Raw genomic sequence first — 71,705 nt, 5'->3', positions numbered from 1 at the left:
CAGTTCTAGGAAGTATATAAAAGCAATGGATAAGTGCAGCGTAGATTTACTTGGAGGTTGCCAGGAATGAGAGGGTACAGTTATGATGAGACACTCGAGGAGTTTGGGCTTTTTTCATTAGAGCGTACAAATTTAAGGGGCGACAAGGAGATCTTCAAGATTATACAAGCAATGACGGACAGGGAAAAACCCTCTGGTCCATCCAGCCCGTCCCGCACAATTTGTGATACCTTGTGCTTCACGATATATACACTCCCCACCCCACCCAAAACTCCTGGGAGAGACGAAAAACCAGATTAAAAAACCCCAGGCCAATTTGGGGGGAAAAATCTGGGAAATTTCTCTCTGACCGCCATAGGTGGTCGAAACTAGTCCAGGAGATCACTCTGGCCGTGGTAATTCCTTCAGTACCTACCTTTTGTACCAGGTGATCGCCGCCGCAGCCAGAAACAGGTCCAGCTCTCGCTTGAAGGAATTCAGCAAATCGACTTCCACCGCACGAGCCAGCAGCCTGTCCCAGATTCTCTGGGTTCTTATGAAGACTTCTAATAGGGTAAATTGTGATAGATTGGTTCCAGTGGCCAGCGAAATGGTAAGAAGAAGGGAAAAATTTACGGTAATCAAAAAAGAATTGAGGAAGGTTAGAAAAAAATCCTTTGCGCAAAGGATTTTTAGAATGTAGAATTCTCTGCCGCAAACTGTTATTGAAGCAGAGTCTTTAAATTCTCTTCAAGTGTTGCTGTAACTCTAGACGGTAAATAGGCAGGCTGGGGTACAGTCCACAGATACAGCAACACTTGAAAATAATTTACAGACTCAGCTTCAATAAGAGTCTGTGGCAGAGATTTGTTTGAGAGCGCAGGACTGCTGCATTTACCCGATGGAGTCTGGGCTGATGAGGATAAGTTGTTTTGACATTTTTCTTCCCTGCTTTTCTTGCCTCCATTCATGAAGTGTTTAAAACGAAACAGTGATTGCTGTAAATGCGTCCTCCTTTTGTGTTGAGTTAAATTATTTTCTTTCCCTTTCAGGAACTCTGCCTAAACATAATTCCGACCTTTGCAAACTTGATAGATTATCCATCCATGAAGAACTCTTTAATACCTCGCATTAAGAACGCTAGTTTACAGACCTCCTCCCTTGCAGTAAGTGGACACACGGTCTTGCTGTACACGAGATAGAATAACCTTACAATAAACCCACAGCGTTTCTCCGGCAAATTGAAGCTTTAATAGACTTGAACGTGTCTCGGGAAAATCCTTCTCAGGCCTAAGAAGCAAATTTATTAGCAATATGTCGTGAACCAGTTGTGGTTGGTAATACGATAAAATTCAGTCCAATCCATTTCGGTACTAATTTAGTCCATCAGCCTCCATCAGCCCTTTATAAATACAACAGGCTGTACTTTAATGATCCTTTTGCTGATCCCTAAACATAATGGCTAGACATTTTCTGAAAGTTGCAAACTATATGCCTGTTTTTTATATAAAAAACACTGTAGTGAAATTGGCTCATTAAAGGTTACAAAGTATTTAAGGCTGGTCACCATTTTTTAAACCCCTTTTCTTCTCTCCGCTCCTGGAAACATTGCTGGGGTGCATGAGAGCTAGTTGGTTAGCCCAAGTGGCCATTATTCAAGTGAGCCTTGGCAGTGAGCATTGACAGGCTATTCAACTGCAGGGGCATCACAGCCAAACCAAATCCTGTCCGTGGCTGGTGTGTGTAATACATACACACTCGTGTGTGTGCACGTACACACAATTCCAGCATTGCTAACTGGTGAAAGGTCAGGAACCAGAATCCTGGTTGTCTTCCTCCCCCTCCCCCCATCACAACTGGTGTTGATGCCACTTGTAGCCCACCCACTGCCACCCCAGTTCAAATCACTTGACTCTTCACAGACTAGGTTTGAACCTGGGACCTCTCTGGTCTCTCCAGCTCACTGGATAAGCTCGCTTGAGCGATCAGGGTGAGCTCAGTCAAAGTTATTTCTATGTTCTTACCCATTGTCTTTTAACTGTACAGTAGTAACTGTTTAACTTTTCCACTGGATGTTAACCTGTGAGACTTTCGTTCTGTTTCCAATCTCCACAGGTGCGTGTAAATTCACTGGTTTGCCTAGGCAAGCTTTTGGAGTATCTGGACAAGTGGTTTGTCCTCGATGAGATACTCCCTTTCTTACAGCAGATTCCGTCCCGGGAACCTGCAGTTCTCATGGGAATTTTAGGTGAGACTGTTTGACTAAGCAACACCTTGTACATTGCAGTGTTTCCAAAATTTCTGGGGTAGTTTCAGTTGTCTTGAGTAACAACAACATTTGTATTTATACAGCACCTTTAACGTTGTAAAGCGTCACAAGGTGCTTCACAGGAGCGTTATCAGACAAAATTCACAAATCTTTGAAGGTGGCAGGGCAAGTTGATAAGGTGGCTAAGAAAGCGTACAGGATACTTGGCTTTGTAAATAAGGGCATTGAATACAGAAACACGGAAATCACACTAAACCTTTATAAATCCCTTGTTAGGCCTCAGCTTATTGTGTACAATTCTGGGCACCACACTTTAGGAAAGATGTCAAGGCCTTGGAGAGGGTGCAGAGGAGGTTTACCAGGATGATACCAGGGATGAGGGACTTGAGTGATGTGGGGAGACTGGAGAAGCTGGGATTGTTCTCCTTAGAGCAGAGAAGGTTAAGGGGAGATTTAATAGAGGTGTTCAAAATTATGAGGGGTTTTGATGGGGCAAGTAAGGAGAAACTGTTTCCACTGGCAAGTGGGTCAAAAGAACTAGAGCAGAAATGAGGAGAGTTTTTTTCACACAGAGGGTTGTTATGATCTGGGACGCACTCCCTGAAAGGGTGGCGGAAGCAAATTCCATAGGAACTTTCAAAAAGCAATTGGACATGTACTTGAAGAGGACTCATTTGCAGGGTTTTGGGCAACTCTTTCAAAGAGCCGGCACAGGCATCACAGCCGAATGGCCTCCTTCTGTGCTGTAAGGTTCTATGAAAATTTGACACTGAGCCACATAAGGAGACATTAGGACAGGTGACTGATCTTCCTGACTTGCGGGCAGGCTGCACCGACAAACCAAATTTTGGGGGATATTTCTTGCTACAGGTTTTACTAGTAAGTGGAAAAAATATTTGGCACTGAGTTTTAACAAATGTTTTTCTTCGCTTTGTGTCTCAGGTATCTACAAATGTACTTTCAGCCACAAGAAGCTGGGGATAACCAAAGAGCAGTTGGCTTCGAAAGTGCTGCCGCACCTCATTCCCCTCAGCATTGACAACAATCTGAATCTGAGCCAGGTCAGATCACCTCCGCTGCCCTTTCCATGCTCTTAAAAGCGATCCCGTTGCCTCCAACTTGTAGTACATTTTCAGAATCAGCACGCTGTGCCTATTTCCTTTTTAAAAAAAACTTGAGTTGTCCTCATTTTTAGTCCAACGTGCAATACTTGGTTTAGTCATAACGAGTTGTGTTATCCTTGTCATTTGAGATTTGTAGGTGGAGATGGGACCTTTTTTTTAAAAAAAAATGATTCAAATTATTTTATTTTTAAGTAAAACCAAAGTCCCTATAATAAAATACCAGGAAAATGCCACATTTAATTGAACACTTTGGCTACTTTAAGAAGCCTTGAAGTAATGTGTTCAGTCTGCACTTAACATGTCTTACAAACCTTAAATCATGTGGTCGTCAAGGATTCTATGCCATGTGTTACTTTTAAGGGTTGGAATAAGAACGTGATATGTTGCCCGTTAGATATGTAGTTACTCTGAAACAGTCTGTTTGGCTTTATTTGCACTCCAGTGGTCCTGCTTTGCACCCCTATGCTAGACTTGTAATGTATACCCAGAGTGAAGATCTGCCTTGCCTCCATAGCAAAGGGAAGTTCAAAATTATACCCCTCCAAAGAGCCTCACTCTGCCTTATTTCAAAGACTAGTGACTCTGAATTTATAATTTCTTAGCGTCGGTGTAGAGTCACTTTATACCAACACTACAGTTGTATAAGTACAGCTTTAGTATTCAGCATGCAAGAAGGCAAAAAAATATAGTTTCTTCACTTTTACACAACTTTATTTGGCGTTTGTGGCCATTTTTGCACAGAATTTTTTGTGTGCACTTATTTTATTTAAGGTAACAACAACTGTTCAAAAAGCTGCAGCCCTACTGCAGGTCTTGAGCTAGGACTTCAGGAAGATTTTTTTTTAACACCAAAGGGACTCCAGTGCATATATTTTTCTGCTTTTCGTGTTCTTGAGGTTATACGGTTATGTTCAGCGACCCTGCACATCCAGCGGGAAACCTCGCTGGACTGGAGCCCAGTCTGAGACAGAGCTAACCTGCCTGGTGCCAATTCTCCAACCCCGCTTCCCACTGCGAGTGCAGGTTTGCAGAATTGTCTTGTGCATTTTATTTCTATTTGCATAATTTCCAAAAATTAAAACCAATTTCATTCATTCTCAATTTTTTTTTAATATAGTTTAACTCCTTCATGGGAGTGATCAAGGAAATGTTAAGTAAGTTGGAGGCTGAGCATAAGACCAAGCTGGAACAGCTGCACGGCATGCAGGAGCAACAGAGGTAAAAAGCGCTCGTGATGTGCTTTATGTTCTGTGTGACAGCCTGCAGTGTAATTGTGCCACAGAGTAAATGGCGAGCCACAGGATTACTCGTGAGCTTCTTGGACTCTTGAGAGAAAAAAAGTAAAACTGATATTAATTGTGGACAAGAAATCCCGATAATCTTTTTTTTCAACGATCGTGTGTCTCTGTCCAAATTAAATTGTGCTGCTGTCCTTGTGTCTCCATCTTGCAATAAAGGTGAATGGAGAAATTGCAGTGTCGTGTTCCGGGATTTTTTTGACTATTTTTCCACAGAAAGGATTTGGAAACAAAAGGGTTACTTTTAAATGTTGGGTTTTTAAAACAAAATGTATTCGCACAAATCTTTTTTTTTAAAAAAAAGAATAGGCGCCAAGGCTGTAGATGGTTAACATGCTAAGCTTTGATGTTGGTTATCCCAGACTGTAAATAGTAAGCAATTTGTTAGCCTGTCTTGGTATGTTGATAAAAACACCTCACGCCCATTGTGTTGGGAAGTCTCTGATCCCTTTTGGTTGTGAACACAGTGTGATTTAAAAAAAACAACACACACCTAGGGATACAGACAGGCAGACAAGTTCAGTAAAGGTTACAAAGTCAATCAGACTTTAAACAGAATGCTATGGGGGAAATCTTTGGCCAGGCTCAGAGGTTTAGCGTTTAAGAGGTTAGTTAGGAGTTATATTCTTTAAGTCAAATAAGATGACCCACTGATGTGGGAAGCATGGCGTGTTCATTTTTTTGTTTTATTACATGAAGACAAGCTGTGCTGTTAAAACTAAGTGAATCTGATCATATCTGTTGCTCATTATTGTAACTCGCAGTGAAATAAAACAACTTAAGATGAGGACAGATATGAATCATTAAGTGTTTTCTCAATACCTCTTAGAAGAAATTAGAAGGGTGCGTAGGAAAGACACACACATCCAGTTCAGATCAGAAGGGAGTAATATTGCTACACTCTGGGTTACACAATTATATAGTGAGATATTGGGCAATAAGAGCACACTTCTGCACACAGGACACTCAGACCACTTATGGGAGCGATCAGCTCTACTGTACCTGACAGAATACCTAAACAGACACCAATTCCATCAACTGCATTTCTGACAATTTCCTGACACCACCACTGTGTGTAGAAGGATGATTTAATTTATCACAGGTATTATCCCATCCCCCTAGTCCCAAAATATCTTTTGTCTTTTGCATCAGACACAGCGTATGAAATCTTAATAGGGGAATCGTACTTTATCCTGGACCACCCTTCCCCCCCATGTCCACCACCCCTCTTCTTGCTGACCTACAAGAGCTCCTGGTCCCCCAGTGTCTGAAATATGAAATTCTCACCCTCATGTTTAAATTGCTTCTAAATGAAGGCTGTTAATAGAGTAAATAAGGAGAAACTATTTCTTCTGGCAGGTGGGGCGGTAACCAGAGGACACAGATTGAAGATAATTGGCAAAAGAACCAAGAGGGAGATGAGAATTTTATTTACGCAGCGAGTTGTTATGATCTGGAATGCGCTGCCTGAAAGGGCGGTGGAAGCAGATTCAATAATAACTTTCAAAAAGAAATCGGATCTATACTTGAAAAAGAGAAATTTGAAGGGTTATGGGGAAAAAGCAGGGGAGGGGGACTAATCAGATAGCTCTTTCAAAGAGCCAGCACAGGCACGATGGGCCGAATGGCCTCCTGTACTGTATGATTCTGTGATTTTCAAGTTGTCTTTTTTTTGTAAAGTAGAGCTGTTTGTGTTTTTTATTTAAAAAGAAAATCCCTCAAAGGTAGCCATTAACTGCAATCCTGCGAACAAAGGGTTCTAGTCCCCTCTCTGGGATTCGAATCCTCTGTTTACCATTCGACCTGGCCACTTCTCCGAAACAGAGTACGGTTCCAGTTGCTGGCTCACCAAAACTCTTGACTTTAAAGCCAGAGGATATATTCAGCCTTGAGCTTGGCCGTACTTCTATAGGTAGATGATTGTCGGGTGCGTGGCCCTCATCTGTGCTTCTCCTAGTGGCGTGCCATTGTTGCAGTCCTGCGAGCTCACCTACCTGGGGAGATAAAGTGGGGGGAGAAAACTCCAAAATATATCAGATAGGTCTTTTTTGAGTCATTTGTAATTTGGTTTTCTAGTCAGCCGTGGCTCAGTGGGTAGCACTCTCGCCTCTCGAGTCAGAAGGTTGTGGGTTCAAGTCCCGCTTCAGAGACCTGAGCACATAATCGAGGCTGATACTCCCAGTGCAGTACTGAGGGAGTGCTGCACTGTTGGAGGTACCGTCCTTCGGATGAAACGTTTAAACCAAAGTCCCATCTGCCCTCTTGGGGGGACGTGAAAGATCCCACGGCACAATATTTATTCAAAGAGGAGCAGGATGAGTTCTCCCCGGTGATCTGGGATAATATTTATCCCTGAAAGAACGTCACTAAAAGAAACAGATGATCTGGTCATTATCACTTGCTGTTTGTGGGATCTTGCTGTGTGCAAATTGGCTGCCCCTTTTCCTACATTACAACAGTGACTACAATTCAAGAAGTTCTTAATTTGCTGTGAAACACTTTGGGACTTCCTGAGGTTGTGAAAGGCTGGTTATAAATGCAAGTTCTTTCTTTCTTAGTCAATACAATGCTGAAATGTTGTCTTTTTCTTTAGGAGTTTGGATCTACCCGGCCAGATCACTAAAGCTGCCGAATCAAAGGAAAGCCCGGACAATCAGGTAAGGTAACAGTTCCGGAGTGTAAATAGAAGGGAAATGCGCAGCCTAGGTACCAGAGAATGATCCGACTTGTATTGCAGAACAAAATTGCAAGCAAACTTTTTCAGTCACAGCTGCCACGATTCTGTCCTTTTGGTAAAATCTGATTTTGGACATCCTTAGGGAATTATAGACTTTATAGTATCATGGTACAGCACAGGAGGAGGCCATTCGGCCCATCATTTGCTTGAGTTCTTTGAGGACATACGTACAGGGTGGATAAAGGGGAACCAGTGGACGTAGTGTATTTAGACTTCCAGAAGGCATTCGACAAGGTGCCACAAAAAAGATTATTGCTCAAGATAAAGAATCATTGGATTGGGGGTAATATTCTGGCATGGGTGGAGGATTGGTTATCTAACAGGAAGCAGAGAGTTGGGATAAATGGCTCATTCTCGGACTGGCAACCAGTGGCCAGTGGTGTTCCGCAGGGGTCGGTTCTGGGTCCCCAACTCTTTACAATCTATATTAACGATTTGGAGGAGGGGACCGAGTGTAACATATCAAAGTTTGCAGATGATACAAAGATGGGAGGGAAAGTGGAGAGTGAGGAGGACATAAAAAACCTACAAGGGGATATAGACAGGCTGGGTGAGTGGGCAGAGATTTGGCAGATGCAATACATTATTGGAAAATGTGAGGTTATGCACTTTGGCAGGAAAAATCAGAGAGCAAGTTATTATCTCAATGGCAAGAGACTGGAAAGTACTGCAGTACAAAGGGATCTGGGAGTCCTAGTGCAAGAAAATCAAAAAGTTAGTATGCAGGTGCAGCAGGTGATCAAGAAGGCCAACGGAATGTTGGCGTTTATTGCTAGGGGGATAGAATCTAAAAACAGGGAGGTATTGCTGCAGTTATATAAGGTATTGGTGAGACCGCACCTGGAATACTGCATACAGTTTTGGTCTCCATACTTAAGAAAAGACATACTTGCTCTCGAGGCAGTACAAAGAAGGTTAATTCACTCGGTTAATCCCAGGGATGAGGGGGCGGACATAAGAGGAGAGGTTGAGTAGATTGGGACTCTACTCATTGGAGTTCAGAAGAATGAGAGGCGATCTTATTGAAACATATAAGATTGTGAAGGGGCTTGATCGGGTGGATGCGGTAAGGATGTTCCCAAGGATGGGTGAAACTAGAACTAGGGGGCATAATCTTAGAATAAGGGGCTGTTCTTTCAAAACTGAGATGAGGGGAACCTTCTTCACTCAGAGGGTGGTAGGTCTGTGGAATTTGCTGCCCCAGGAAGCTGTGGAAGCTACATCATTGAATAAATTTAAAACAGAAATAGACAGTTTCCTAGAAGTAAAGGGAATTAGGGGTTACGGGGAGCGGGCAGGAAATTGGACATGAATTTAGATTTGAGGTTAGGATCAGATCAGCCATGATCTTATTAAATGGCGGAGCAGGCTCGAGGGGCCGATTGGCCTACTCCTGCTCCTATTTCTTATGTTCTTATCATGCCTGTGCCGGCTCTTTGAAAGAGCTATCCAATTAGTCCCATTCCCCCGCTCTTTCCCCATAGTCCTGGTGTGTTTTTTTTTTATTAGTTCATGGGATGTGGGCGCCGCTGGCAAGGCCAGCATTTATTGCCCATCCCTAATTGCCCTTGAGAAGGTGGCGGTGAGCTGCCTTCTTGAACCGCTGCAGTCTGTGTGGTGAAGGTTCTCCTTTCTTATGGCTTGTTTATGCTGAGACCTGCAGCATTCAAACCTGCGGCTGCCCAGCTCTTTGGAGCCGTCCCCCTTTATACTGCACGGCATCTCCATCAACGAGAAGCCATTTTTAATGGTGTAACCCAGATAACACGTTGTTGTAACAGAATCTACAAGAAGGCATTGCTTCAAAGGAGAGTGAAAAGGGAGCTTAGCTTTAGCTACTTCACGCAGAGGGTGTTGAATGTGTGGAACAGGCTGCCAGGGAGGCAGTGGCAGCTGATTATATCAACAAGTTCAGTAGAGAGTTGGATAAGTACTTGGACACACATTTGATAGAGGGGTATGAGAAGTTTCGTGGGATGTGCTATTTCTTAGAAGCTATGACAAGTCAGAAGGACAGTGATGGCCTTTTCCAGTCCTGTATGTTCCTATGTTCAAGTGGGCTGCGTAGAAATTACAACACAGGAGACCACTTGCCCCATCATACTTATGCCGATGCTAGCTCTTTTTCTGGACCGGGAGCCAATGTAGGTTAGTGAGCACAGGGGTGATGGGTGAACGGGACTTGGTGTGGGTTAGGATATGGGCAGCAGAGTTTTGGATAAGCTCAAGTATATGGAGGCTTTCTGTTCCAGTCATATGCCCTTCTTGGCCACGTACCTTGCCATTTCCACTGTACCCTAACATTTCGTACCTTCCCCTAGCCTTCCAGTCCTCCTCTTCCCATATCCTTCACTGTCTTCCACTAACCTTCCTTGTCTCCCACTGTCTTTGAATTGGCAAAGATTATAAGCGCTTTTGGTCTTTGAAAACTAAAACGTCATTGAACCTGGTGAAGATTAGGCAGTGGCTGTGGGAGCAGGAGGTAGCGGGCCCTGCACAGAATTCAAGCAGGTGCTGGGGCAGTAGGTTTTTGGCACCTGGGGGAGAGAGGTAGCGGGCCTGGAAGGAGCAGGTAGCAAGAGAGGCTAAATAAAACCTGTCGTATTAAAATTTAATATTTAAAGAACTTTAAAAGTGAAGTTAAATAAAACTTAGCTGCAGTGATCTCCAGATGAATAGAGATGGTGACAGACCAATGAGGAGTAGCAGCATCACCTAGTGTTGGGAGGTGTGAAAGGCAAGTAATGGTGGATATAAAACCCGTACAGTTTTAACTTTAAAGAAATTGTAGGTGACACAGTCAGTAGTGACTTCTTGACGGGATAAACAGGGATAAAATCTTGACACAGGAAGTAAATGTGACAAACAGAAAGTGTGTGCTTTTTGTTTATTACAGAGATTTGGATTTACTGTGGTGTTGCTCTCAGTAAGTTAGATGATGCACCGTTTTATAAGGATAGATGTATTGCACCATTTAATGTACTATGTATTCACGCTAAGGCGGAGCTGTGTCCTTTTAAGTTCTTAAAGTCTAATCGTGATTGAATAAATACAGGATCAAGTCATTCGGAGTTCACTTGTTTAACCGGAGAACTTTGAAGATTGGAAAGTCCTTGTCTATTTCAGGCCTCAGCTCAGAATTACCCAGCATTTTAAGAATGTTTTTGCATTTTTGTTGTCTGGAGTGTAATGCTATCCCAAGATTTTAATGGAGGTCCCACTAGTGATACTCCCCAAATTATGCCGAGATCCCTAAGACCTCACTGATAGGTGAGAGCGACTCCCGTAAGCTTGTGGATCATGCCTTTCATATTAAATCTCATTTCTTTTTTTTAAAAACAAAGTACACACTCGTGAGACTGACCATAAACTCACTCACATCTGTTGTATATTTGCGAATTATTCTGTCAGGCCTGTTTCTGGAAAGTAGAGATTTGCCATTTAACTGGTGTTCTAAATTGGATAGCCTGGTGGTGAAGGATGGAATACTAGAGCCTGGTTTTCAGTTGGTTCCAAGCCTTTATTCACAGAGCTCAACATTACACACACCAACACCACACCCCAGATCAGCTCTCTTATAAATAGATACAAGAGAGTCCCCAATTGATGCCTGCAACCTGAATACAATTAACACTAATTGTTATAACTCGCAGACACAGTTAACAACTGGCAGCCATAAAATATCATTTGTTTTACTTTCTTGGTTTATAGAAGGTGTCTTTTATGATCTTAGTGCTTATGTAGTAGAGAAAATTGGTACCTCGGATACAGGGTGGATGGGAAACCATGTACCGGTGTCAAGGCCTCTGGCATATGACAGTATCCTGGTACAGCTGAAAGCTGATAAGAATTACCAGGAGATGTAATACTTGCATCTAGACTCCTTAAAAGAATGAAAGGGGGAAGTTAGACATTTTTTGAGAGAGGATGGAATGCTTTACTGCAAGTGGCCATTGGGGCCGAGACTGTAACATCATTTAAAGGAGATTTGGGTAAGTATTTGAAAAGAAATAATGTAAAAGGATATGGGGAAAGGGCAGGGATATGGGATTAGAATAGGCAGTGCCAGTTGAAGAGCTAGCATGGCACAGGTACAATGGACCAAATGGCCACCTTCTGCTCTGTAATTCCTAGGATTCTGGAACTTTTTTTTTATTCTTTCATGGGATGTGGGCGTCGCTGGCGAGGCTGGCATTTATTGCCCATCCCTAATTGCCCTTGAGAAGGTGGTGGTGAGCCGCCTTCTTGAACCGCTGCAGTCCGTGTGGTGACGGTTCTCCCACAGTGCTGTTAGGAAGGGAGTTCCAGGATTTTGACCCAGGAACGGTGATATGTTTCCAAGTCTGGTTGGTGTGTGACTTGGAGGGGAACGTGCAGGTGGTGTTATGCCCATGTGCCTGCTGCTCTTGTCCTTCTAGGTGGTAACGGTCACGGGTTTAGGAGGTGCTGTCGAAGAAGCCTTGGTGAGTTGCTGCAATGCATCCTGTGGATGGTACACATTGCAGCCACTGGGTGCTGGTGGTGAAGGGAGTGAATGTTTAGGGTGGTGGATGGGGTGCCAATCAAGCGGGCTGCTTTGTCCTGGATGGTGTAGAGCTTCTTGAGTGTTGTTGGAGCTGCACTCATCCAAGCAAGTGGAGAGTATTCCATCACACTCCTGACTTGTGCCTTGTAGATGGTGGAAAGGCTTTGGGGAGTCAGGAGGTGAGTCACTCGCCGCAGAATACTCAGCCTCTGACCTGCTCTTGTAGCCACAGTATTTATATGGCTGGTCCAGTTGAATACAATCGAAAGGCTCTGTTGGAGTTCTTTGTCTGGATCAGTTGTGCATTTATCCCAGCCGTGCTGTATATGGTGGTTCCGTTCTGTGTGTGTTATTGATTTGTACTGTTGTCTTGCTAAACAGATCGACAAGATCTTCACCAACTTTGGAGTGGATGTAAGTGGAGGAGCTAATAGGAAAGAGAATGGATCGACCTCCAATTCTCAGAAGCAAATCAAAGTAAGAGCTACTTTAAACCAAATGTTAGTCCTGCTTTTGTTGTTCAGCATGTTCTGGCACAGTGTGTCATGGTGTCTAATGTGGCTCAGTGGGTAGCACTCTGGCCTCTGAGTCAGGAGGTCATGGGCTTAAGTTCCACTTCAGAGATTTGAGCACAAAGTCTAAGCTGACACTCCAGCGCAGCCCTGAGGGAGCGCTGCACTGTTGGAGGTGCCGCCTTTAGGACAAGACATTAAACCGAAGCCCCATCTGCCCTTTCAGGTGGATTTAAAGGATCCCATGGCCACTGTTTCCAAACAAGAGCAGGGGAGTTCACCCCGGTGTCCTGGCCAATATTTATCCCTAAAACAATATCACTAAAAAAGATCATCTAGTCATTATCACGTTGCTGTTTGTGGGATCTTTCTGTGCGTAAAATTGGCTGCCGAAATTCCTACGTTACAACAGTGACTACTCTTCAAAATTAATAATTTGTATTGATTTATCATTACCTCTTTACTTTTGCGCACTATGCCCTTATTTATAAAACCTTGGAACCCATTTTTCTTCCACAACTTATTACCTTGTCCTACCGCTTTTAAACTGGAGTGCATTTGAACCCTTAAATGCCTCTGCCGTTGGCGGTAAAGCACTTTGGGATGTCCTCGGGTCGTGAAAGGTGCGATATAAATGCAAGTCTGCCGTCCTTCTTCCAGTGTTTGCCTGCCCGTGACCTCTCAGTTGCCCCTTGTTCCAGTGGACCTCTAAAGGAGGGAGGAGTAAACAAGTTTTTTTGTTTAGGAAGGGTGCCTATGCTTCTTTTCTAATGTGCTCTGTGACTCTCAATTACGATGGAAGCAGTGGCCGCCTCGTCCTCCTCGGTCTTCTTAAATACTTCCAATCCATTTACAATGCCTTCTGCTTGTTAGTCAGTGGCAGTGTGATTTAGTAATCGTTACAAGAACCATAGAAATTTACAGCACAGAAGGAGGCCATTTGGCCCATTGTGTCTGTCACGGCCGAAAAAGAGCCATCCAGCCTAATCTCACTTTATAGCTCTTGGTCCGTAGCCTTGTAGGTTACAGCATTTAAAGAGCAAATCCAAGTACTTTTTAAATGTGATGAGGATTTCTGCCTCTACCACCCTTTCAGGCAGTGAGTTCCAGACCCCCACCACTCTGGTTGAAAAGAATTCTCCTCAACTCCCCTCCATTGCTCCTGCCAATTAATTTAAATCTATGCCCCCTGGTTATTGACCTCTCTAAGGATGACTATGGTAAAGCTTCAAAAGGAATAGAGGAGCATAAGCATTTAAGGGCACTTTAAAAGCAATAGGACAAGGTGATAAAGTTGTAAATAAAAAATGGGTTCCAAGGTTTTATAAATAAGGGCATAGCATGCAAATGCCAAGATAATGGTAAATCTATACAAATCGTTGGTTAGGACTTTGTTAGAACATTGTGCCCAGGTTTTGGAACCTTTAGGTAGAATGTCAAGGCCATGGAAAGGGTAAAGAGATTCACTAGGATAATACCAGGGATGAGAGACTTTCATTATAAGGCGAGAATGGAGAAACTGGGACTCTTTCCTTCGGAACAAAGATGGTAAAGAGGTAATCAAAACGGCGAGGGGTTTTGATTAGTTAAATAGAGAAAAACTATTTCTACATGGTCGGTAACTATGATTTAAGATCATTAAAAGAACAAAAGAGGTAGAGAATTTCTTTTGAAGCAGAAGGTTGTTGGGACATGGAGTGCTATCCTGGAGACAGTGGTGGAAGCAGAGTCCATGATAGCTGTTGAAATTTGCAGGGCTATGGGGAAAGAGCAGGGGGAATGCCAATAATTGGACAGCTCTTTCAAAGAGTCGGCACAGGCATGATGGGCCGAATGGCCTCCTCCTGTGCTGTAAAGTTCTACGATTCTGCAAGATAATTTTAACCCCTTTTTCCTTCTGCATCCAGGCTTCTCTCACACTGGAAGAAAAGCAGCGACTGGCCAAAGAGCAGGAACAGGCTCAGAAACTTCGAAATCAGCAGCCTCTTGCCCCAAAGTCTGTCAAAGTTTCAGCTCCTAGCACGCAGGTATTTCTTTGCAAAGCTGTCTTAACTCTTGGGACAAGTAGACAGCCTTGTTATTCACTCTGATTTCTAATTGTCCATTTATATAATGCTTTACTTTGCCTGTATAAGTTACTGCCCCCAAAGCAATTCACTGCACATGCTCCACTTGGGACCCCTGAGAGAAATGGAAAAGAGGTCATAAATATAAGATAGTCACTAATAAATCCAACAGGGAATTCAGGAGAAACTTCTTTACCCAAAGTGTGGTTAGAATGTGGAACTTGCCACTGGATGGAGCAGTTAGAACCATAGAAAAGATACAGCACAGAAGGGGGCCATTCGGCCCATCGTGTCCGCGCCGGCTTGAAGAACAACCAGGTGCCCATTCTAATCCCACCTTCCAGCACCCGGTCCGTAGCCCTGCAGCTTACAGCACTTTAGGTGCAGGTCCAGGTACTTGTTAAAAGAGTTGAGGGCCCTGCCTCTACCACCAATTCGGGCAGCGAATTCCATACACCCACCACCCTCTGGGTAAAAAAGTTTTTCCTCATGTCCCCTCTAATCCTTTCGCCATTCAGCTTAAATCTATGTCCTCTAGTTCTTGACTCTCTGCTAGGGGAAACAGGTACTTCCTGTCTACTCTATCTAGGCCCCTCAATTTTGTACACCTCAATCAAGTCACCCCTCAGCCTCCTCTGCTGCAAGGAAAACAACCCCAGCCTATCCAATCTTTCCTCATAGCTGCAATTTTCAAGCCCTGGCAACATTCTTGTAAATCTTCTCTGCACTCTCTCCACAGCAATTACATCCTTCCTGTAATGTGGTGACCAGAACTGCGCACAATACTCCAGCTGTGGCCGTACCAGCATTTTATACAGTTCCATCATTACATCCCTGCTTTTGTTTTCTATACCTCGGCTAGTAACAGAGCATTCCATACGCCTTCTTCACAACCTTATCTACCTGCACATGCACTCCAAGGTCTCTCACTTCCTTTACCCCTCTCAATATATTCCCGTTTACTGCGTATTCCCTTTTACTGTTTGCCCTCCCGAAGTGCATTACCTCACACCTCCGGGTTGAACTCCATTTGCCACTTTTCCACCCACTGCACCAACCCATTGATATCTTCTTGGAGTCTACAGCTATCCTCTTCACTATCAACTGCACGGCCAATTTTTGTGTCATCTGCAAATTTGCCAATCATGCCCCCTACATTCAAGTCCAAATCATTAATATATACCACAAACAGCAAGGGACCCAACACTGAGCTCTGTGGCACACCACTGGAAACGGATTTCCATTTGCAAAAACATCCATTGACTTCTACCCTTTGTTTCCTGTTACTGAGCCAATTTTGGATCCAATTCGCCACATTTCCCTGTATCCCATGGGCTTTTACCTTTCTGACCAGTCTGCCATGTGGGACCTTGTCAAATGCCTTACTAAAATCCATGTAGACAACATCCACTGCACTACCCGCATCAATTCTCCTTGTCACTTCCTCAAAGAATTTAATCAGATTTGTAATGCATGACCTTCCCTGAACAAATCCATGCTGACTATCCCTGATTAAACCATGTCTTTCTAAGTGACAGTTTATCCTATCTCTCAGTATTGATTCTAATAGTTTGCCCACCACCGAGGTAAGACTGACCGGCCTATAATTGTTCGGCCTTTCCCTCGTACCCTTTTGAAACAATGGTACTACGTTTGCAGTCTTCCAGTCCTCTGGTACCTCCCCTGTATCTAGTGAGGATTGGAAAATGATCCTCAGAGCATCCGCTATTTCCTCCCTGGCTTCCTTAAATAGCGTAGGAAACAATCCATCCGGCCTTGGTGACTTATCAACTTTCAAGGATTCCAGTTCCTCTAGTACTTCCTCTCGTTATGTTTACCTTATCCAAGATTTCACACCTCTCCTCTTTAGCTACTGCGTCCGGATCATCCCTTTCCTTTGTGAATAGAGACAAAATATTCATTTAAAACCCTACCCATATCCTCTGCTTCTACACACAAGTTACCCTTATCGTCCCTGATAGGTCCCACTTTTTCCTTAGCTATCCTCTTGTTCTTAATGTACTGATAAAACATCTTTGGGTTTTCTTTAATCTTACTAGCTAATATTTTTTCATGCCTTCTCTTTGCTTTCCATATTTCCTTTTTTACATCATCCCTGTACTTTCTGTACTCCTCTAGGCTTTCTGCAGTATTTAGTTTTCTGTGACAGTCATAAGCTTTCTTTTTCTGCTTTACCTTGCCCCGTATACTTCTAGACAACCAGGGGGCTCTAAATTTGGCAGTTCCACCATTTCTCTTTGCGGGGACATGTCTGCATTGTACCCGTAGAGTTTCACTTTTTAGTGCCTCCCACTGATTTCTCCTCAAGTAGTTGTGTCCAGTCCACTTCTGCCAAGTCACCTCTTAGTTCTGTAAAATTTGCCTTCCCCCAATTTAAAACGTTTACTCCTGATTTAACTCTGTCCTTCTCCATAATAATGCTAAAACTAACTGAACTGAATTGTGGTCACTATCCCCAATATGGTCACCCACTGTCACTTCACCCACTTGCCCATCTTCATTTCCCAGGACTAAATCTAGAATTGCATCCCCTCTTGTTGGGCATGTCACGTACTGGCTAAAAAAAGTTCTCCTGGACACCGATCAAGAATTTTGCGCCCTCTGTGCCCCTCACACTGTTTGAATCCCGGTTGATGTTAGGGTAGTTGAAGTCCCCTACTATTATTGCCCTCTTAATTTTGCACTCAGAAATTTGCCTACATATTTGTTCTTCTATCGCCCTTTCGCTATTCGGGGGTCTATAGTACACTCCTAGTAGTGTGACTGCCCCTTTTTTATTTCTTAGCTCAACCCATATGGCCTCGATTGATGATCCATTTAGCATATCTTCCCTTCTCACAAGTGTAATTGATTCTTTAACCAATAATGCTACCCCCCCTCCTTTTTTATCACCCACTCTATCCTGCCTGAAAGCTCTATATCCAGGGATATTGAGCTGCCAATTAGGAACATAGGAACAGGAGTAGGCCATTCAGCCCCTCGAGCCTGCTCCGCCATTTGATAAGATCATGGCTGATCTGTGATCTAACTCCATATACCTGCCTTTGGCCCATATCCCTTAATACCTTTGGTTGCCAAAAAGCTATCTATCTCACATTTAAATTTAGCAATTGAGCTAGTATCAATTGCTGTTTGCGGAAGAGAGTTCCAAACTTCTACCACCCGTTGTGTGTAGAAATGTTTTCTAATCTCACTCCTGAAAGGTCTGGCTCTAATTTTTAGACTGTGCCCCCTACTCCTAGAATCCCCAACCAGCGGAAATAGTTTCTCTCTATCCACCCTATATGTTCCCCTTAATATCTTATAAACTTCGATCAGATCACCCCTTAACCTTCTAAACTCTAGAGAATACAACCCCAGTTTGTGTACTCTCTCCTCGTAACTTAACCCTTGAAGTCTGGGTATCACTCTGGTAAACCTACGCTGCACTCCCTCCAAGGCCAATATGTCCTGCCGAAGGTGCAGTGCCCAGAACTGCTCACAGTACTCCAGGTGCGGTCTAACCAGGGTTTTGTACAGCTAATTATCCCCCTCTTTAACCCAGGTTTCCGTTATAGCAATGCTGTCATGTGTCTCTGTGCCCTTAGCTCATCTGCTTTGTTTGTAATACTCCTTGCATTGAAGTATATACCCTTTAACCCCGTCAAATTCCTGTGCTGAACACTATTTAACCTTTGCTTCTTTTGCCTTTGAATCGCTAACTACATCACTAACTGCTTTTCTACATCCCGTTTCCTGGTCTGAATTTGTCCTATCTGTACCTACCCTCTGGTTCCCATCCCCCTGCCAGACTAGTTTAAACCCTCCCCAACAGAACTAGTAAATGATCCCGCTAGGATATTGGTCCCAGTTCTGCTTGGGTGCAATTCGTCCAGCTTGTACAGGTCCCGCCTTTCCCAGAATCGGTCTTAATGGCTCAGGAATTTAAACCCCTCCCTCCTATACCATCTCTCAGGCCACGCATTCATCTGGTCTACTCTCGTATTTCTCCCTCACTAGCACGTGGCAGCTTAGAGGTCCTTCTTTTTAATCTATTTCCTAACTCCCTATATTCTGCTTGCGGGACCTCATCCCTTTTTTTAAACCGATGTCATTGGTACTGATATGGACCACGACCTCTGGCTGTTCACTCTCCCCCTTCAGAATGTCCTGCAGCTGCTCCGTGACATTCTTGACCCTAGCACCAGGGAGGCAACATACCATCCTGGAGTCACGTCTGCGGCCGCAGAAACACCTATCTGTTCCCCTTACAATGGAATTCCCTATCACTATTGCTCTCCCATTCTTTTTCCTCCCCTCCTGTGCAGCTGAGTCACTTGTGGGGCCACGGTCTTGGCTCTTGCTGCATTCCCCTGATAAGCCATCTCCCCCAACAATGTCCAAAGCAGAATATCTGAGAGGGAGATGGCCCCAGGGGACTCCTGCCCTATCTGCTTAGTCCTTTTACTCTGCCGGGCGGTCACCCATTTCCTTTCTGCCTGCGTAATCTTTACCTGTGGTGTGATCTCACTGAACGTGCTATCTACGATAATATCAGCATCGCGGATGCTCCACAGTGAATCCACCCGCAGCTCCACCTCAGAAATGCAGTTAGCCAGTAGCTGCAGCTGGAAACGCTTCCTGCACATGTGGTCGCCAAGGACACCGGTAATGTCCATGATGTCCCACAAAGCGCAGGAGGAGCGTACCACAGATGCAAGCTCTGCTGCCATGACTTGCCTTAGATTAAGCTCATTAGTTACTCCCTTGAAGAAGTTTACTCCTTTAAATTACTCTTAATTTAGAGAATGTTAACTACACTAGGGACCTTGATTCACTTAAAAAAAACACTACTTGCTATAACTAAATTAAGTTTAGTTTTTTTAAAAATAAAAATTTAGTTTTATGCTACAAGTTACTGAGACCACAGTCCTAAGAAAGAAGAAAACAGAAGAGATCCTCACCACCAACCACCTACCTGCCTTACTTGTGACATCACACTGCAGTTTTGTTTTGTTGTTGCTGCTGCTGTGACCCGCCCTCGGCGCGCTCCTCCCCGCTCCGCCCCCGGCGCGCTCCTCCCCGCTCCGCCCCCGGCGCGCTCCTCCCCGCTCCGCCCCCGGCGCGCTCCTCCCCGCTCCGCCCCCGGCGCGCTCCTCCCCGCTCCGCCCCCGGCGCGCTCCTCCCCGCTCCGCCCCCGGCGCGCTCCTCCCCGCTCCGCCCCCGGCGCGCTCCTCCCCGCTCCGCCCCCGGCGCGCTCCTCCCCGCTCCGCCCCCGGCGCGCTCCTCCCCGCTCCGCCCCCGGCGCGCTCCACCCCGCTCCGCCCCCGGCGCGCTCCTCCCCGCTCCGCCCCCGGCGCGCTCCTCCCCGCTCCGCCCCCGGCGCGCTCCTCCCCGCTCCGCCCCCGGCGCGCTCCTCCCCGCTCCGCCCCCGGCGCGCTCCTCCCCGCTCCGCCCCCGGCGCGCTCCTCCCCGCTCCGCCCCCGGCGCGCTCCTCCCCGCTCCGCCCCCGGCGCGCTCCTCCCCGCTCCGCCCCCGGCGCGCTCCTCCCCGCTCCGCCCCCGGCGCGCTCCTCCCCGCTCCGCCCCCGGCGCGCTCCTCTCTGCTGACTAATCAAATGCACCTCATCCCTTACTGCACCGAATCCCCTCACTCACCAAATTCCCAATTATAGACTCTGTCAAAACCAGACTCCGTCGAAAGCTGCTACTCCGTGCGTTAGCAAAACCCTTCTGAATTTATGCTCGCTAGAATGCCAATCACCTGAGTCAGCCCCAGCTGACAGTAGATTACCAGTTCTAACCAGTCACCTAATTAACTAGGTGACCAACTGCCACTTCAGGCTGCTTGTTTACCACTAACTGAAAACTGCAAGTTAGGATTAAATTTAAGTTAAATGTTTGATGCCAAACTTAAGTTCTTTCTGCGACCGGTGGGCACCGCAGGGGCTGGAGTGCATCCTGGACAAGGATAATAAAATTTTAATTTGACACTTGGTTTTGGTTTTCTTCGGTTGCTCATAAACACACCCTAAACCCCCCCTTCTTATAAAAAGGGGGCCTAAAAACACAAAAAAAAAGAATTGATGCAAAAAGATCTGATTGTTTAAAAAAAAGATTAAATTTAAGTTAAATGTTTGATGCCAAACTTAGTCTTTCCGCGACCGGTGGGCACCGCAGGGACTGGAGTGCATCCTGGACCGATATAATAAAATAATAATTTGACATTTATTTTGTATTTTTTGATTTACTGCACATAAACATACCCTAACCCCCCCCTTATAAAAGGGGGGCCTAAAACACAAAAAAAACTTAATCAAATTTTAGATAAATATCAACCCTTAAAAATCCCCTCACTCCCCAAATTCCCAATTATAGACCCTGTCGAAACCAGACTCCGTCGATAGCTGCTACTCCGTGCTCCCTCACTCCCTCACAGTTGAGGCGAATAGCATAGATGTCTTTAAAGGAAAGCATAAACACCGGCATAGAGGTGTTGGGCCGAATGGCCTGTTTCTGTGCTGTAAATTCTTTGTAATTCTATGTAATGTGAAGTACTAAACAAATGCAAGTCCCTTCTGTATATGATTATGTATATGGCCTGTTTCCATGTTGTAAACTTCTGTGATTCTATGATTAGTCTATTCAGTGGCAGCGAATGGTGTCTTGTGGAATTTATTTAATTCACATTTGCATGTCTCGTATGTTCTTTGGAAACTTTAAAAGTTGTGCAGTTACTCGAGTAGAATTTGCTCTGGAAAGCCTCTTTTTTAAAAAATAATTCTATCAAACGCTTAACCAGCCCGTGTTTTTATGGCTGCAGAAGCACTTTGTAAGTTTCTTACAGCGTGAAGATGTGAGATAGGACAGGAGTTACAGACTCTAACTTAGAAAAGTGCCGTGTGATTATTGGAAGCAGATCATTCTCGGTGAATGTGCCACCAGTTTGTTCTTTTGTTTTTATTTTCCAACCGATGGTTCAGATATTCACTTAATTTTGACCTTGCAATCATTGTTCTGTGGACCCTTTATTTAATTGCGTCTTCAAACCTAACGTGCATAACTTATAAATCATAGCGACGTAGTAGGATACAGCACGGAAGGAGGCCATTCGGCCCATCGTACCTGTGCTGGCTTGTTGGCAGAGCTATCCAATTAGTCCCACTCCCCTTGAACGTACTGTTACCTGATCTATTTAGTGAGTTACCAAAACCAGATAAATGAAAGCTTAAAAATAATCTTACTAATATAGGGTTGGGGGCCGCAGCGTCCACTCAAGTGGAGAGGTACAGCTTCTGGGTCAGACCTATCAATCACTTGAGCTGCCAGAGCGTGCACCTTGCCAGATTTAGTACTCTGGAACTCTTTGGGTTCCCTTCGGGGGGTTGGGGGGCACGCTCAAGGGAGCGTGAGTTGGAGATAGGGCTATGACACGGCCATGATCCGATTGTACGAGCGATAAGCCCTTGGGCCACGTCTCCCCGCTGGGAGCCAGGGATCAGAGAATTTACCTGTACAGGTCTGCAGCATACAGCCGGTCAGGCTCGAATGGAGATTATAATCGTAGACTGACGGGGGATCACCGGGATCTTTGGGAATGGTTTCACAAAGCTCTTGTTTTGGCTTTCACCTGTGGCGATGGCCTCCGAGGCCTTGGGGAGGGTGCAGAGGAGATTTACTAGAATGATGGGGGACTTCAGTTATGTGGAGATACTGGAGAAGCTGGGATTGTTCTTAAAGCAGAGAAGGTTATGGAGAAATTTAATAGAGTTGTTGAATGTTGAACGATTTTGATAAGAGTAGATAGGGAGAAACTGTTTCCACTGGCAGGAGGGTCAGTGACCAGAGGACACAGATTTAAGATAATTGGCAAAAGGACCCAGAGGGGAGATGAGCATTTGTTTTACTCAGCGAGTTGTTATGATGTGGAATGCGCAGGGGCGGGGGTGAGGGAGAGTAGAACTAATTGGATAGCTCTTTCAAAGAGCCGCCACAGGCATGAAGGGCCGAATGGCCAACGGTACAGGTTATGTCTGTTTTAAGGGGTGGGCTTGGCTGGCTGGCTGAATGGCCTTGGCTGGCTGGCTGAATGGCCTTTTCTTGCTCCGTACTGGGTCGCTTTCCTGAGCTCATGTGTTGATCAGATTAAGGAGCAGGAAGAGACACCATGGGCCGTCCCGATGTCCAGTTAATTCCCTTTGTCAGGTACCATGGGTAGAGGGTGTGGAGAAGTCAGGGATGAGGTCGGAGAGATACGGGTCAAAGCGCAGTTTAGCAATAACCCAATAGTTTCCCAGTTTATTGAAAGAATATCCAACAGTTAACTGTGGAATAAATGGTTCTCTTTTACGCCATAAAAGTAATTCTGCAAAATTAATTTGAAACTGTCCTTCAATACGGAGGACACTTCAAAGGGGAGTGGGACTAATTGGATAGCTCTTTCAAAGAGCTGGCACAGGCACGATGGGCCGAGTGGCCTCCTTTTGCGCTGTATCGTTCTGTGATCTATGAATATAAAAATGTAAAAAGCTGTCTTGGAGAACAGTTGCTATTTTGAAGTGATTTCTGTTGATAACCTTTGAACATTCAGCTTCTTCTCGTTATTTTTCGTTCACAGACCAAAGACCTGACGAGTAGTTTGTTAGACAGCATGTCCTCCATGAATGCGCTCTCCATCAGCACGCCCAAACCAAGCTCAGCGCAGAATATTACTTCGAGTGGGTTCCCCTCGGCGGTGAGCAGCAGTATGGGATTCGCTAATCCCGGCACTTTGGGAAGCATGAGTAACGGTGCAGGATTCAGCTCGGCCATGACATTCCAGCCCACGTACGGGAACAGCATGGCGATGGCTGGTGCAGGCCAAAACTTCTACAGTGGTCGGGGTGCCGCCGGCATCGGCCGGGTGCCCATGTCCTCGGCGACCAATTTGCCAAATTTCTCCGGCATGGGCACCATGGGCCAGCCTAGCCTCGGGCAGATGCCGCAGCCGGGCAAAGCCGTGGACCTGTCGGCTTTGGACAACCTCCTCGGCCCTCAGAAGAACCGAGTCAGCATGAACCAAATGGCCCAACCAAAGCAGATGCCGCCAGCCGCTCAGAGTCAGTGGTTAAACCAGTTTGTCCCAGCCCAAGGCTCGCCGGTCACCAGCAATCCAATGGGAGGGGCTCAGCCCAGCGCGATGGGGCAGGCTGCTTTCGGCGTGACGCCGCTACAGGCCAACCCATTCATGTCGCCGAAGGACTTTACGCAGCCGAGCTTGCCGACGAACTCCATACGGCCCAGCAGTTCAGCTAACAACGACCTGAAGGATCTGTTCGGCTAGGATTTACCACTCACCCCCCCCCCCCACCACCCCCTTTCATCTGCAGACTTTTTGGAAGAGGATCGCTGCTAATTAAATATGTTTCAGTTCCATTTGGGTCCTTGTGCTTTATATGGAAGTCGGTTTCTGTTCCATTTTTTTTGCTGCTGTAAAAACCCACACGGCCTTACACAGTAAAAGCCACACAGCGCCTCGAAAAAAAAAACTTGTGTCATAGGTGGTCTTAAAGTATGTTGCGCAGGTTTTCCTTTGGTGTTTCGGCAGGTGTTTGCTGTGAGAAGAATCTCCACTCTACACTACCACGTTGCCCTCCGTTTCAGTTCCATTTGGTAAGAAGCTTGCTGCCTGGGACCAGGTCTGCAGCCTTATTGAATACACAGCAATATTAGACAAGGCTTATTTAATTTATTCTACTCAGTGTTGGCTTTAAGGGTGGCACTGCCGATCGATTCATTTTTGCCACCTTGGCTTCGAATAAACAAACCAAAAACCATCTTGAGGGAAAAGTAAAATCATTTACAGTGAGGCCTGATCTCTCCATTTCTTTCGTTAGGCAATAAGTAAATGTGACACATTAATGTGAAGGCATTTTTAAAACTGGCAAGAATGTCATTCGTTGATCAGCTGTGCTGCAAGTCAAGTCCCCTGTAAAATAGTCTTGTATCTTGACACTGGCATTCTGTGCTTTAGTGATACTGAAGCACATAGTCCAAAGTAATTGAACATATCAACATTCCTGTTATTTTTTTTTGAAGGCACCCAGGTGTCTTCTGAAACTGTCTTTTGGTCAGCATTTTCATAAGACTGTTGTTTTCTGTTTGATTGTAATGGTTTGATGAAGATAAAATATGTTGTGCGCATATTTTGGGCATTGGTCATTTCTTGCCTATGTTCTTACTGTATGTTTGTGATGAATTCTGTGATAGTTTGTTAAAAGATGCTTTGTCTTGGCATTATTGTACATCACCTTTGCTGAATACTGCAGGTATTTAAGAAGGAAATAAATATTCTTGTACCAAGAGTCCAAAACTAGAGGTCATAAATATAAAATAGTCACTAGTAAATCCAATAGGGAATTCAGAAGAAACTTCTTTACCCAGAGAGTGGTGAGAATGTGGAACTCGCTGCCATAAGGAGTAGTTGAGGCGACTAGTATAGATGCATTTAAGGGGAAGCTAGATATACACAGGAGGGAGAAAGGAATAGAAGGATATGCTGATAGGGTGAGATGAAGTAGGGAGGGAGGAGGCTCGTGTGGAGCATAAACACCGGCATGGACTTGTTGGGCCGAATGGCCTGTTTCCGTGCTGTAGTTTTGATGTAACTCGGTGCAAATTGCAGATCATTTGAAATGTTCAGTATTCAGCAACTTTAAATCACTTTGTACTGTAACAAAAAAAAAGCTGGTATCGTTTTGGAGGTTAGAAAGTGAAGATACCGGATTGAGGAAAAAAAGCAAACCCTCTTACGATGTTCAGCATTAAAAATGAAGAAAAACGAGCCCGCATGGTGTGTGTGTGTGTGTGTATGTACAGGTTTTTTCGAAGCAGAGGAGATGAGTGGAGCAAGGTAGTGCGTATATCCCAGCGTCCTCGGCCTTAATGGTGGGGTGTGTGGGGGGATGGGGAGTCTGAGTGCGTCACTAGACTAAATGTAACTGGACATACTCATGACTGAGATAAAATAAGTGCAAATCCAGGGCAGTGATCCCACAAAGAGTGGCAGTCAATGTACTTTAATCAGCCAATCACTGAGAGTAAGTTCCATGAGCAACAAATTTTATGCAGAATGAATTATGATTTAACAGTGAATTGATGAGATTTAGGGTCTGGCGTCATTTTACTATATAGAATGTAAATTTGTGTAGGTGTCAGCCGTGGTTCAGTGGGCAGCACTCTCGCCTCTGTGTCAGAAGGTTGTGGGTTCAAGCCCCACTTCAGAGACTTCAGCACACAATCCAGGCCGACACTCCCAGTGTCAGTACTGAGGGGGTGCTGCACTGCGGGAGGTGCTGTCTTTCGGACGAGACGTTAAACCGAGGCCTCATCTTGTGAATGTAGAGCCTGTGGTATTATATTGAAGAAGAGTAGGAGAGTTCTCCCTTGTGTCCTGGCCAATATTTATCCCTCAACCAACATCACTAGAACAGATTATCTGGTCGTTATCACATTGCTATTTGTGGGAGCTTGCTGTGTGCAACTTGGATGCTGCGTTTCCTACATTACGTGGAGATGCCGGTGATGGACAAATGTAAGGAGTCTTACAACACCAGGTTATAGTCCAACAGCTTTATTTAAAATCACAAGCTTTCGGAGGCTTCCTCCTTCGTCAGGTGAGTGTGGTATTCCACGAAAGGTACCGCATATATAGTCAGAACAATGCCTGGTGATTACAGATAATCTTTCCAACTGCCCGTTATCAAGGCAATCAAAGGAGTTGAATAGTGTTCAGACAGAGAGACATTACATACAAGACTACTGAATATACAAACGGTCAGAACCCAAAGACAGAGAGAGAGAAACATCCGAAAGGAAGAGAAAGAGAGAGAATGAGGACGGCCTCAACCGGGATCTTGGGTTCATGTCACGCTACACGTAACCCCACCAGCGAAAAAAAGTTATCTGTTTTTAATACAACTGGTCATTCTCTCTCTTTCTCTTCCTTTCGGATGTTTCTCTCTCTCTTTCTGTCTTTGGGTTCTGACCGTTTGTATATTCAGTAGTCTTGTATGTAATGTCTCTCTGTCTGAACACTATTCAACTCCTTTGAATGCCTTGATAACGGGCAGTTGGAAAAATTATCTGTTATCACCAGGCATTGTTCTCTGACTATATATGCGGTACCTTCCATGGAATCCCACACTCACCTGACGAAGGAGAAAGCCTCCGAAAGCTTGTGATTTTAAATAAAGCTGTTGGACTATAACCTGGTGTTGTAAGACTCCTTACATTTGTCCACCCCAGTCCATCACCGGCATCTCCACATCATGGCTACTATCGACATCACAAACTGCCAGCTCACAGTGGAGAGGATCTCCAAGAAGATCGCGCATATCGACACAGACATCAAGTTTCTACAGGGCTGCAAGAAAGCAGACAAGATCCCGAAAGGACTACAGATCACGAACCCACTCAAGTCGACATACAACTCAGATTACGCTGAGAGACTCTGCCGTTGTACCTCTCGCACACTCCGCAACCATCTCGTACACCAAACGCCTCACGATGCTCCACTTTTCCAGCTTCCACCCCAACCACGTCAAAGAGGCCATCCCCTATGGACAGGCCCTGCGAATACACAGGATTTGCTCAGACGAGGAGGAACGCGATGGACACCTACAGACGCTGAAAGACGCCCTCGTAAGAACGGGATATGACGCTCGACTCGATCGACAGTTCTGACTGGCTACAGCGAAAAATCGCATAGACGTCCTCAAGACAAACACGGGACACAACCAACAGAGTACCCTTCGTCGTCCAGTACTTCCCCGGAGCGGAGAAACTACGCCATGTTCTTCGCAGCCTTCAACATGTCATCGATGACGACGAACACCTCGCTAAGGCCATCCCCACGCCTCCACTATTTGCTTTCAAACAGCCACCTAACCTCAAACAGACCATCGTTCGCAGCAAATTACCCAGCTTTCAGGAGAACAGCGTCCACGACACCACACCCTGCCACGGCAACCTCTGCAAGACATGCCAGATCATCGACACAGATACCACCATCACACGAGAGGACACCACCCACCAGGTACATGGTTCATATTCCTGCGACTCAGCCAATGTTGTCTACCTCATACGTTGCAGGAAAGGATGCCCCGGAGCATGGTACATTGGCGAGACCATGCAGACACTGCGACAACGGATGAACGGACACCGCGCAACAATCGCCAGTCAGGAGGGTTCCCTCCCAGTCGGGGAACACTTCAGCAGTCAAGGACATTCAGCCACCGATCTTCGGGTAAGCATTCTCCAAGGCGGCCTTCGAGACACACGACAACGCAAAATCGTCGAGTAGAAATTGATAGCCAAGTTCTGCACCCATGTGGACGGCCTCAACCAGGATCTTGGGTTCATGTCACGCTACACGTAACCCCACCAGCGAAAAAAAGTTATCTGTTTTTAATACAACTGATCATTCTCTCTTCCTTTTGGATGTTTCTCTCTCTCTGTCCTTGGGTTCTGACCGTTTGTATATTCAGTAGTCTTGTATGTAATGTCTCTCTGAACACTATTCAACTCCTTTGATTGCCTTGATAACGGGCAGTTGGAAAGATTATCTGTAATCACCAGGCATTGTTCTCTGACTATATATGCGGTACCTTTCATGGAATCCCACACTCACCTGACGAAGGAGGAAGCCTCCGAAAGCTTGTGATTTTAAATAAAGCTGTTGGACTATAACCTGGTGTTGTAAGACTCCTTTACATTTTTCCTACATTACAACAGTGACAACACTTCTAAAGTACTTCATTGGCTGTAAAGCGCTTTGGGACGTCCTGAGGTCGCTATATAAATGCAAGTTCTTTCTTTCTTTGGAGACAGGACCCAATCTGGAGTAGGGAGTCTCACTCTGGAGTTGCACTACAAATCTTTAGTGTCGTGAAGCAAAACAACTTTGTGTAAAGGTACTGAAACTCCACCTGGTTTCACCTTACCTTCCTTCCAACCATAGGCTGTTGTGTCGAGCCCATGATGGGACTGTCTGTAGATGGAGGGAATGGAATCGACAGGTCAAATGACCTTTTCAAACTCTGTACATATTTGTGTTAACGTCTGCTGAATAAGTACAGAGATGTAAAACCTCATTGATAGTCAACCTGTGTAATCTATTTAAATTTGTACCATGTGGTCTGAATTCAGCAAAATCTTGACTTAATTTTTGCTAATATGCTGCAATCCCAACCACACAGGCTAAGGATGACCAAATTAGATTGTATTTATGAAACCTAAACAGAATCATAGAAGTTACAACATGGAAACAGGCCCTTCGGCCCAACATGTCCATGTCGCCCAGTTTATACCACTAAGCTAGTCCCAATTGCCTGCACTTGGCCCATATCCCTCGATACCCATCTTACCCATGTAACTGTCCAAATGCTTTTTAAAAGACAAAATTGTACCCGCCTCTACGACTGCCTCTGGCAGCTCGTTCCAGACACTCACCACCCTTTGAGTGAAAAAATTGCCCCTCTGGATCCTTTTGTATCTCTCCCCTCTCACCTTAAATCTGTGCCCCCTCGTTATAGACTCCCCTACCTTTGGGAAAAGATTTTGACTATCGACCTTATCTATGCCCCTCATTATTTTGTAGACTTCTATAAGATCACCCCTTAACCTCCTACTCTCCAGGGAAAAAAGTCCCAGTCTGTCTAACCTCTCCCTGTAAGTCAAACCATCAAGTCCCGGTAGCATCCTAGTAAATCTTTTCTGCACTCTTTCTAGTTTAATAATATCCTTTCTATAATAGGGTGACCAGAACTGTACACAGTACTCCAAGTGTGGCCTCACCAATGCCCTGTACAACTTCAACAAGACATCCCAACTCCTGCATTCAATGTTCTGACCAATGAAACCAAGCATGCTGAATGCCTTCTTCACCACCCTATCCACCTGTGACTCCACTTTCAAGGAGCTATGAATCTGTACTCCTAGATCTCTTTGTTCTATAACTCTCCCCAACGCCCTACCATTAACGGAGTAGGTCCTGGCCCGATTCGATCTACCAAAATGCATCACCTCACATTTATCTAAATTAAACTCCATCTGCCATTCATCGGCCCACTGGCCCAATTTATCAAGATCCTGTTGCAATCCTAGATAACCTTCTTCACTGTCCACAATGCCACCAATCTTGGTGTCATCTGCAAACTTACTAACCATGCCTCCTAAATTCTCATCCAAATCATTAATATAAATAACAAATAACAGCGGACCCAGCACCGATCCCTGAGGCACACCGCTGGACACAGGCATCCAGTTTGAAAAACAACCCTCTACAACCACCCTCTGTCTTCTGTCGTCAAGCCAATTTTGTATCCAATTGGCTACCTCACCTTGGATCCCATGAGATTTAACCTTATGTAACAACCTACCATGCGGTACCTTGTCAAATGCTTTGCTGAAGTCCATGTAGACCACGTCTACTGCACAGCCCTCATCTATCTTCTTGGTTACCCCTTCAAAAAACTCAATCAAATTCGTGAGACATGATTTTCCTCTCACAAAACCATGCTGACTGTTCCTAATTAGTCCCTGCCTCTCCAAATGCCTGTAGATCCTGTCCCTCAGAATACCCTCTAACAACTTACCCACTACAGATGTCAGGCTCACTGGTCTGTAGTTCCCAGGCTTTTCCCTGCCGCCCTTCTTAAACAAAGGCACAACATTTGCTACCCTCCAATCTTCAGGCACCTCACCTGTAGCGGTGGATGATTCAAATATCTCTGCTAGGGGACCCGCAATTTCCTCCCTAACCTCCCATAACGTCCTGGGATACATTTCATCAGGTCCCGGAGATTTATCTACCTTGATGCGCGTTAAGACTTCCAGCACCTCCCTCTCTGTAATATGTACACTCCTCAAGACATCACTATTTATTTCCCCAAGTTCCCTAACATCCATGCCTTTCTCAACCGTAAATACCGATGTGAAATATTCATTCAGGATCTCACCCATCTCTTGTGGTTCCGCACATAGATGACCTTGTTGATCCTTAAGAGGCCCTACTCTCTCCCTAGTTACCCTTTTGCCCTTTATGTATTTGTAGAAGCTCTTTGGATTCACCTTTGCCTGATCTGCCAAAGCAATCTCATATCCCCTTTTTGCCCTCCTGATTTCTCTCTTAACTCTACTCCGGCAATCTCTATACTCTTCAAGGGATCCACTTGATCCCAGCTGCCTATGCATGTCATATGCCTCCTTCTTCTTTTTGACTAGTGCCTCAATCTCCCGAGTCATCCAAGGTTCCCTACTTCTACCAGCCTTGCCCTTCACTTTATAAGGAATGTGCTTACCCTGAACCCTGGTTAACACACTTTTGAAAGCCTCCCACTTACCAGACGTCCCTTTGCCTGCCAACAGACTCTCCCAATCAACTTCTGAAAGTTCCTGTCTAATACCATCAAAATTGGCCTTTCCCCAATTTAGAATTTTAACTTTTGGGCCAGACCTATCCTTCTCCATAGAAGAGGCCATATCGAATATTGAGAAACCCCAGAAAGAGAGATGTGCATTTAAATGCCATATTCCACATGCAATGTGCTAAACACAGAGGCCCATGTACCGGGAAAATCTATATTGCTGAATTTATCCATCATTTAAAAAAAATTTACAGATGTTTAATTTTTTGACAGATTGGTAAATTCGACAAGACGCTGAGCTGACAGGTGCCAAGTATGTTCATGCAAAACAGCCCTTCTTGCAGATCCAGTAAATCCTGACAATGCACTAATTAGATTAATAAATTTAAAACAGCGACAGCTTTAAGGAGTCAACATCATTTACTTTTGTCAGAAGACAATGTCAAAGTATTAGCAAATCACCTGTGGCATCGCTCACATTCAGTCAGAGATTGCACTGTTTTATAAGGACAGAAACATACCGTGTAAAATGCAATGTATTATCCTGCTGCTAAAGTATTGGGTTGTGCCTCTTTTAAGACTGCGAAGACCAATATTAAACACTGGGTGAGGTCATTCAAGGGTTAATTGTTGGAGAAGAGAACCTTGGCTTTGTGGGAAGGTCAACGAAGAGCCTGCAGATATTGTGGCTTTGGTATTTTCTGTTCCGATTGCAGCAGTTTAACTCTTTCAAAAGCGTGCCAGCTGCGGCTCAGTGGGTAGCACTCTCGCCTCTGAGTCAGGGGTTCGAGCCCCACTCAAGATTTGAACACAAAAGCCAGGCTGACACTCCAAGTGCAATACCGAGGGAGTGCTGCACTGTCGGAGGTGCCGTCTTTCAGTTGATATGTCTCTGCCCTCTGAGGTGGACGTAAAAGATCCCACGGCCGCTATTTCGAAGAAAAGCAGGGGAGTTCTCCCCGGTGTCCTGGCCAATATTTATCCCTCAACCAACATCACTAAAGCAGATTATCTGGTCATTATCACATTGCTGTCTGTGGGACCTTGCTGTGCGCAAATTGGTTACAACAGTGACTACATATCAAAAAGTACTTAATTGGCTGTAAAGCACTTTGGGAAGTCCTGAGGTTGTTAAAAGTGCTTTATAAATGCTAGTTGTCTACATTTGGATTCCTAAAACAGGAGTAGGAGACAGCAGCACACCCATGTTTACAAAGGGTCCCAAAGAGCTAACTTTTTTTAATTGATGGCCATTCTCACGGCCTGAATACTTCCTGCAGCCATGTCTATGAAATTCCAGTTAAAGGCTTTTGAAGTAGAACTTTGAGAGACGTTGTGAATGCTTCTTGTAAACGTATAGAATGTGAGCGCATTCGTGTTTGCGCCAATGGTCTGAAATTAAAAACGAGCAATGCTGAATCACACTTTTCAAGTTTAAAATTAGTTATCCAAAAATGAGTAACCAAGATTGCACTTTAGATTGGCAGTAATGAATGTACATACATGTGTCATGGGAGAAGCACATAAAACATTCTTCTATTCCTTAAGAGTCTGTGCTCGAATCTTTAAAGAATAGATAGAGAGAAACTGTTCCCATTGGCGGAAGGGTCAAGAACCAGAGGACATAGATTTAAGGTGATTGGCAAAAGAACCAAAGGTGACATGAGGAAAAACTTTTTTCACACAGCAAGTGTTTATGATCACTGCCCGAGGGGGCGGTGGAGGCAGATTCAATCATGGCCTTCAAAAGGGAACTGGATAAGTACTTGAAAGTAAAAAAATTGCAGGGCTACGGGGATAGGGCGGGGGGAGTGGGACGAGCTGGATTGCTCTTGCATAGAGCTGGCGCGGACTCGATGGGCCAAATGGCCTCCTTCCATGCTGTAACCTTTCTATGATTTGGGTAATAGGCATATTTCAAACCACACCAAGTCATGCTGCTATTGGTTGACTACAAACTCCCCTGCTCCTCTTCCAATAGTGTCGTGGGAAGTTTTACGTCCACCTGAGAGGGCAGATTGAGCCTCAGTTTAACATCTCATCTGAAAGATGGTACCTCCGACACTGCAGCACTCCTTCAGTACTGGACTGGGAGTGTCAGCCTGGATTATGTGCTCAATTCTGATGTGTGACTTGAACCTATGACCCCTATGACCTCCTGACTCCGAGGCAAGAGTGCCACCACATGAGCCAAGGCCTAACATAAGAAATAGGAGCAGGAGCAGGAATAGGCCCCTCGAGCCTGCTCCGCCATTCAATAAGATCATGGCTGATCTTCGACCTCAACTCCACTTTCCCACTCTATCCCCAGATCCATCAATCTCAGTCTTGAATATTCTCAACGACTGAGCATCCACAGCCCTCTGGGGTAGAGAATTCCAAAGATTCACAACTCTGAGTGAAGAAATTTCTCCTCATCTCAGTCCTAAATGGCCAACCCCTTATCCTGAGACTATGGCCCTTAGTTCTAGATTTTCCTGACATTTGAGAAAGGACAGGAAAAGAGTAGCTGGTCTATCGAATCTGACCCGTCCCGGCATCGTACACAAAACATCACCACCCCCCCAAATCTTCTCTCCCTCCCCAACTGGCAGTCATGAGATCTTCTGGGAGAGGCAAAAAAGAATAAACCAGAGGCTAATTTAGGGGGAAAGAAAACTCTGGGGAAATTCATCTCCGACCACGACTTGAGATGTATGCAAATTAATGGGACCGTAGATCTGAGCTTTTACATGTAGCCTCCAAACAACAACTACTTGTATTTATACAGCACCTTCCAACATAGTAAAACATCTCAAGGTGCTTCACAGGAACGTAATCAGACAAAAGTTGACACCAGGCCAAAAGGACAGCTTAGAACAGATGACCAACACTTGGTCAAAGAGGTGGGTTTTAAGCAGCATCTTAAAGAAGGAGAGGTAGAGAGGCGGAGAGGTTTAGGGAGGGAATTCCAGAGCTTAGGGCTTAGGCAGCTGAAGGCACGGCCGCGAATGGTGGGGCAAAGGAAAGTGGGGATGTGCAAGATGCCAGAATTGGAGGAATGTAGAGATCTCGGAGGGTTGTAGGGCTGAAGGAGGTTACAGAGATAGGGAGGGGCAAGGCCATGGAGGGATGGATAGCATCTAGGTGACCACAAAGCCAGAGAGCTTAGACAACCCTATATTAATATACAGCCTTAAGACTGGCGGGATGGAATCTAAGGTCGCTTTCAGATAATTCATGAAGTACTCGTACTCCCAACTGCTCGTTTGCTGCCCTGAAATCACTTCAGGGTACCGACTGTATCTGTAGTTGGGCGGCTGGGTTAGAAGGTCCAATTGATTGTGGGGTAATTGCTCCCAGATTTCCATTAGTCCTGTTGACGCCATGTATTGATTGGAGCACAGCTTTGAACCAGTGGCTTCCCTTCTGGTCTGGACTTTCAATTTGCTTTCAAAGACGACGTATTTGTCTGACTTTCCAGGATGACAAATTGGTCTGTGTCATGGCTGCAACAAATAACACAGGGCATGGAGGTTAATTTCATTTGGAACAGGAAACTGCTGCAGATGATTAAGTTCTGGCTTTCTTTGGGGAAGTTCGGTTTACCTGAGAAATCCAACCTGTACTGAAACAGCCCAGTAGTTAGCTGCATGGTACCCCAAGGACACAGCTGGTACGTTCTTTCAATGTCCTGACTTGAAACAGATTTGCGGACGCCAGCCTGTGTGAAGATGTCACATAACGTTATCACAAAATAGTGTCAAATAGGTCAAACGTCTGCAGAACACTACAATAGAAGCAGCAGTAGGCCATTTGACCAGATGCAGAGGAGATTTACGAGAATGGTACCAGGGATGAGGGATTTCAGTTATGTGGAGAGACCGGGATTGTTCTCCTTAGAGCAGAGAAGCCTGAGAAGAGATTTAATAGAGATGTTCAAAATTATGAAGGATTTTGATAAGAGTAAGTAAGGAGGACCTGTTTGCGTTGGCAGGAGGGTCAGTGACCAGAGGACACAGAATTAAGATAACTGGCAAAAGAACCAGCAGAGAGATGAGAATTATTTTTAAGCAGCGAGTTGTTATGATCTGGAATGCGCTGCCTGAAAGGGCGGTGGAAGCCAATTCAATAGTAACTTTCAAAAGGGATTTGGATAAATACTTGAAAAGGAAAAATTTGCAGGGTTATGGGAAAAGAGCGGGAGAGTGGGGACTAATTGGCGAGCTCATTCAAAGAGACAGCACAGGAACGATGGGCTGAATGGCTTCCTGTGTTGTATGATTCTATGACTGATTGAGCCCACTCTGGCATTTTGTTACCACGGCAGCTGTATCTTTTAAAATCTTTTAAAATCCTTTGTTCTTGGGTTGTAGACAAGACTGACGAGGCTGTATTTATTTGCCCATCCCTCATTTCCCTGAGGGCATTAAGAGTCAACCACATAACGAGAGACTTAAGTTACATGTAGAGTGGGAACCTACAATTTATCAAATTTATTGAATTCAATTCCATAACTTGCCACGATGGGATTTGAACTCTCAACCTCCGGGCTGCCAGTCCAAAACCAGACCCTAAACCCCTCCCAGGTAAGTATCTTATCTCTCTCTTGAGTCACTTTGCATCGATGTCCTTTGGGCCATTACGTTTCAGACTCTCACAGCCCTTTGTGAGAGGAGTTTTCTCCTGGATTCACTTTTAAGCGGTTTAGTTTGAATTCTATGATGATGCTTCCTTGAACAGGATTTGCTCTCCCCTTCACTACCTTATAAATTTAAAAAAGAGAAAAAAAACCTTCAAAACACTGGAAAATTTTGGAAATACACAGTTCAGATAGAACCTCGAGAAGGCAAAGTCAGAACTTTTGAAGTATAGTCACTGTTGTAATGTAGAAAACGCTGCATCCAATTTGCGCACAGCAAGATCCCACAAACAGCAATGTGATAAATGACTGGATAATCTGTTTTTAGCGATGTTGACTGGGGGATAAATGTTGGCCAGAACTTTAGGGAGAACTCCCCTGCTCTTCGAATAGTGCTGTGGGATCTTTTATGTCCACCTGAGAGGGCAGACGTCTTGGTTTAACGTCTCATCTGAAAGACGACACCTCCGATAGTGGGTGTTTTCGACCCCAAAAGTTTGCCTCCCTCACTTGAAGTATGTCAGGGCTGGGCTGCGCAATTTACATTTTTTTTTGTATTCAGGGTCAACTTTGAGCTTATTCTGCATCTGTGCTTCAAGTATAAAACCTAACCAACCTGTGAATACTCCTTCCATAACCCGTCGTCATCCATGAACTGCCACGATGTTTGGTTTCCAGTTGTTCTGTGAAGTGGATCGAAATAATATTTAAGGAAAGAAGAACTCATTTCTATTGTGCCTTTCACAATCTCAGGACGTCCCAAAGCACTTTACAGCCAATGAAATACTTTTGACGCATAGTCACTGTTGTAGGAAAGGCAGCAGCCAATTTGCTCACAGCAAGATCCCACAGACAGTAATGTAACGATGACCAGATAATCTGTTTTAGTGGTGACGGTTGAGGGATGAATATTGGCCAGGACTTTGGGGAGAACTCCCCTGATCTTCTTCAAAGAGTGTCACGGGGATCTTTAACATCCACCTGAGAGGGCAGACGGGGCCTCGGTTTAACATCTCATTTGAAAGACAGCACTTCCCTCAGTACTGGCACTGGAGTGTCAGCCTGGATTTTGTGCTCAAGTCTCTGGAGTAGGGACTATGAACCCATGAACTTTCTAACTCAGAGTCGAGAGTGCGACCCACTGAGCCACGGCTGACACCTATTATTGCCGACTCCAATTCCCAACGGAAACAGTTTAGTCTTTTAAAAGACGCAATATTAAAATTATTGTAGGCAATATTAAAAGTCATTGTATCTCAATTAGTACGTGTGTTGGAAAATACTGGAATATATTCTTAATGTGACTGCCTGACTGACAAAATCTCGATGTGTTATTGCGAAGAACTGACCCAGTTACTGTAATGGGAGTGATTTGCTTCAAGTAACTACGAGAATGAGTGAGCTGGACTAGCAGTTAGCCCAATGGGGCAAATTGTATATTTTTGTTGGACGCTCCCAGATGGGAGTAATACAATCCCCATCACTTCAAACGGCCACGTTTAAATCGGGCAATCGCTTAAATCGGCCAAAGAGAGCTAACCGTTTTCCGTTTGCATTAAAGACAATTTCAAAGTTGCCGCTTACAGTGAGTTAAGCGCTCCATGTCTTTTGGGCAGAAGCGGGTGTTACTATTGGCTTGTATTCCCTGGAGTTTAGAAGATTGAGGGGGTGATCTGATCGAGGTGTTTAAAATGTTAAACGGATTCGATAGGTGAGATACAGAGAAACTACTTCCCTCAGGTGGGGGAATCATGAACAATCTTAAAATTGGAGCTAGGCCATTCAGGAGGGAAATCAGGAAGCGCTTTTTCGTTTGCACAAAGGCGGTGGAAATCTGGAACTCTGTCCCCCAAAAGGCTGTGGATTCTGAGGGTCAATTGGAGCTTTTAAGGCTGAGGATTTTTATTGGGTAAGAGTATCGAGGGATAATGAGCAAAGGTGAGTAAATGGAGTTGAGATGTGGATCAGCCATAATCTAACTGGATGGCGGAGCAGGCTCGAGGGGCTGAATGGCCTCCTCCTGTTCCTACGTGCTATTGTTTGAGAGTGTTCAGCTTCTCACCTCTCCGATCTCCATTCCTTCTCCTGCTGTTCCAGGACAGCTGTGGCTTCCTTCGCTCTGAAGGAACCTTCCTCATCTCCAAGATGCCCTTTTATCTCGCTCCCCGTGCCAACTCTTCCTCTGTGGTCCAAATGCCTGCGCTCCCCTCGAACTGGGAGCGGGGGTGGGATTTCAGCTGCCAGACGCCATGAGGTCATTGCGGGGCAAAAGTCTAGGTGTGTGGATCTCGGGTGAGAACACTGGGAGCTCCCCACACTCAAGTACTTCCTCGCTGGATTGGGCATCACTTGCTACTTGGAGGCCGTAGCGTTTCCCTTTAAACCGTCTAACCGCATATAGCAGGCAAATAGCATCAGCACCAACGCGGCCACTATAAGCAGTGGGGACTGTTCTGGTATGACTGGTCTATTTCCAGGGTTAGAATGGGTTTATTTTACGAAGAAGGTCTAAGCACAGTGTGCATTCCACAGGAAACTTTATAAAAGAGTCACTGGACGGTAGAAATAATCCTCGTGGGGCTACGATGTCTTGTACAAATTACCTCACCTTTGGAATCACAGTTCCTCTGAACCCCTCAAGCACCCCCCCCTCCTGCCTGTCCATTATTCTACACATCCCCTAAACTCCCCCTTTGCTTCTCTGTTCCATCAATCAGTGCAAAGGGTAGGAATAAATTGCTCATCACTGAAAGGTGCAGCTTTGACTAAATACATTTCTCAGTAAACTCCATTGCTGATGTTACGGTTGTGTTTGTAGTCTGGGCTAGTGCTGTATACACACACGCTCCACACACTCACCCACTTGCTCCCGAAAGGCTGGGGTTTACCAGGCGTCTCACAGCTCTCTGGGTGCCAATCAAAAGGTTTTTCTGTGTCATGGCTGCAAAAATTCAAGAGCAACGAACAAAATAAAACCAAGCTCCACGAAAATAATCGAATGAGCAGAGATAACTGTGTTTATATATTTAAGCTCAACGCTGGGAAAGCCCTTCAAAGTTGAATTTGTTCTAAAAGAAAGAAAGACAGACAGACAGAACTACCATTTATATAGCGCCTTTCACAACCTCAGGACGTCCTTCACAGCCAATGAAGTACTTTCGAAGTGTAATCACTGTTGTGATGTAGGAAATGCGGCACTCAATTTGCACACAGCAAGATCCCACAAACAGCAATGTGATAATGACCAGATAATCTGCTTTTAGTGATGTTGGTTGACGGATAAATTTTGGCCCAGGACACCGGGGAGAACTCCCCTGCTCTTATTCATTTAGTGCCCTGGGACCTTTTACATCCAGCTGTGAGGGCAGACAGGAACTCAGTTTAACGTCTCACCCTGGAGCACACAATCCAGGCTGACACTCCCAGTGCAGTATTGAGGGAGTGCTGCACTGTCGGAGGTGCCATCTTTCAGATGTAGTGCGATACCTAAGATAGCAGAACTACTCAGCAGCTACAGTTAATGCACCGGCCGCGACAGAGATGAGATCAGTCTGGAACAAATTTCACTCTGTCGTAAGCAAAACCAGCACAAAAAAGGGGAAATTCAGGTGATGGGCTCAGGATGGTTATTGACGCTTTAGAGAGGGTACAATGCTGATTCACGAGAATGCTGCCTGGTACGAGGAAATACAAACACAAAGACTTGAAAAATTGGGGCTTCATTCGTTGGAACAACGCAGATTACAGGGTGATACGATGGATGTGTTTAAAGTTACGATAGGATGGGACAGGGTTGATGGAGGCAGACTGTTTCCTGTAATTGAGGGGTTCAAGAATGAGGGGCCAGAGATACAAGATTAAATATCAGAGATTTAGAACAGAGGGCAGGAGAAACTTCCTCACAGAGAGTTTTGAGGCCGTGGAATTCACTCTCAGGGTTGGTGGTTGAGGCAGAAACAATGTCAACATTCAAGATTAAATTGGATAGGTGGATAAAGGAAAAGGGATCGAAGGGATATGGGAACAGGGCAGGTAAATGTAACTAGAACTATTTGCTCAAGTGGAGGGTAAACACTGACACGAACGGAGATTTAATACAGGTGTTCAGAATTATGAGAGGTTTTGAGAGAGTAAATAGGGAGAAACTATTTCCACTGGCAGGAGGGACGGTAACCAGAGGACACAGATTAAAGATAATTGGCAAAAGAACCAGAGGCGAGATGAGGAGAATTTTTTTTGTTTAACGCAGAGAGTTGTAATGATCTGGAATGCACTGCCTGAAAGGGCGGGGGAATTGAGATTCAATAGTAACTTTCAAAACATAGAAACATAGAAAATAGGAGCAAGAGTAGGCCATTCGACCCTTCGGGCCTGCTCCGCCATTCAAAATGATCATGGCTGATCATCTAACTCAGTACCCTGTTCCCGCTTTTTCCCCCATATCCCTTGATCCCTTTAGCATTAAGAAATTTATCTATCTCCTCCTTGAATACATCTAATGACTTGGCCTCCACTGCCTTCTGCGGTAGAGAATTCCACAGGTTCACCACCCTCTGAGTGAAGAAATTTCTCCTCATCTCGGTTCTAAATGGCATCCCCCATATCCTGAGACCGTGACCCCTGGTTCTGGACTCCCCAGCCATCGGGAACATCCTCCCTGCATCTAGTCTGTTTAGTCCTGTTAGATGAGATCACCTCTCATTCTTCTAAACTCTAGTGAATATAGTCGACCCAATCTCTCCTCATACGTCAGTCCTGCCATCCCAGGGATCAGTCTGGTAAACCTTCTGTATCGGGAATTGGATAAATACTTGAAACGGAGTAATTTGCAGGTCTATGGGGAAAGAGCAGGGGGAGGGAGGGGGGCGGAGTGGGACTAATTGGATCGCTCTTTCAAAGAGCACGATGGGCCGAATGGCCTCCTTCTGTGCTGTACGATTCTATAACTGATTTATAGATACAATATCGTACCTGAAAAATCCAGCGTGTATGTGAATAATCCGGCAGTAAATTGTTGGGATCCCCGGGGATTCTGCTGATAACTCTGTTCAATATCTTGACTACTGACTGAGCAAATGGTTCCAAGTTCGTCCTGTGTAATTTAAACAAGTCAGAATCACGCAGCCTGCACTGTACAAAACTGCAGCTTCACATTATATACAAAATATCTGGAGGAATATTAGCTTGTGAACTTTCAGCGAATATGTGTACATATATATATATATATATATATATATAGATTGATTTACAGACAGAAGAGGTAAACAGAAATATATAAAGTCTTGTGTCCAGCGTGTGTTCATTATTCCCCAAACATCTCACTTTGTTCCTGATGCAAAACAATCTATAAAAACTAAGAAAGGAAGCCAGTGATTGATCTGGAGCCTGAAATTCACAACCTGCAAAGTCTCCTCGCCGGAGAACGATTAAACTCTGATTGACCTGAACTCATGGTCATGTAACAAGAAGGAGACTTTGTGGCCTTTTAAATGGGACATAGATTCACTTTAGCAGCAGAATAATACATTTCATTAACATCGTACAAGATCCTCTCCGTATGAAACGACGTCTCATCTGACTTAATGCCACAGGAGATCTCTACCTTATAAACCTTAATCCATGCCTTTGTTACCTCCAGATTGGACTATTCCCATGCTCTCCAGGCTGGCCTCCCATCTTCCACCCTCCATAAACTTGAGCTCACCCAAAACTTTGCTGCCCTATCTAACTCGCACCGAGTCCTGTTCTCCCATCACCCCCTGTGCTCGCTGACCTAAATTGGTTCCTGGTCTGGCAACGCCTTGATTTTAAAATTCTTATCCATGTTTTCAAATCCCACCATGGTCTCGCCCCTCCCTATCTCTGTAACCTCCTCCAGCCCTACAACCCTCCGAGATCTCTGCGCTCCTCCAATTCTTGCCTCCAATTTTCATCACTCCACCATTGGCGGCCGTGCCTTCACCGCCCAGGCCTTAAGCTCTGGAATTCCCTCCCTAAACCCCGTTACCTGTCTCGCCTCGAGACGCTCCTTAAAACCTACCTCTTTGACCAAGCTTTTGGTCACCTGTCCTAATGTCTCCTTATGTGGCTCGGTGTCAAATTTTGTTTGATAATCGCTCCTGTGAAGCGCTTTGGGAGGTTTTTTACTACGTTAAAGGCGCTATATAAATGCAAGTTGTTGTTGTTACAAATAAATCCAAATTTAAAACAAGAGCATGTCTTAAAACAAAAAAAGCGAATGTTTAAAATCAAACTCGAACTACATGCTAACTACACATTTCAAAATTTGATGCAATCTTATTGCCAATGTAGCTCTGTGACTGAGTAACGAATGTTGGTGAAGGAAACCATCGATAGAGGTAAAATAAAAATCGGAAAACGCTGGTAAACACTCAGCAGGTCGGACACAGCATCTGCGGTGAGAGAAACAGTGTTAATGTCCCAGGTCGATGGCCTTTAATCAGAACTGGAGGATGTTAGAGATGAACAGCTTTTAAGCAAATACAGAGCCTGGGAAAAGGGGGCAGTGATAGAACAAAAGGGCAGGTCTGTGATAGGGTGGAGGGCAGGAGTGGTTAAATGACAAATGATGAAAGTGCGAGGCGAAGGGGGTGGTAATGGGACAAGCGAAGAAACAAAAGATGGGTCTAGGAGGAGCTGTAAATGGTAACAGCAGAGGGGAAGGAAAGCCTGGAAATCTGGCAAAGAGGAGAAGGCTCCCATGGGCTGGGAATGTGGTGGAGAAAAAGTTGGATAGACCCCAGGACGTGAGGTAATTGGTTTGTTAACTGAAATGGCAGGTGATTATCAATTTAATTAGCAGAACTTCCTACGATATTTATTGAAGATTTTAATCCAATTGACAAGCACACACAATTGAATCATTCCTGCAAATTGTTTTATTTCTCTCAGCAGGTTTGTGAACAGTTCAAGAATTACTTGTATAACAAGTTTGTGGTGGAGTGGAGGGAGGTAAAATTCACAGCACAATATCAAGAATTTGGTCACATGGGCAGCCAATCAGTAAATCCGGAGCGATGCTTATCAAGGGTGACTAAATCGTCAAGGGCGTCAGTGGGCGGCACTCTCGCCTCTGAGTCAGAAGGTCATAGGTTCAAGTTCCATTCCAGAAACTTGAGCACGTAATCCAGGCTGACACTCCCGGTGCAGTACCAAGGGAGTGCTGCACTGTCGGAGGGTCGGTACCGAGGGAGTGCTGCACTGTCGGAGGGTCGGTACCGAGGGAGTGCTGCACTGTCGGAGGGTCGGTACCGAGGGAGTGCTGCACTGTCGGAGGTGCCGGCCGTCTTTCGGATGAGACGTTAAACAGAAGCCCTCTCGGGTGAACGTAAAAGATCCCACAGCCACTACTCGAAGAAGAGCAGGGATTCCTAGACAATATTTATCCCTCAACCAACATCATTAAAACAGATTATCTGGTCATTATCAAATTGCTGTTTGTGGGATCTTGCTGTGCACAAATTGGCTGCCACGTTTCCTACATTACAATAGTGACTACACTTCAAAAAGTACTTCTTTGGCTATAAAGCACTTTGGGTCATGAGGTCGTGAAAGGCGCTATATAAATGCAGGTTCTTATTTTTTTTCTTTCATTACAGGCTATAAATATAGTGTATCGATAGTAATTCCCATTTCTTATGCTTTATACTGCTACTTCCAAATAAAGTTACTCGTTGCTCTAGTCTGTAAGCCTTCAGCCTGTGTGATAAGATCTGCCACTTCAAAGAGAATTTAGCACACAGCACAAAGGATCATACAATCTTGCAGCACAGAAGGAGGCCATTCGGCCAATCGTGCCTGTGCCGTCCCTTTGACGGAGCTGTCCAATTAGTCCCACTCCCCCTGCTCTTTCCCCATAGCCCTGTAAATCTTTTGGTCCTAAGCTCTGGATTTCCCTCCCAAAACCTCTCTCTCCTCCTTAAAAACCTACCTCTTTAACGGAGCTTTTGGTCACCTGTCCCAATATCTCCTCAAGTGGCTTGGTGTCACATTTTGTCTCATTACGCTCCCGTGAAGCACCTTGGGACGTTTTACTTTGTTAAAGATGTGAAATAAATGCAGGTTGTTGTTGTTGTTGTTGTTGTTGTTGTTGACGACGACGACTATTGTCCAGGGAGGTCACCTCATGACACAGTGTAAGCAACGCAAACAAGGCCAAACGCAACAGGTTCGAAACCCATAGATACTCAAAGCCCAAAATTCCAACTGGCCCACTCCCACGGAGGAGGTGAGGTGGAGCAGGCCCCAAGCCCGCCGAAGAAAATCAGAGCGCCGCGTGCTGCTCCAATGGGAATGGCCAAAACCAGGCAGGCCAATTTAAAGAAGACTCCTCAGGAAAAGTTGGGTTCTCTAATGTTAAGGTGATTGATCCCCTCTGTGATTGATTACCATTGGCCGATGGAACTCCGGGGTCTTTGCTGGGACCTCAGCGGGACTTCTGCCAGCTGTCAGCTGGTGACCGTTGTGCTGTGGCCTGTACGGGTGCACTGGGTGGGATTCCTGGGGTAGACTGGGAGCACCCCCTGACACACTTCCTTGACGTGGAGGGTAGTGGGGGGGACGGAGAGAAGGAGGGTGGCTGGGTGCAAGATTCCTGCTCTCCACCACCCCCCCCACCCCACCCTTTCCGGCCTTGTTTAATGGCGCCCAACACCCACAGGACTGCGTTTCCGCCATTTTACACTTCCGTGCCGGGCAATTGGTCCAATTTCCTCCCAGGGCCCCAATGGAATTTCAGACCCATGGTTTCTCGATGATGTAACTGTTGGACCTGAATCTCCAGATTGCTGCGTGTGAGAAGGGGACGTACATGCGGGAAGGGAAGGGAAGGGCGAGTCCTACCTGTCTCCTGTAATCCAACCACCGGTCATCGTCACCTTTGAACTGCCAAGTACAGCTGGCGAGAGGGGCAGTTATCGTCATCTGGCCCATTGCGTCTTGAGCACTGCAGATAAATCAACAATTACTGAACTTCTTTATTTGCCAGGGTAGTGTAGTCACTGTTGCAATGTAGGAAACGCGGCAGCCAAATTGGGGCACAGCAAGATCCCACGAACAGCAATGAAATAAATGAGCAGATGATCTGTTTTTCAGGTGTTGGTTGGTGATATATATTTGCCAGGACACCGGGGAGATGTCCCCTGCTCTTCTTCAAATAGCGGCCGTGGGATCTTTTACATAGAGGGCCGACTGGACCTCAGTTTAACTTCTCATCCCAAAGACGGCACCTCCGACAGTGAACCCACATCCTTCTGACTCAGAGGAGCGAGTGCTACCCGCTGAGCCACGGCTGAGACCCAAGTGTTAGTGAACCTGTTGGTCTTTTGTTGCCATCTGGCAGCTTTCGTGGTTAATTTTAAATTACCATATTTATTGAATTCAGCCCCACAAACTTGTTATGATGGGATTGGAACTCATAACCACTGGATTGTTGGTCCAGTATTATAATCACTACACCACTGTACTCAGCCCAAAAGTAATTTGTTGGCTGTGAAGTTTTGGGACATCCGCGAGGATACAAAGGCTGTTATAAAAATGCAAGTTCTTTTTTTTTGTAAGAAGCAGCACTGCAGCAATGACTCCTTGTGATGTGCTCCCAAGGGCTTAAAAAATACAAACATATGGAAACGACAGGCAGGAAAAGACCAGCTGGTCCATCAAAACGTGCCCCACGTCGTAATGGCCGGAGCATCCGGACTAAACGGTGACCAGGAGTCAAGGGATCTCCTGGGAAAGGCAAAAAAACAAAAACAGAAAAAACCGGAGCCAATCAGGAAAAAAGAAGAGAATTCCTCTCCAATCCCTTCAGGCGATCGAAACTAGTCCAGGAGATCACATTTATCCTTTAAAAAGGCATGTACGCAATATTAAAATAGTCGTTGTATCTCAATTACAATTGAAATCCAAGTATCATGGTTTTGGTTTCCCACTGTATGAGACAATACTATTTCTGGTGGAGGTGAACCCACAGCCAGCTGGAGGAATTGAGGCAATTTGGAAGATAGTCCCTCCAGTTTGACGCTCCAGGGCAGCTGTGTCACGAGAGTTGCCAGGATTACAAACAAATACTCACTGACCAGAATGAGCATCGCAGCTGGTCCATTTCAGAATATGGTTGGGTTGCTCCTTTAGGGTAAATTTCCATTAGTGTGCTCCAGACACGGGAGCGCACATCGGAATATCTGGTGCCCATTAGGAACATAGGAACAGGAGGAGGCCATTCAGCCCATCAAGCCTGCTCCGCTCTTCACTCAGATCACGGCTGATCTGTACTTTAACTCTATTAACCTGCCTTTGCTCCATTTCCCTTGATACTTTTACCTAACAAAAATTTTATCGATCTCAGTCTTGAAAGCTCCAGCTGATCCCCAGCGTCCACAGCCTTTTGTGGGGGGAGAGAGTTCCAGATTTCCACTACCCTTTGTGTGAAAAAGTGCTTCCTGATTTTGTTCCTGAATGGACCTGGCTCTAATTTTAAGGTTATGCCTCCTTGTTCTTGATTTCCCCCATCAGAGGAAATAGTTTCTCTGTACCTACCATACTGAATCTCTTTAACATTTTAAACATTTTAAACACCTTAATCAGATCACGCCTCAACAAACTGTTTCATCACTGAAAGGTGCAGCTTTGACTAAATACATTTCTCAGTAAACTCCATTGCTGATGTTACGGTTGTGTTTGTAGTCTGGGCTAGTGCTGTATACACACACGCTCCACACACTCACCCACTTGCTCCTGAAAGGCTGGGGTTTACCAGGCGTCTCACAGCTCTCTGGGTGCCAATCAAAAGGTTTTTCTGTGTCATGGCTGCAAAAATTCAAGAGCAACAAACAAAATAAAACCAAGCTCCACAAAAATATTCGGATGAGCAGAGATAACTGTGTTTATATATTTATTTATCCATTAAGCTCAACGCTGAGAAAGTCCTTCAGAGTTGAATTTGTTCTAAAAGAAAGACAGACAGACAGAACTTGCATTTATATAGCGCCTTTCACAACCTCAAGATGTCCCAAAGCACTTCACAGCCAATGAAGTACTTTTGAAGTGTAGTCACTGTTGTAATGTAGGAAATGCAGCAGCCAGTTTGTGCACAGCAAGATCCCACAAACAGCAATGTGATAATGACCAAATAATCTGCTTTTAGTGATGTTGGTTGAGGGATAAATATTGGCCAGGACACCGGGGAAAACTCTCCTGCTATTCTTTGCATAGTTCCATGGGATCTTTTACATCCAGCTGTGAGAGCAGACAGGAACTCAGTTTAACGTCTTATCCTTGAGCGCACAATCCAGGCTGACACTCCCAGTGCAGTACTGAGGGAGGGCTGCAATGTTGGAGGTGCCGTCTTTCAGATGATACGTTAAACCGAGGCTCTGTCTGCCCTCTCAGGCCCATGATGCTATTTCGAAGAAGAGCAGGGGAGTTCTCCTCGGTGTCCTGGGGCTAATATTTATCCCTCAATCAAAATAACTAAAAAAGCAGATTATTTGGTCAGTATTCATTCAAGATTAGAAGAATGAGAGGGGATCTCATTGAAACATATAAAATTCTGACAGGGCTAGACAGACTGGATGCAGGGAGGATGTTTCCCCTGGCTGGGGGGTCCAGAATGAGGAGTCACAGTCTCAGGATACGGGGTAGGACATTTAGGACTGAGATGAGGAAAAATGTCTTCACTCAGAGGATGGCGAACCTGTGGAATTCTCTACCGCAGAAGGCTGTGGAGGCCAAGTCACTGAATATATTGAAGAAGGAGCTAGATAGATTTCTAGACACAAAAGGCGCCAAGGGGTATGGGGAGAGAGCGGGAATATGGTATTGAGATAGAGGATCAGCCATGATCATATTGAATGGCAGAGCAGACTCGAAGGGCCGAATGGCCTACTCCTGCTCCTATTTTCTATGTTTCTATGTTTATCACATTGCTGTATGTAGGACCTTGCTGTGCGCAAATTAGCTGGCACGTTTCCTACATTACAACAGTGACTACATTTCAAAAGTAATTCTTTGTCTGTGAAGCGCTTTGGGATGTCCCGTAATTGTGAAAGGCGCTATATAAATGCAGGTTCATCCTTTCTCATTTGTGTGACAATTGCCTAAAAGACAACATCAACTGCACCTCAAAAATAGTCCGTTGGTTGTGAAGTGCTTTGGGACATTCTGAAGATGTGAAAGAGGTTAAATAAACAGAAGTTATTTCTTTTTAAGGAATGTCAGTGCTGAGGAAGAATAGCATTTTCTTTTTGTTACAGCAAATGTCAGCATCCAGCGCCGTTGTGTGTTAGATGTAGCGCAGGTAAGATAAAGGGGAAATGACATACCCAAATGACATACTTTAGCACGAGTAATTTGAGACAGGACGTGTGGTGAGTGTAACAGGCTCGGGAGGAACAGGTGACTTTGGACCTCTGGTTCCCAAAGCTCTCCCCCACTGGGGGTTTTCCTCACCTCATGTCTGGGCCTGTTGTAGACTCATTGATAGAGATTGATTGCTATGATTAGTCAACAACTCCATTATCCTTGTATCGTGTGATTACCAGGATGGTAGAAGGCGAATTAGATGGAACGCAGTCTTTTTTCAACTAGCGATTCCTAGGTTTAGCCTCAGCCTCAGACAATGCCCACTATTGTGTGCGCTTAGTATTTTTACAACAGTCTGTGAAGGATGAGAGTGTAACACCTACGATAGCAGAGTTACTGAGCCGATACGGTTAATGCACGGCGACAGAGAAGAGATCAATCGGGAACAAATTTCCCTCTGTCGTAAGCACAAAAAAGGGGAAATTCAGGTGATGGGCTCAGGATGGTTATTGACGCTTTAGAGAGGGTACAATGCTGATTCACGAGAATGCTGCCTGGTACGAGGAAATACAAACACAGAGAAAGACTTGAAAAATTGGGGCTTCATTCGTTGGAACAACGCAGATTACAGGGTGATACGATGGAAGTGTTTAAAGTTACGATAGGATGGGACAGGGTAGATGGAGGCAGACTGTTTCCTGTAATTGAGGGGTTCAAGAATGAGGGGCCAGTGATACAAGATTAAATATCAGAGATTTAGAACAGAGGGCAGGAGAAACTTCCTCACACTGAGAGTTTTGAGGCCGTGGAATTCACTCTCAGGGTTAGTGGTTGAGGCAGAAACAATGTCAACATTCAAGGTTAAATTGGATAGGTGGATAAAGGAAAAGGGATCGAAGGGATATGGGAACAGGGCAGGTAAATGTAACTAGAACTATTTGCTCAAGTGGAGGGTAAACGCTGACACAAACTGGTTGGGCCGAATGGCCTGTTTCCACATTGTAACTTTTGTGTATTTCTATGTATTGGGTTTGTGAAGCCAGTTTTGTTCCCATTATGTTCTAGTACTTGGCAGCACCACTCAGTTCCGTTATTCATGAACCATCATATTAACAATCTCAAGAAGCTGGGATTTTTCTCCTTAGAGCAGAGAAGGTTAAGGGGAGATTTAATAGAGGTGTTCAAAATTATGAAGGGTTTTGAGAGAGTAAATAAGGAGAAACTGGCAACCAGAGGACACAGATTAACGATAACTGGCAAAAAAAAGAGTTGAGGAGAATTTTTTTTACACAGCGAGTTGTTATGATCTGGAATGCGCTGCCTGAAAGGGCGGTGGAAGCAGATTCAATAATAACTTCAGCAAATTGGATAAAAAGCGAATTGGATAAATACTTCAAAGGAAAAATTTGCAGGTCCATGGGGAAAGAATGGGGAAAGAGTGGGACTAATTGGATCGCTCTTTCAAAGAGCCGGCACAGGCACGATGGGCTGAATGGCCTCCTTCTGTGCTGTACGATTCTATAACTGATTTATAGATACAATATCGTACCTGAAAAATCCAGCGTGTATGTGAATAATCCGGCAGTAAATTGTTGGGATCCCCGGGGATTCTGCTGATAACTCTGTTCAATATCTTGACTACTGACTGAGCAAATGGTTCCAAGTTCGTCCTGTGTAATTTAAACAAGTCAGAATCACGCAGCCTGCACTGTACAAAACTGCAGCTTCACATTATATACAAAATAACTGGAGGAATATTAGCTTGTGAACTTTCAGCGAATATGTGTATATATATATATATATATAGATTGATTTACAGACAGAAGAGGTAAACAGAAATATATAAAGTCTTGTGTCCAGCGTGTGTTCATTATTCCCCAAACATCTCACTTTGTTCCTGATGCAAAACAATCTATAAAAACTAAGAAAGGAAGCCAGTGATTGATCTGGAGCCTGAAATTCACAACCTGCAAAGTCTCCTCGCCGGAGAACGATTAAACTCTGATTGACCTGAACTCATGCTCACTTAACAAGAAGGAGACTTTGTGGCCTTTTAAATGGGACATAGATTCACTTTAGCAGCAGAATAATACATTCCATTAACGTCGTACAAGATCCTCTCCGTATGAAACAACGTCTCATCTGACTTAACAATGCCACAGGAGATCTCTACCTTATAAATAAATCCAAATTTAAAACAGGAGCATGTCTTAAAACAAAAAAGCAAATACTTAAAATCATACTTGGACAGTACGCCAACTACAAATTCCAAGATTTTTAATTGCAAATGCAGCTCTGTAACTGAGTCTCTATTGGTGGTTTCCTTGACCAATATTCATTAGCATCAATTGGTTGGTTGACTGAAATTGCAGGTGATTTAAATAGCAGGATTTCCTGTGACATTTATTGAAGGATTTAATCCAATCACCACACACACCCATTTGAATCATTCATGCAAATTGGGGTTTTTTTTTTCCTCAGCAGTTTGTGAAGTGAAAAGTTCACTTGCAAAAGAAGTTTGTGCTGGAGTGGAGAGAGGTATAATTTACCATTTCTTAAGCTTCATTCTGCTATTTCCAAATAAAGTTACTCGTTGCTTTAGTCTGTAAGTTTCCAGTCTGTGTGATAAGATCTGCCACTTCAAAGAATGTAGCACACAGCACAAAGATTCGTAGAAGCTTACAGCACAGAAGGAGGCCATTCGGCCCATCGTGCCTGTGCCAGCTCTTTGAAAGAGCTGTCCAATTAGTCCCGCCCCTAGCTTCCCCTCCCAACCCCCCTGCTCCTTCCCCATAGCTCTTCAAATTTTTCCTTTTCAAGTATTTATCCAATTTCCTTTCGAAAGTCACCGCTGAATCTGGATGAGGGAAAGTTGGGTTCCCTAAAGTTAAGGTGATTGACCCCTCTGTGATCGATTACCTTTGGCCGACAGAGTTCCGGGGTCTTTGCTGGGACCTCAGCGGGACTTATGCCAGCTGTCAGCTGGTGACCGTTGTGCTGTGGCCTGTAAGGGTGTACTGGGTGGAATTCCTGGGGTAGACTGGGAGCACCCCCTGACACTCCTCCTTGGTGTGGGTGGTAGGGTGGGTGTGGAGGAGGGTGGCTGGGTGCAAGATTCATACTCTCTCTCTCCAACCCCCCCCCCCCCCACCTTTCCGGCCTTGTTTAATGGCGCCCAATCCCTGCAGGACTGCGTTTCCGCCATTTTACACTTCCGTGCCAGGCAATTGGTCCAATTTCCTCCCAGGGCCCCAAAGGAATTTCAGACCCATGGTTTCTCGATGATGTAACTGTTGTACCTGAATCTCCAGATTGCTGCGTGTGAGAAGGGGACGTACATGCGGGAAGGGAAGGGAAGGGCGAGTCCTACCTGTCTCCTGTAATCCAACCACCGGTCATCGTCACCTTTGAACTGCCAAGTACAGCTGGCGAGAGGGGCTGTTATCGTCATCTGGCCCATTGCGTCTGGAACACTGCAGATAAATCAACAATTACTGAACTTTGTGTAAGGTTAGGCACCCTGCCATTTGTTTACTCCTTCTCCCTCCTATAGAGTTCCACTGGGACAGAGGTCAGGGGCAGGCAAGCTAGGAAGAAGGAAGAACTTGTGTTTATACAGCACCTTTCATGACCTCAAGACGTCCCAAATGCTTTACAGCCAAGGAAGTACTTCTGAAGTTGTAATGTAAGAAACGTGGCAGCCAATTTGCGCACAGCAAGGTCCCACAAACAGCAATGAGATAATGACCGGATAATCTGTTTTTTAAATTGTTGGTTGAGGGATAAATATTGGCCAGGACACTTGGGAGAACTCCCCTGCTCTTCAAAATAGCATCGCGGGATCTTTTACGTCCGCCTGAGAGGGCAGACGGGGCCTCGGTTTAACATCTCATTTGAAAGATGGCACCTTTGGCAGTGCAGCACTCCCTCAGTACTGTCACTGCTCCTGGAGCTCTGCCAGTGCTGGTCTTTGCCATGTGCTATAAGGCGCTCAACATCACTTCAGCAATGATTTCCCTCCAAGTTTTCCTTCCCCACCCCCCCCCCACAATAGACGTCACCTGACCTGCCCTTAGCGCTCGGCTTGTTGATTCCCATTTGCTCCCCTTTCCTCAGTACACAGGCTTCAAGACCTCGTCGTCATCCGCGGACCCCCCCGTGGCCTCGCTCCCCACACTGCTGTAACCTTGTTCAATCTCCTCCAACCCTCCAGCCTTGACAGTCTTCCAACTCTGGTACACTCTCCCCGCCCCCTGCCACCAACCCCCACCCCCCACTTAGATCAACCATTGAGCGCAGAGCCTTCACCCATCTTGCCCCACACTTTGAATCATTAGCTCTGAGCCTAGGGTTGGGAGGGAGTCGGGGGGGGGGGGGGGGAGGGAAGGGAGGAGAGATTGGGATCGGGGAAGGAGCAGAAATCCAGGGAATTGTGTGGTCTTGGACTGGGAACATCCAAGGTCGATCAGAGAGCTATAAAAGAGGCAACTTTCTGTCCCTTTGTTGAGCATCGCACTTAAAATGTTAAGGAATGTCATTTTTTCATACGGATTTTTAAAGGAAAGAAATAATCTACTTGAAAGGTGTCAGCCTTGGCTCAGTGGGAGCACTTTCATCTCCATGGGTTCAAGCCCCATTACTGGGACTTGAGCCTATAATCCAGGCTGACACTCCAGTGCAGTACTGAGGGAGTGCTGCACTGTTGGAGGTGCCGTCTTTCCGATGCTGTTTGTGGGATCTTGCTGTGCTCAAATTGGCTGCTGCATTTTCCTACATTACAACAGTGACTACACTTCAAAAAAGTACTTCATTGGCTGTAAAGCTCTTTGGGACTTCTTGAGGATACCCGTATCCTAACTCACACCAAGTCCCGTTCACCAATCACCCCCCTGTGCTCAGTGACCTACATTGGCTCCTGGCCCGTCAATGCCTCAATTTTAAAATTCTCATCCTCGTGTTCAAATCCCTCCATGGCCTCGTCCTTCCCTATCTCCGTAACCTCCTCCTGCCCCACAACCCTCCGAGATCTCTGCGCTCCTCCAACTCTGGTTTCTTGTCCATCCCTCACTCCCTTCGCCCCACCAATGGTGGCCGTGCCTTCAGCTGTCTTTTTTTTTTATTCGTTCACGGGATGTGGGCGTCGCTGGCGAGGCCGGCATTTATTGCCCATCCCTAATTGCCCTTGAAAAGGTGGTGGTGGGCCTTCTTCTTGAACCGCTGCAGTCCGTGTGGTGAAGGTTCTCCCACAGTGCTGTTAGGGGGGGAGTTCCAGGATTTTGACCCTAAGTTCTAGGCCCTAAGTTCTGGAGTTCCCTCCCTAAACCTCATCGCCTCTCTCTCCTCCTTTAAGATGCTCCTTAAAACCTATCCCTTTGACCAATCTTTTGGTCACCTGTTCTAATATCTCCTTATGTGGCTCGATGTCAAATTTGGTTTGATTTACACTCCTGTGAAGTGCCTTGGGTTGTTTCATTACGTTAAAGGCGCTACAGAAATGCAAGTTATTGTTGTTGACCAATCAGGCCACTAGAAGATGACGTGGCTTCTAAATTTATCATTTTATAATTTTTTCGGTGATATACGAGCTTACAGAAAAAAGTACAGTGAAACCTGTATAAACGGACACTCCCAAAGAACGGACTCTAACTGAGAAACCCAAATAACTTGCATTGTAAAATATACAAGAGGCATTCTGAAACCACAGACACTCGCAAATTACGAACTACAGACAGCCTTCAATGCACCAAGTACCTTTTACAACTTAAAACACGGGACGCGGTCAGCGCGAGGCGGCAGCGGGTTCCGTGGAAGAAATGGTTTCTGTGGAATGGGGAGCTCTTTACCCAGCATCCATAGCGGCAGAGAAACCGCTCTATCTCTGGGATTGAGTGCTTGCATGGCTCGATCCCAGGGGTAAAGCAGTTTCTCTGGGATTGAATGCTTGCAAGGCTCGATCCCAGGGGTAAAGCAGTTTCTCTGGGATTGAATGCTTGCACGGCTCGATCCCAGGGGTAAAGCAGTTTCTCTGGGATTGAATGCTTGCACGGCTCGATCCCAGGGGTAAAGCAGTTTCTCTGGGATTGAATGCTTGCACGGCTCGATCCCAGGGGTAAAGCAGTTTCTCTGGGATTGAATGCTTGCATGGCTCGATCCCAGGGGTAAAGCAGTTTCTCTGTCGCTCTGGATGCTGGGTAAAGAACTTGCCATTCTACTGAAATTTTTTTACAGTACGTATAATGGCCATTTTAAAAATAAGGACACCTGCAAAAAAAGGACAGCCCCTAAGGTGTTCGGAATTTACAGGTTTCACTGTAATCAGGTCTTAGAATCATAGAAAGGTTACAGTAGGGAAAGAGGCCATTCGGCCCATCAAGTCCATGCCGGTTCTATGCAAGAGCAATCTTGGCGATGACTCACTGACATGTCAAGTTTCCATATATTACAAACTCTCTACTGGTTGAGAATAAGGAAAAAAATGTCAGTTCCCATTGGGATAGCGAGTGAATTAAAAAAAAATCTAATTTTCTAAAATCGGTAAAAACAAACTTAAAAGAATACGGAGGAGATTGTAATCTAGGAAACCCTTAGGATAAATCCATTAGAAATTCCTTGATCCGACCTTCCTTTACAGCTCGACATAAATCGGACCTCTTATCTTTGACGCTGCACTGACCTGTTTACGTTCTGACTCGCTGAGGTGAATTGTGACCTCCTCCTGACCTTCCTCTTCTTACCCGTTTGAACATTAGTCTGAATCATTGCTGAAAGGGCAATGGGACAAAAATGTCCGTCTTATTAATAGAGGCATAGAGTACAAAAACAAGGAAGTTATGCTAAAACTTTATAACACACTGGTTAGGCCTCAGCTGGAGTATTGTGTCCAATTCTGGGCACCGCACATTAGGAAGGACGTGAAGGCCTCAGAGAGGGTGCAGAAGAGATTTACTAGAATGGTACCAGGGATGAGGGACTTCAGTTATGTGGAGAGACTGGAGAAGCTGGGGTTGTTCTCTTTAGAACAGAGAAGATTATGGGGAGATTTGATGGAAGTGTTCAAAATCATGAAGGGTTTTGATGGAGTAAATAAGGAGAAACTGTTTCCAGTGGCAGGAGGGTCGGTGACCAGAGGACACAGATTTAAGGTGATCGGCAAAAGAGCCAGAGGCGACATGAGGAAACATTTTTTTACGCAGTGAGCTATAATGATCTGGAATGCACTGCCTGAAAGGAAGCAGATTCAATGGTAACTTTCAAAAGGGAATTGGATAAATACTCGAAGGGAAAAAATTTACAGGGCTATGGGGAAAGAGCAGGGGTGTGGGATTAATTGGATAGCTCTTTCAAAGAGCCGGCACAGGCACGATGGGTCGAATGGCCTTTTTCTGTGTTGTACCTACTATGATACTATAATATTATCACTCCAAAACATTAACACAATGTTGCACACCAATTCTACAATATCATCTCCATACCTCGAAAGTCAATGGCGTAATGTGAACGTCCAACTTGAAACTGAAAGGAGACCTGAGGTGCCACCTGGAACTGGCATTCAATATCAGAACTTTTAATCGATGCCGATTTGTTGCCAGTGTCCTTGAAAGAAGAAGCAGATGTTTTAATAGGAGGGCGATGGATTCCAATCAGGGTTGGATTAGAGAGTGAAACAGACACTCCAGCCAGAGCTGGAGATCCTGCATCATCCTGTGACAGAATGATATCTGGAATGTTGCTCGGGACATGGAGAAGTCCCTGGGATCAGTAACTATAAGATGAACAAAGAATAAATAAAAATAAATAAAGGCAATTGGACCTCCTTTCTCATCTTAAGCCCAACCACATTTGCCTTTGTAGTGATTTTGTACTGAAACGAAGGCAGAATGGCTAACATGAGAATTGTGGGTAGGATAAAATGTAGCAATATGGGTAAATAAAGTTACACCTTAAGAAGTTCCTTACTTTTCCAGCTGCCAGGACACATGTAATGAAAGCTAGTTATTATATGTGTAATGAAAGATAGTTATTATATGTGTAATGAAAGCTAGTTATTATATGTGTAATGAAAGCTAGTTATTATTTGTGTAATGAAAGATAGTTATTATATGTGTAATGAAAGATAGTTATTATTTGCGTAATGAAAGATAGTTATTATTTGCGTAATAAGGTAGTTATTATATGTGTAATGAAAGATAGTTATTATTTGTGTAATAAAAGATAGTTATTATTTGTGTAATGAAAGCTAGTTATTATATGTGTAATGAAAGATAGTTATTATATGTGTAATGAAAGATAGTTATTATTTGCGTAATGAAAGATAGTTATTATTTGCGTAATAAGGTAGTTATTATATGTGTAATGAAAGATAGTTATTATTTGTGTAATAAAAGATAGTTATTATTTGTGTAATGAAAGCTAGTTATTATTTGTGTAATGAAAGATAGTTATTATTTGTGTAATGAAAGATAGTTATTATATGTGTAATGAAAGATAGTTATTATTTGTGTAATGAAAGATAGTTATTATTTGTGTAATGAAAGATAGTTATTATATGTGTAATGAAAGCTAGTTATTATTTGTGTAATGAAAGCTAGTTATTATTTGTGTAATGAAAGCTAGTTATTATTTGTGTAATGAAAGATAGTTATTATTTGTGTAATGAAAGCTAGTTATTATTTGTGTAATGAAAGATAGTTATTATTTGTGTAATGAAAGATAGTTATTATTTGCGTAATGAAAGATAGTTATTATTTGTGTAATGAAAGATAGTTATTATATGTGTAATGAAAGATAGTTATTATTTGTGTAATGAATGATAGTTATTATTTGTGTAATGAAAGATAGTTATTATATGTAATGAAAGATAGTTATTATATGTGTAATGAAAGTTATTATATGTGTAATGAAAGATAGCTGACCTCTGTCTATAAGGATGATAACTTTCGACAATGGTACAGGATATTGATGAGTATAAGGCCCTTTAAACTCAAGTGTGTGTTCGGCAATCTGTTTGACGACCTAAGGGTCGTAAGATGGCTAACAAAGTTAAACTCAATGACCTTGATGACTGAAGTGAATTGTAATGTCACAAATGTGACCATATATGGGCAATGAAATGACTATAAAGAGGGAAACAAACTTCTTGCTCTTTGTCTCTTTGGGAGAACGGGAGAATCATTGGATCGTAGCTGAGTGTCCCAGGTGTGTAAGTCTGTAGCCAACTACTTAATTGCTGCTTTTATTAGAATAAGTCTGAGAGATTCATCTTAAACGTCTATTAATGTTGTGTCTGACTGAGTTCACACGGACTTTGATTAATAAAGTAATATGTCAAACTGACGTCTCAGGAGTTAATTAAAACCCAGAACTGAACACATAGTATGTAAGGGGCTGTGTTTAATTATCTCCTTGACTTGATTTAATGATAAGTATTAAACTTACGTTTCAGTGTTTCCTAGTGCTCGAACTTGTATTAGAAGTAAAGGATATATGACAATATTCTATAACATCTCCACATAAGGGCAATAAGGTTAGTATCATACTATGTTACAGCACAGAAGGAGGCCATTTGGCCCATCGTGCCTGTGCCGGCTCTTTGAAAGAGCTATCCAATTAGTCTCACTCCCCCTGCTCTTACCCCATAGCCCTGTAAATTTTTTCCCCTTCAAGTATTTATCCAATTCCCTTTTAAAAGTTATTATTGAATCTGCTTCCACCGCCCTTTCAGGCAGCGCATTCCAGATCATCACAACTCGCTGTGTAGAAAAATTTCTCCTCATCTCGCCTCTGGTTCTCTTACCAATCACCTTAAATCTGTGTCCACTGGTTACCGACCCTCCTGCCACTGGAAACAGTTTCTCCTTATTTACTTTATCAAACCCATTCACGATTTTTTGAACACCTCCATCAAATCTCCTCTTAACCTTCTCTGCTGTGAGGAGAACAACCCCAGTTTCTCCACTCTCTCCGGTAATATGACAATATCCTATATAAACCCAACATTATTTACACTGCATTCACTGAGCTGGTGTATCCACTATATCCTCTCCATTCACCAATGTTAAATCCATTCCAAACTTCAGTAATCCTACCTGAGATCCGTATTCCCTCCAGGAATGATCGCCCAGGAAATACCAGCTGTAGTGTTCCATCCGTTGGGATTGTGGAGAGGTCAGCCGTTGCAGTTTGAAACTGCTACCAACAATTTCCATCTCATCAAAGTCCAGATAGATAGACCTACAAACAAACAGCAAGAGCAAGCAAGCCATGAGTTCTGACGAACGGTCATCGACCTGAACTCTGTGTCTCGCTCTCTCCACGGAGGCTGCCTGACCTCCTGGCCGACCTCCCATCTAACACCCTCCATAAACTTGAGCTCATCCAAAACTCTGCTGCCCGTATCCTAACTTGCACCGAGTCCCGTTCACCCATCACCCCTGTGCTCGCTGACCTACATTGGCTCCCGGTCCAGCAACACATCGAATTTAAAATTCTCATCCTTGTTTTCAAATCCCTCCATGGCCTCGCCCCTCCCTATCTCTGTAACCTCCTCCAGTCCTACAACTGGACTTGGGTATAAGAGGGTATAATTTCGAAGTTTGCAGATGACACAAAAACGTGGAAACATAGTAAACAACGTGGAGGATAGTAACAGTCTTCAGGAGGACAGAGACAGACTGGTGAAACGAGCAGACACATGGCAGGTGAAATTTACCGACCCGCCTGCCACTGGAAACAGTTTCTCCTTATTTATTTTGTCAAAACCGTTCATGATTTTGAACACCTCTATCAAATCTCCCCTTAACCTTCTCTGTTACAATCTCTTCTGCACCATTCCTATGTCCCTAAGTTCCTTCCTATGTCAATATGTTCAGTATTACCTGCTCATTGCCAAAAGACCATGGGGCGATTCTCCAGTGCTTGGGCCTGTTGCATCGTGTTGGGCAGAGTTCATAGAGGAGGAGGATTGGGCCGAAACACACATCATAACAACAACAGCAACTTGCATTTATATAGCGCCTTTAATGTAGCAAAACGTCCCAAGGCGCTTCACAGGAGCGTTTATCAGACAAGAATTGACACCGAGCCAAATAAGGAGATATTAGGACAGGTGACCAAAAGCACGGTCAAAGAGGTAGGTTTTAAAGAGTGACTTAAAGGAGGGCTTTTAAGGAGCATCTCAAGGAGAGAGAGGCGGAGAGGTTTAGGGAGGGAATTCCAGAGCTTAGGGCCTAGGCAGCTGAAGGCACGGCCGCCAATGGTGGGGCAAAGGGAGTGGGGAATGGACATTGGTTAGTTAATTGGAAGGAAAATCAGGCAGGCTCCCTCAGAACCGTGTTCACCTCCCCACCTTAATGCACTGTGCCCAGGCGGTCCAATGCACCCAGGAAAAGCTGCCTCAATGTACTTATTAATGTACTTAATTCCAGGATCATGGCATCTATTTGCGCTTACACATCCCCCCCTTTCCATATTTGGCTTTCTCCCCTTGCACTTGCTCTCCTGAAGATCAGGACTTCTGTTGAGGTGTTCCCACTGCCAGTGGTTACCGTCCGTTAGACTGCCCCGGGGGGGGGGAGGGGGATCACTCTTCCAACAACAACTTGCATTTATATAGCGCCTTTAACGTAGTAAAACGTCCCATGCCGCTTTACAGGAGCGATTATTAAACAAAATTTGACACCGAGCCACATGAGGAGATATTAGGACAGGTGAAAGAGGTAGGTTTTAAGGAGAGTCTTAAAGGAGGAGAGAGAGGTAGAGAGGGTTATAAACATAAAAAATAGGAGCAAGAGTAGGCCATTCGGCCCTTCGGGCCCGCTCCACCATTCAAAATGATCATGGCTGATCGTCTAACTCAGTACCCTGTTCCCGATTTTTCCCCATATCCCTTGATCCCTTTAGCATTAAGAAATATATCTATCTCCTTCTTGAATACATCTAATGACTTGGCCTCCACTGCCTTCTGTGGTAGAGAATTCCACAGGTTCGCCACCCTCTGAGTGAAGAAATTTCACCTCATCTCGGTTCTAAATGGCACGCCCCGTATCCTGAGACTGTGACCCCTGGTTCTGGACTCCCCAGCCATCGGGAACATCCTCCCTGCATCTAGTCTGTTTAGTCCTGTTAGAATTTTATATGTTTCGATGAGGTCACCTCTCATTCTTCTAAACTCTAGTGAATATAGGAGACCAAAACTGCACACAATATTCCAGATGTGGTCTCACCAAGGCCCTGTATTGGTTGCCAATGGTGGAGCGAAGGAAATCGGGAATGCACAAGAGGCCAGAGTTGGAGGAGCGCAGAGACCTGCTTCCACCGCCCTTTCAGGCAGTGCATTCCAGATCGTAACAACTCGCTGGGTTAAAAATATTCTCCTCACCTCCCCCCTGCTATTTTTTGCCAATTACCTTAAATCTGTGTTCTCTGGTTACCGACCCTCCTGCCAGTGGAGACAGATGCTCAATATCTACTCTATCAAAACCCAATCTAATTGTGAACACCTCACAGGTTAGGTTTTCTTTAGAACATGCTACTGGGCTCCACTCACCCGTGTTCAGCAGTGTGGAGATTTATTCCTGCAGCTCCTGGCAGTGAGTATTGGGCTTCTATTATGTCATCATGGGCTACGTCCAACCATTTGTTCCCAGTGTGAACCTGCCACTGGTATGCTTTTCCATTCAATCCGGTCTCCAGTGCTGCCAAAGATTAAAAAAAAAGAACTTGCATTTATATAGCGCCTTTCACATCCTCAGGATGTCCCAAAGTGCTTTACAGCCAATGAAGTACTTTTGAAGTGTAGTCGCTATAGTAACTTAGGAAATGCAGCAGTAAATTGGCACACAGCCAGGTCCCACAAACAGCAATGTGATAATGACCAGATGATCTGCTTTTTAGTGATGTTGGTTGAGGGATAAACATTGGCCAGAACTACCTCACTCTTCTTCCAAAAGTACGGAGTCGTACAACACCAGGTTATAGTCCAACAGCTTTATTTGAAATCACAAGCTTTCGGAGCTTTGCTCCTTCGTCAGGATGAAGGAGCAAAGCTCCGAAAGCTTCTGATTTCAAATAAAGCTGTTGGACTATAACCTGGTGTTGTACGACTCCGTACTTTTGTCCACCCCAGTCCATCACCGGCATCTCCACATCATTCTTCCAAAAGTGCCATGGGATCTTTCGAAGAGGGCAGAGGGGGCCTCGGTTTAACGCCTCACCTGAAAGGCAGGACTTCCGACAGTGCGGCCCTCCCTCAGTACTGCACCGGGAGTGTCAGCCTGGATAATGTGCTCAAGTCTCTGGAGTGGGACTTGAAACCACAACCTTCTGACTCAGAGGCGAGAGTGCTACCCACTGAGCCATGGCTGACTGTACAATTTTTAAAAAGTCTACCTTGTTGTTTATTAAAATTAAATATGCAAAAATAAATAGTAGCAGTGCCTTGATTTCCTCGCACACTCTGCTGTTTAAAGTGAAGTGTTTTGCTGGCTGCTCCACATCAGCCTGAACACATCTGGCTGGAAACCGGGCCCCATCGTTCGACCACCACACGTATCCTGTGCTCTGCTCCCACCTACTGGATTCTGAAGGCAATGCAACAGATTTCTACACAATGCGGAGAACCTGCAAAAATATAAAATTATGGACCGTGGCAAATTAAAGAGGGCAATAGTGCATTCCACTTGGTGACGGTATCATCACGTCTGGCAGAGGTAAAGGAGGCAAAGGACCGGGCAAAGGCAGAGCCAAACGCCAACGTGAAAGGGCACCGCCAAACCAGACATCCGCCCACTGATCTCGCCATGATTCTGTCAAGCGGATCTCCGGTCTTATCTACAAGGAGTTGCACTGCAGCAACTCGCCAAGGCTTCTTCGACAGCACCTCCCACACCCGCGATCTCCACCACCTAGAAGGACAAGGGCAGCAGGCGCATGGGAACAACACCACCTCCAAATTCCCCTCCAAGTCACACACCATCCCAACTTGGACATATATCGGTTGTTCCTTCATCGTCGCTGGGTCAAAATCTTGGAACTCTTTACCTAGAATCATACAGCACAGCAGCAGGCCATTCGGCCCATCGTGCCTGTGCCGGCTCTTTGAAAGAGCTATCCAATTCTAGAAAAGGTAAAGTTGAGGGGTGACCTGATAGAGGTCTTTAAGATAATGATAGGGTAGACGTGGAGAAAATGTTTCCACTTGTGGGGGGAGTCCAAAACTAGAGGTCATAAATATAAAATAGTCGCTAATAAATCCAATAGTGAATTCAGGAGAAACTTCTTTACCCAAAGAGTGGTGAGAATGTGGAACTCGCTACCACAAGGAGTAGTTGAGGCAAATAGCATAGATACATTTAAGGGGAAACAAGATAAGCACATGAGGGAAAAAGGAATAGAAGGATATGCTGATAGGGTGAGATGAAGGAGGGAGGAGGCTCGTGGGGAGCATAAATACCAACATGGAGCAGTTGGGCTGAATGGCCTGTTTCTGTGCTGTAGTTTCGATGTAACTCAATGTAATTAGTCCCACTCCCCCCGCTCTTTCCCCTTAGCCCTGAAAATGTTTCCTCTTTAAGTAGATAACCAATTACCTTTCAACTGAGTCACATCATGTTCATGCATGTAACATAGAGGTTCTGGTGCTGGGCTAGCAGCCCATAGGTCATGAGTCCAAATGCCATCATGGCAAGTTGTGAAACAATTTAACTATGGGTTCCACCAAGAAGGATGAGCAGGAACGCTGCCAGGTGGTTGTAAACACTCAACTGGTTCACTAATGCCTATCAGGGAAGGGAGCCTTTCACCCCTACCTGGTCTGGCCTAAGCCTGGCAATGTGCCTCTTATTATTCTCTGGAGTAGCCCAGAACTTGTTGGAAGGTGGCCACTGCCAACTCCTCAGAACAGCAACTTGCATTTATATAGCGCCTTTAACATAGTAAAACCTCCCAAGACATTTCACAGGAGTGTAATCAAACAAAATCTGACACCGAGCCACCAAAGGAGATATCAGGACAGGTGAGCAAAAGCTTGGTCAAAGAGGTAGGTTTTAAGGACCGTCTTAAAGGAGGGGAGAGAGGTAGAGAGGCGGAGAGGTTTAGGGAGGGAATTCCAGAGCTTAGGTTCGAGGAAGCTGAAGGCACGGCCGCCAATGGTGGAGCGATTAAAATCGGGGATGCGCAAGAGGCCAGAAGTGGAGCAGCGCAGAGATCTCGGAGGGTTGTAGGGCTGGAGGGCTGGAGGAGGTTACAGAGATAGGGAGGGGGCGAGGCCATGGAGGGATTTGAAAACAAGGATGAGAATTTTAAATTCGAGGAGTTGCCAGACCAGGAGCCAGTGTAGGTCAGCGAGCACCGGTGGTTGGTGGTGGGGGGGCGGTGGGGCGATGGATGAGCGGGATTTGGTGCAGAAGTCGAAGAAGAAGGAACACCATCACCACGATCGTCTCAAGAGACGAGCAATAAATGCTGGCCTCACCCACAGCCTCCCCCAGAAACAGGCGGGCAGACTGGTGGCCCATTTACAGGCCCAGCTGAAAGCTGCATCAGGCAGGTCTTGGGGCGGGCCATGGGTACCCACCACACCCCTCGCCCCCCCCACCCACCAACCCTCATCCCCACCCACCCCCTTCCTCCAACCCCTCAACCTCCCACCCCCACCCTCCAACCCCTCAACCCTCCATTCTCTCATCCCACCCACCCTCTCTCACCTCCCGCCACCACCCTCACCCCTCATCCCCACCCACCCCCTCCCTCCAACCCCTCAACCCCCCACCCCCTCATCCCCACCCTCCAACCCATCAACCCCCCCACTCTCTCATCCCACCCACCCTCTCTCACCTCCCACCCCCCCAACCCCCTCATCGCCCCACTCCCTCACCCCGTTTTTTCAGACGAGAACTAGGCAGCAACCAGTGGAAAATCACCCCCTCAGTCCCTGTGCCATTGTGAGAGAGGCTCCTACAGAGAGAGCTTCACACCTCAGGGCCTTTCGTGCTCTCGGGTTGTCTCCTGAGCCATTCTGTTGTGTTGATTCACATCAGTGCAAAGCGGCGTGTCTAAAACCAGCCTAACCTCCCTTGTACCAGGAATTGGAAACAAAAGCCTGCAGGTGCAACTCTGACAAATGGTCCACACCCAAAACATTAGCTCATCCTTTCCCTGCAAATGTTGCCAGACTTGCTGAGTGTTTCCAGTATCTTCGGTTTTTGTGCCAGGGGCCAGAGTGCATAAAAGCTCCCCATCGTCGGGGATTGCAGGTGCGTCCTACGTTCAAATAGTTCATTCGCAGTTTGCACACGTTTAAAGGTGGCGCCACAATACATCGGGACAGGAGGAGGCCATTCAGCCCCTCGAACCTGTTCTGCCACTCAATCAGATCATGGCTGATCTGGACCTCAACTTCATTTACCTGCCTTTGCTCCATATCCCTTGATACCCTCACCCAACAAAAATCTACCAATCTCAATCTTGAAAGTTCTAATTGACCCCCAGCATCCACAGCTTTCTGGGGGTGAGAGTTCCAGATTTCCACTACCCTTTGTGTGAAAATGTGCTTCCCGATTTCACACCGGATTGGCCTGTCTCTAATTTTAAGATTATGTCCCCTTGTTTTGGATTTCCCCCACCAGAGGAAATAGCTTCTCTCTATCTACCCTATCGAATCCCTTTATTAATATAAAGACCTCGATTATATGGGTTTCAAAACAATTTCACCTTCGTATGAGATAAGCTCAGCGGCTGGATTGCTGACGCCATTTTTTTAAAACTACGTTTCTAATGGGAACTACGACTGAAAATATTATGAACTATTTGAAAATGTTTTTAAAACTGCAGCACAAAGTGTCTTCTGCAGTTACCAGTCTGACTACCAATAGGACACCATGGGTTTCTGAAATCATTCTTGGGTCACCCGAGGTAAACACTTACCTCATCTCATCCGTAACATTAGTCCTACAAGATTGCACCAATATCTTTAGGCAGTTGCCTGCCCATTGTTCACTCTTTGTCCCTCTCCTCTATCTACTCTCTTTGCCTCATGATCTTATCTTACCTTCTCCACCACCCCCTTCCCCCTCTGTTGTCGGGAAATTACTAGAGTCTATAATTAAGGATAGAGTGACTGAACACCATGAAAATTTTCAGCTGATCAGAGAGAGCCAGCACGGATTTGTGAAGGGTAGGTCATGACTGACATAGAAACATAGAAAATAGGAGCAAGAGTAGGCCATTCGGCCCTTCGGGCCTGATCCGCCATTCAAAATGATCATGGCTGATCGTCTAACTCAGTACCTTGTTCCCGCTTTTTCCCCATATCCCTTGATCCCTTTAGCATTAAGAAATATATCTATCTCCTTCTTGAATACATCTAATGACTTGGCCTCCACTGCCTTCTGTGGTAGAGAATTCCACAGGTTCACCACTCTCTGAGTGAAGAAATTTCTCCTCATCTCGGTTCTAAATGGCATACCCCATATCCTGAGACTGAGACCCCTGGTTCTGGACTCCCCAGCCATCGGGAACATCCTCCCTGCATCTAGTGTGTCTAGTCCTGTTAGAATTTTATATGTTTCAATGAGATCACTTCTCATTCTTCTAAACTCTAGTGAATATAGGCCTAGTCGACCCAATCTCTCTTCATACGTCAATCCTGCCATCCCAGGAATCAGTCTGGTAAACCTTCGTTGCACTCCCTCCATGGCAAGGACATCCTTCCTCAGATAAGGAGACCAAAACTGCACCCAATACTCCAGATGTGGTCTCACCAAGGCCCTGAATAACTGCAGTAAGACATCCCTGCTCCTGTACTCAAATCCTCTTGCAATGAAGGCCAACATACCATTCGCCTTCCTAACTGCTTGCTGCACCTGAATGCTCGCTTTCAGCCACTGGTGTACAAGGACACCCAGGTCTCGTTGCACCTCCCCTTTTCCCAATCTATCACCATTCAGATAATAATCTGCCTTTCTGTTTTTACAACCAAAGTGGATAACCTCACATTTATCCACATTATACTGCATCTGCCATGTTCTTGCCCACTCACCCAACTTGTCTAAATCACTTTGGAGCCTCTTTGCATCCTCCTCACAGCTCACATTCCACCCCAGCTTTGTGTCGTCTGCAAACTTGGAAATGTTGCATTTGGTTCCCTCATCCAAATCATTGATATATATTGTGAATAGCTGGGGCCCAAGCACTGATCCCTGCAGTACCTCACTAGTCACTGCCTGCCACCCGGAAAAAGACCCGTTTATTCCTACTCTCTGTTTCCTGTCTGTCAACCAATTCTCAATCCATGCCAGTATATTCCCCCCAATTCCATGTGCTTTAATTTTGCACACTAACCTCTTGTGTGGGACCTTATCAAAAGCCTTCTGAAAATCCAAGTACACCACATCCACTGGTTCTCCCCGATCTATTCTACTAGTTACATCCTCAAAAAACTCCAGTAGATTTGTTAAGCATGATTTCCCTTTCATAAACCCATACTGACTTTGTCCAATCCCGTTAATGCCCTCCAAGTATTCTGTTATCACATCTTTTATAATAGACTCTAGCATTTTCCCCACTACTGATGTTAGGCTAACTGGTCTGTAATTCCCTGTGTTTTTTCTCTCCCTCCTTTTTTAAATAGTGGGGTTACATTTGCCACCCTCCAATCTGTAGGAACTGTTCCAGAGTCTATAGAATTTTGGAAGATGATCACCAATGCATCCACTATTTCCAGGGCCACTTCCTTTAGTACTCTGGGATGTAGATTATCAGGCCCTGGAGATTTGTCAGCCTTTAGCCCCATTAATTTTCCTTGCACTATTTTTTTTACTAATTCTGGTTTCCTTCAGTTCCTCCCTCTCACTAGACCCTTGGTTCCCTAACATTTCTGGGAGGTTATTTGTGTCCTCCTTTGTGAAGACAGAACCAAAGTATGTGATTAATTGTTCTGCCATTTCTTTGTTCCTCATTATAATTTCCCCCATTTCTGACTGTAAGGACCTACATTTGTCTTCACTAATCTTTTCTCTTCTCATATTTATAGAAGCTTTTACAGTCAGTTTTTATGTTCCCTGCTAGTTTACTCTCATACTCTATTTTTCCCCTCTTAATCAATCTCTTTGTCCTCCTTTGCTGAATTCTGAACTGCTCCCAATCCTCAGGCTTGCCGCTTTTTCTGGCAATTTTATATGTCTCCTCTTTGGATCTAATACTATCCCTAATTTCTTTTGTAAGCCACGGTTGAGCCACCTTTCCTGTTTTATTTTTGAGCCAGACAGGAATGAATAATTGTTGTAATTCCTGCACACATTCTTTAAATATTAGCCATTGCCTATCCACCATCATCTCTTTTAGTAAAGTTCCCCAATCTATCCCAGCCAACTCACACCTCATACTTTCATAATTTCCTTTATTTAGATTCAGATGAACCTGATTGAATTTTTTGAAGAGGTGACTAAAGTAGTGGACAGAGGAATGTCTATGGATGTTGTTTATATGGACTTTTAGAAGGCATTCGATAAAGTCCCTCATAAGAGACTGTTAGCTAAAGTTGAAGCTCATGGAATTGAGGGCAAATTATTGACCTGGTTAGGAAATTGGCTGAGCAGCAGGAGACAGAGAGTAGGGATAATGGGCAGGTACTCAAATTGGCAGGATGTGGCTAGTGGAGTCCCATGGGGATCTGTGTTGGGGCTTCAACTATTCACTGTATTTATTAATGACTTAGATGACAGGATAGAGAGCCGTTTATCCAATTTGTAAACAGTGTAGATGGAAGCATAAAATTACAGAGAGATGTTAATAGACTAAGGGAATGGGCAAAACTTGGCAAATGGATTTCAATGTAGGCAAGTGTGAGGTCATCCACTTTGGACCTAGAAAGGATAGATCAGAGTACTTTCTAAATGGCGAAAAGCTCACCGTGGAGGTCCAAAGAGACCTAGGGGTCCATGTACATAGATCATTAAAATGTCATGGACAGGTACAGAAAATAATCAAAAAGGCTAATGGAATGCTGGCCTTTATATCTAGAGGACTAGAATATAAGGGGGTAGAAGTTATGCTACAGTTATACAAAGCCCTGGTTAGACCACACCTGGAGTACTGTGTTCAGTTCTGGGCAACACACCTTAGGAAGGATATATTGGCCTTGGAGGGAGTGCAACTTAGAGTCACTAGAATGATACCTGGACTCTAAGGGTTAAATTACGAGGCGAGATTACACAAACTAGGGGCTGTATTCCCTGGAATTTAGGAGATTAAGGGTTGATTTGATTGAAGTTTTCAAGATATTGAGGGGAACTGATAGGGTAGATAGAGAGAAACTATTTCCGCTGGTTGGAGAGTCTAGGACTAGGGGACACAGCCTAAAAATTAGAGCCAGGACTTTATAGATTGAAATTAGAAAACACTTCTACACGCAAAGGGTGGTAGAAGTTTGGAACTCTCTTCTGCAAACAGCAGTTGATGCTAGCTCAATTGTTAATTTTAAATCTGAGATTGATAGATTTTTGTTATCCAAAGGTTTTAAGGGATATGGGGCTAAGGCGGGTATATGGAGTTAGATCACAGATCAGCCATGATCTCACTGAATGGCGGAGCAGGCTCGAGGGGCTAAATGTCCTATTCCTGTTCCTGTGTTCCTCTGCTTTTCGGTTTCTCAGCTGTTTGTTCCCACTGCTTTCTCTTCCTTTATCTCCCATCAACTCCCTTTTCAATGAGTCAGTGCTCGAGGTGATGGCAGGGCTGCTCCTATGGAAGTTCAATGTGACACAGAAAGAAAGAACTTGCATTTCTATGGCGGCTTTCACGACCTCAGGACGTCCCAGAGCTCTTTACGGCCAATGAAGTATTTTTTCAAGTGTAGTCACTGTTGTAATGTAGGAAATGCAGCAGCCAATTTGCGCACAGCAAGATCCCACAAACAGCAATGAGATAAATGACCAGATAAGGGGAAGCTAGATAAACACATGAGGGAGAAAGGAATAGAAGGACATGATGGAACATTTTATGGGCGTAAAACGTATGCCAATTTCTACCTCAAAGAGTTTGCAAATAACCAATGAATTGGGATGTCTGTAACGAACTGGGAGAGATGGAAACCTAGAGATTAAAAGGTAGGAGATTAAAAGAGGTTTGAAAATGGAGGCGTTGCTAAAGTCTGAAGTTACTGATGTAGTTTCCAGCCTCCAAGTTCACTCTCTCTCCATCGCAACCTTTTTTTTCTCTAAAACTATTTCACGGATAGCATGAGTATGACTTTTGACCTGTCCTCTCGTTTTTTCGAGGCTTTGTGGACTTCCTCCTCCCTGTGTTGAAGTCAAGAATTATTGGGAGTGAAATTGGTCTTCGGTCATAGCGTGAATCGGGCGATAGCGAATCGCCAGCTTGTTTTACATCACACCACGTTCCCATTCCCACCTCCTGAAACCCATTCTTCCCCAGGACTTAAAATTATGGAATCCTTTACCCCAACCCCCTCTCCCACAAAGCTTGGCGTCAACCGATCACTACCTCCTGACTTGCCTCATCTTCCCAATGTTTTTCAACCTTGCTGTTATCGTAGAATCATAGAAAGGTTACAGCAAGGAAGGAGGCCATTCGGCCCATCGAGTCCGCACCGGCTCTGTGCAAGAGCAATCCAGCTAGTCCCACTCCCCTGTAAATTTTTTCCTTTCAAGTACTTTTCCAGTTCCCTTTTGAAAGCCATGATTGAACCTGCCTCCACCACCCTCTGGGGCAGTGCATTCCAGATCATAACCACTCCCTGTGTGAAAAGGTTTTCCTCATTGTCCTATCAGCCTGATCTTCACCAAGAGGAGGGGGCTCTTAAGAGAACAAAAGGTTGCTTCAGGAAGTTAAGCTGTCCCTGGAATCTCCTCGGGGCTTTCCCAGAAGTAAGGCCGGCGAGTTAACCCTACTCCCTATCGCCTGACAGGATACGTTTCAGTAAAACTGGGTCAGATGTTAAGGAAGGAAGGGAGAGCGTTATTGGTAAATCTACCGGGAAGGACTCATTCCCCGAGGCTGAAGACAATCACAACCATGGATTATTGTCACTGACTTGCCTGGAATTTAATTTCTATTGCAGGTTTGGGTTTTTATGCTGCTGTTAATATTACAACACAATACCCCCCCCTCTCTCTCTCTCTATATATAGAGAGGGCACCTTCTCCCGGCTCAGTCAACAATCCAGTGGTTTCCTTACCTCTTGACTGAGAGCAAAACTCCATGAGGAACTCCGACAAACCCCTCTTGAGTTGAACCTCTGGTAAAGAGAATAAATTCACGGGCCGGACCTTCCACCGCCTGAACTTAGTTTCACTTTTGTTTTCCCAGTTTCCTGACGTCACCTAGTTCCCCAAAAAAAAACAGCAGTTCCGGAGCAATTTCCCCCCCAAACTATTGGGTTTCTCCGGACCCTGCCCTCAGGGTGACTGAAGGACATCACCAATCCTTGGGATCTGTTCAGTTTCGAGCGCAGCCTGGAACTGATGGTCCATTTAAAACTTTTTTTTTTGGGTGCCTTGATAAGATGCTTCAAAATAGCTGACGACATTGAAGGAGCTCCAAGGAAAGAGGTGATGGAGCCATTGGGGATCTGGGGTAGAGAGCGTTGCACGGAGCTGTCGCGACCAACAGGCGTTTACCCCATTTCACGGACTCCCAGGCCGCCTGCAATTTCTGCGGCCTGGACGAGTCCGTGTTTCATTTATTCACAGGGTGTGGGAGGCTGCAGCCCCTGTTCGACTGTTTTAAAGGGGGGGCTGCTCCTCAAGTTCTGGCTGCACTTCAGTCCCACGCTCCCGATCTTTGGCCGCCCGGTGAGGGGGCGGGGAGGTCTGGTGGACGTTCCTCGTGGGTCCGCTCCTGGGCCTGTCCAAGGTGGCTATCCACAGGTCCAGGTTGGTCGCGGGCCCGTGGTGGGGGGGGCGGTCGCTCCGACTGTCTGCCTCTCTTCCGCGGCATTCTCCGCGCCCGGGTGGCCCTGGACAGGGAGCACGCGGTGTCTGCCGGAACGCTTGAGGCTTTTGGGTTTATTGGTTTACTGCACATGAACACACCCTAAACCCCCCCCCCCCTTGTAAAAGGGGGGAGGGCCTAAAAATAAAAAAAAGAAGTGATGGAGGAAGAAACACAGTTCGTGTTTCAGGTCAACGACCTTTCGTCAGAACTGAGGTCTTCGAACTGAAACGTTAACTCTGTTTCTTTCTCCACAGACGCTGCCCCACTTGCTGAACTTTTCCAGAACTTTCTGTTTCTATTTCAGATTTCCAGCATCCGCAGTGTTTTGCTTTTGATTTTGAAGAAGAGACTCTTTTGAAGAAGTGGACTTGATGGGCTTTTCTCCGCTGCATGCTTTCCGCGGTTCTTCATTACCTGTCCCATTGTTGGTCCTTTCATCGTAATGATGACTGGTCAGGTGTTACTTATTTTCATGGACCTTCTCACGCGAGGGGAAACAGGACATTGTTGGAGAGCGACAGTCTCACCTGCTTCAAAGTGTGTGTGTATGGACAGTCTGGGCTCAGTTATAGTAGAATCATCATAGTATCATAGTAGGTACAGCACAGCAGGTGGCCATTCGGCCCATCGTGCCTGTGCTGGCTCTTTGAAGGAGCTATCCAATTAGTCCCATTCCCCCGATCTTTCCCCATAACCCTGCAGTTTTTTTCCCTTCAAGTATTTATCCAATTCCCTTTGGAAAGTTACCATCAAATCTGCTTCCACCGCCCTTTCAGGCAGCGTGTTCTAGATCATCACAAAAATGTTTCCTCATGTCACCGCTGGCTCTTTTGTCGGTCACCTTAAATCTGTGTCCTCTGATTACCAACCCTCTGTTGGTGTAGTGGTTATGTTACTG

General features: G+C 45.1%; 2 protein-coding genes across 3 annotated transcripts in view; one reads left to right on the top strand and one right to left on the bottom strand.

Annotated features, from left to right (window-relative positions):
* scyl2 (SCY1 like pseudokinase 2) overlaps positions 1-24,691 on the top strand; it is a 54,787-nt gene extending 30,096 nt beyond the window's left edge. For both annotated transcript variants that reach the window (XM_067999265.1, XM_067999264.1), the window contains 8 exons: positions 1,032-1,145; positions 2,095-2,227; positions 3,191-3,309; positions 4,490-4,590; positions 7,264-7,327; positions 12,314-12,409; positions 14,352-14,471; positions 23,127-24,691. In XM_067999265.1, the coding sequence (XP_067855366.1) occupies positions 1,032-1,145; positions 2,095-2,227; positions 3,191-3,309; positions 4,490-4,590; positions 7,264-7,327; positions 12,314-12,409; positions 14,352-14,471; positions 23,127-23,831 (1,452 nt within the window). In that variant the 3' untranslated portion in view covers positions 23,832-24,691. The remainder of the gene's footprint in view (positions 1-1,031; positions 1,146-2,094; positions 2,228-3,190; positions 3,310-4,489; positions 4,591-7,263; positions 7,328-12,313; positions 12,410-14,351; positions 14,472-23,126) is intronic.
* A 6,625-nt stretch (positions 24,692-31,316) lies between these two features.
* si:ch211-244b2.3 (uncharacterized protein LOC557230 homolog) lies at positions 31,317-70,165 on the bottom strand. Its single transcript, XM_067999263.1, has 14 exons — positions 70,050-70,165; positions 60,402-60,549; positions 57,943-58,087; positions 55,330-55,450; positions 54,531-54,618; positions 51,228-51,330; positions 49,407-49,527; positions 46,282-46,363; positions 44,399-44,501; positions 40,508-40,628; positions 38,396-38,477; positions 36,153-36,219; positions 34,504-34,618; positions 31,317-34,403 (listed from the first exon to the last, which is right to left on the bottom strand). The coding sequence occupies exons 1-14, from the start codon at positions 70,072-70,074 to the stop codon at positions 34,348-34,350; spliced, it is 1,377 nt and encodes a 458-aa protein (XP_067855364.1). The 5' UTR covers positions 70,075-70,165; the 3' UTR covers positions 31,317-34,347.
* Positions 70,166-71,705: the final 1,540 nt, after the last annotated feature.

Source organism: Heptranchias perlo, chromosome 18 (genome assembly GCF_035084215.1).
Source record: "Heptranchias perlo isolate sHepPer1 chromosome 18, sHepPer1.hap1, whole genome shotgun sequence".
In the NCBI taxonomy this organism is placed as follows: domain Eukaryota; kingdom Metazoa; phylum Chordata; class Chondrichthyes; order Hexanchiformes; family Hexanchidae; genus Heptranchias; species Heptranchias perlo.
This window is presented reverse-complemented; position numbering and strand designations above follow the sequence as displayed.

Coding starts and splice junctions, on each gene's coding strand:
- si:ch211-244b2.3 (XM_067999263.1), bottom strand. CDS start 70,074: ATGGAGTTTTGCTCTCAGTCAAGAG. Junction 44,502..46,281: donor AGCCTTTCAGGAGCAAGTGG/GTGAGTGTGTGG, acceptor ATTTATCTGCAG/TGCTCAAGACGCAATGGGCC. Junction 38,478..40,507: donor ATACACGCTGGATTTTTCAG/GTACGATATTGT, acceptor GAATTTTTGCAG/CCATGACACAGAAAAACCTT.